Source organism: Mytilus trossulus, chromosome 10 (genome assembly GCF_036588685.1).
Source record: "Mytilus trossulus isolate FHL-02 chromosome 10, PNRI_Mtr1.1.1.hap1, whole genome shotgun sequence".
In the NCBI taxonomy this organism is placed as follows: domain Eukaryota; kingdom Metazoa; phylum Mollusca; class Bivalvia; order Mytilida; family Mytilidae; genus Mytilus; species Mytilus trossulus.
In genome coordinates this window covers 35,622,632-35,694,720 of record NC_086382.1, presented here as the reverse complement: position 1 = coordinate 35,694,720, position 72,089 = coordinate 35,622,632, and the positions used below count along the sequence as shown (strand labels likewise).

The following is a 72,089-nucleotide window of genomic DNA, read 5'->3' as shown; positions in this document are numbered from 1 at the left end:
TCAATTTTAAATACGAATTGGTTGGGGATCAATATAAAATACCATACCTGTGGTGAAACTTCCCTTTAGATATGATAAATGCACAGAGAATGCCAATTGTCCACTTTAAATATTTATAAAAGATGATTTATTTGTCTATATTTAAATCATTTTATTAAACAAAGAATGTATTTGCATTACTGTGTCACTGTATATTCCTGATATGATATCAGGATTTGTGAAGTACTTACAAGAAATTCTACTGATTTCGGTGAACATGAAAAATCCCTGAAAAATCAGTTAAATATACAAATTCATCGTAACATATCTACTGTATGTATGCATTGCTACATAAAGTATTACATCAAATAAAAGAGCAACACCTGTTCAACTTGTGTTATTAACACAGTCAATGATAGTTTTAGAAAGTGATTAGCAATACAAGATATATTTGCTTTTAACATGTTTAAGGAATCAAAATAAAGTAATAACAAAAGAAAAAGCATGAAAACCAAATACATGTCTTCAGCTGCTACGATAGATTTTTGGAAAAGTAGAAAAACATACACCATACATTTTAAGTGACATGTGATGCAAGTAAAATATTAGTACATTAATTGTTTTCCCGATTAGCTTGCAAGATTTGCAAGATTTGATGGCTATCATAAAAACATATCCCGTTTTTCGTGAAATGATATATACAGTTCTCAACTGAAATATGTAAATTGCATCACTGCTCTCTAACTAACGAAACCATTTAGCTTTACGATATCTGATAAACTTATGCAGTGAAGGTCTTCTACAAATAATTAAAAAGTTGATTCTTATCTGATGAATACTTCTGCGATCAGACGTTATCTTCGTTTCTTCCTCTTATCCTACGACGGTATAGAAAGTAAACGGGATGCAAAAAACCCAAACCCATTTGAACCCAACATATATTTAAGCTCCTCAGACTAAAAGGAAAATGTACCTTTGGAGTAATATAGAATTCTAGTTTATGTATACAAAGTTTTAAAACCTAATTGCATAAATCTAAAAAGAATACCATATATATACAATATGTTTACTCATTTAACATGGATTTGTCAATCATTCTGAACTACATATATGTGTACAAAATGTTTCTTTTCACATCGACTTTGTAGTGCTATGTATAACCGATATTACTTATTGTAGTATAAATAAGTACGCTAACTTTTGGATAATGATGGTTCGTATTAACCTTTTAAGCGCACTTGTTTTGTTATGCGTTTATTTAAAAAAAAAGCTAACAATGACTTAAAAAAGTAAATCCTGTTTCTCTATGACAAAATTACGTTTAAGACGATTCTATCATATTAATATGATATCAAAGAACTGTAACTGAATCCATTAGTAGATCAACACAAACAAATAGTATACCTATCTTTGATAAGGGTCTTTCCGTTTTGGATTGTCATCAAAGTTCAGTATTTGTATAATTTGTTTTACTATTTAAAAGCAAAAAAAAGGTTTCTTTTGATTTGCACTTGAATACACATAGCAGTAAAAGAGGGACGAAAGATACCAAAGGGACAGTCAGACTCATAAATCTAAAACAAACTGACAACGCCATGGCTAAAAATGAGATAGACAAACAGAAAAACAAAAGTACACATGACACAACATAGAAAACTAAAGAATAAACAACACGAACCCCATGGCACGTAGTGCACGAGTACATTAAAATATGAATACAAAGAGAAGGATAAACCTGTAAAGTAAAGAAATATTTTAGTATCTTAATATGTGGCTCATAAATTTTAGGAAATCTTTCTTTAGTTTGTCTAAGGAAAAATCAATTATCTTTCAATGGCAATCTGAAGAATTTACAAACTTATATTTTTTTTCCCTGTATGCGATACATAGCTGATATAATAGGACAAAAGAAATATATGAGACACTAATAACGAATACAAACTTGTAGGAAATACTAATAAACAAAAACCATACATTTCAATCATATAAAACCAAATGGTTGAATAAAAATCATACGCTTAAGAACAGAAAACAAATAAAAAGACTAAACACAGGCAATAAACAGAACATAACAAACCTAATTGCGCAACACAATGTCCAGACGAATGAAACAAAGAAGTGAATTTCAATTATCTTTTTTTATCTTGTAACCCAACTTACAAGCTATATTTCAACATAAACGGTCCGACAACTTCTCATTTGGTTTATTGTCCTTAAACATATTAATTGGCTTTAAAAAATGTGTATAGATTTTTGATAATATGGTACACACTTTATTAGAGACAAATAGTTCAGTGAAATGAAAAGCAATACAAGATCAACAAATGAGTCGATACTGTAGCCTACTTATATATAAAGAAGTTGTTGTACTTCAATACATGTTAGCCAATGTCGTGTGTCTTATCTAATATTACAAATAGTGTTGAAAACAATTTTCCACACCTTGACATATTGATAGAATAACCATTTTATAACGAGATATTTTGTTTTGGATAAAGCTTTGGCTCATATTGAAAAAAAATTGGCTAGATATTAAAATATGTTTACCCTTTTAAAACTTCCTTTAATTTAACAAGTCCGAATTTTAGCCTTATTATATGTGCTTGGCGTTTAACTAGCTACCAGTAACTGCGAGTACTTTAAAATCGTAATTTCTTGTTAATTTGACCTGTTGATACTATTTGTAATGCTTGTTTTGTTATTTAATGTTAAATTATATCTGGTCTATATGTTGGACTCTAATGTGAGATAGTACTCTGAAGTGCGATGGTCTAAGCCAAAGTACGATGGTGTCTCACACTAAAGTGCGAGGGTTGTTTGTTCACTAAAGTACGATGGTATATCACGTTGACGTGGATGGACCAAAAGTATAGATTTGGGGAATTTAACGGTTCAAGTTCACGGAATTAAAATTTTAAGCAAAAGCTAGTATACACATATGCTAATGCATAACACACCGTATGTGGTAATCCTAGTTATAATTTACCGATAGACTACATGTAGTTGTTGGCATGCATGACACGGGTTATGTTCTTCTCATATATGTCATGATGGTATAATACTCAACCCTTACAGGATGGATTGTACGTGATATTCATATGATGAAGACATAATCTTTCAAGCAGTTTTATTGATTTCTGGAGCTGACATGTCAGTAACTGCTAGTAGTCTTTTGTTATTTATGTAGTATTGCCATTTTGTTTATCTTTTTCGCTTCATATTCTGATATAGGACTTGCACTTCGTTTAAACTGAGTTTTACTGTGCATATTCGTTGTGTGTTTGTTTTTCTACATTGGCTAAATGTATAGGGAAGGGTTGAGATCTCAAAAATATGTTTAACCCCGCCGCATTGTAGCGCCTGTCCCAGGTCAGGAGCCTCTGGCAATTTGTTAGTCTGGTATGATTTTTAATTTAAGTTTCTTGTGTATATTTTGGAGTTTAGTATGACGTCCGCTATCACTGAACTAGTATGCATATTTGTTTAGGGTCAGCTGAAGGACGCCTCCTGGTGCGGGAGTTTCTCAGAACTTAAATGGTCAAAAATTAAAATTACTTATAATTATTAGTTGAGAGTGCTATACATACATCGAGAATAATAATGAAAATTTGATTTTATAAGACTTATGTAAAATGGTTTGGGTTTGGAAAAAATTTAAGCTATAATATATACAAACATTTTCTTCACAGTTTAATTTCTATATGGAGATCTTGTCATTACTCTTTAAATTATTACTGATATCTTACAATTTTAAAAGAGAAGATTAGATGATATATTCTAATAGGAAGGAACTATTTTATTTTAAATAGTTTACTTATACTGTAATTGTGATCCAGTTGTTTTTTTATCCTTTTTGTACGCAGCAAGTGCATCTCATAACACATATTTCTAGCCAGAGTTTCAATGTTTTTATACACAGTTGAGTAACAGTTTATGTCCTTGCTAGTACAGTCCATTATGAGCTGCAGTAAACTACCTTGTTGTATGATCTTCTTGTATGTAAGTTACAAATACCTTTATTTGTTAACAAGTCCTCTTTCTAGCACCCGAAAATGAACACATTCGTTTCAGCCGACAAAGACCGGTTAGGTTTGTTATTAAGTCACGGAATATAATATGTAATTTGAATTGAATTTCTTATACCTTGTTCCTAACTATGTCATTTTTTTAAAGGGAGGCGGATTTATACAAGTCCTTATTGTTTCCGAATCCCTGTATTTCTATTGTTGTATTGTATTTTGCGAAAAAAATAAAATATTGTTTAAATTAAGTCCGGTTTAAAAATTGTTTTTGCATAACTTCCAAGCATAATTATTGTTTTCTATATCAAGAACTTTAAAATCATAGTATTTACAAGTTAAATAATTTTTTTTATGACCCAGGGGTAGACAATTTTCTATGTTTTTTGTCTCTGGGGCCTCAAATTTCCTAAATCATTCTGCTGTTTCTAGCAATTTGGAATATTTAGTACACATTAAGGATAGAACACACTCTTGTAAGTTTTCTGGAGATATTTTTGTTTTTCTAGCTTGTATTTATTATGACGTGGTGAAAAAAACCAAGGTGTTGCAGCTTACTTTTGGGTTGTCGAAAGGACACAAATACCATATAAATAATATTCAGGAAGGATCTATGAGTTTCAATGACTGCGAAGAGTACATATACGCACTTCTTAACAATTTAACTTACAAATATGCAAATATTATGAATTAATTTTGTATCCAGGACTTTAAGTAAACAATGCATACAGTTAACTGTGAATATATGCTGAGTCATCATATTTAAGGCCCAGGATTCTATCCATCTTCATTAAATATTTATAAAACTTCATATTTGAGTTAATTTCTTTAAAAATATGTGAAATAAGGCAAATTCGGTTTAATTCTGAATGTTCCTCTTTTTCACCCTATATAGGTTGCATTTCTGTAAATATTGACAATGCAATTTCCCATAGGAACTCCTTTTACGGCTAAAACTCTACCACTTTTACTATGAAGTTTTGAAAAAAAATCTTATCCTAGAATTGAAAGTTCATATGCACCATAATTATTTTCAAAGGTCAAAATATAGGGCTGTGCGGCATATTTTCAACGTTTATATGCCCTGAACTTCTCAGAGTTTAAACTAATACACTAATTTTCTTAACTACCCCTACCTCGAATGAAAGGCTACCACAAATTTCAATGTAAACAATATGCACGTGTTTATGTACTGGTAACATTCCCAAGTTCTGTCTCATCGATATGGAACACACAGAGCATAACTAGGAAACAGTATGTAAACAAAATTAATTTTCTATGAAAAAAATGAATATTCAATTTCTCCCCAAAAGAGACGTGTTTTGAGCAACAGCTGTATTTACAAAGTGCAACCTATATAGACAGAGGAAGAAGTATACTTAACAACAAAACCATATCCATTTACCTATGCATAATTTGATATTGCAAATGGCGTAATTCTTTTTTCAAAGTTGATGTTTTTTTAAATTGTTAAGCATTTCCCAGCGGTATGATACTTTTACTTTAATTATTCATCCCTTATTTTTATAAACTTTATAGTCACATTGTAAATGTATCATAGATCAAATTTATTCGTTCGGTGTATGTTAGTTTGTGTAACTACGTCTTGTGATTGAGCTAAGCCATTCAAATTGATATTTTATAGTGTTTCTTTCTATGTTGTGATGAGACACTATTGTTTCAGAAACGGGGGAAGGTTTGGTACTATTAAAAACGTTTAAACCCACCACAATTGTTTGCACCTGTCGTAAATCAGGAATACGATGATCAGTAGTTGTCGTTTGTTGATGTGGATCATAGTTGTTTCTCGATTCTTGATTTTGTTTAGATAAATTAGACCATTGGTTTTCCCGTGTGAATGATTTTACACTAGTAATTGTTTTGGGATCCTTTATTAGTTAATGGTCGATGTAAGCCAACGCTCCATGTGTAAGACCGTACCTTGACATTAAAGCCGTATACGAGAATAATGTGTAAAACGCATGCATTCATCAGAACATCTGATTTATACAATAACGGTTCTTTTTAAAAGGGTTAAGGTCAATGATCATAAACTTGTAATTCTAAGTTACAAAACCGCATAAAACTGTACATGTTCCGTAATCATGTGACTGAATGTTTTCTCAAAATGTTTGTATTAGTTATGAATTATAAAACTAACTAAATACATGTACTTATAAATATGTGTTTACTGGATAGTTTCCCTGTTAACTCAGTGACTATTTCATAGGGATACTCGGCCAACTGCTGTAGGTGTAGTAGTTCGTCATTACACCAAAGTAAAGTGCAATTTTTAAAGAAAAACAGAATATTTTATTTACTATTGCTTGGTGCTTTTAGAGATTGTTTTAAAAGTCTTTTCTTTTTACCACTAACAAACTTTCATAGTATATATATTTGTTAAAAACCATGTCAAATTTGAAATAGGAATAGTTATCAAAAGTACCAGGATTATAATGTATACGCCAGACGCGCGTTTCGTTTACACAAGACTCATCAGTGACGCTCAGATCAAAATAGTTAAAAAGCCAAAACAAATACAAAGTTTAGGAGCATTGAGGACCCAAAATTCCAAAAAGTTGTGCCAAATACGGCTAAGGTAATCTACTCCTGGGGTAAGAAAATCCTTAGTTTTTTCGAAAAATTCAAAGTTTTGTAAACAGAAAATTTATAAACATGACCATATAATTGATATTCATGTCAACACGGAAAACACATGGTTTCCATTGATATGAAGGTTTACAGTTAATTGCTATTAATAAGTATTGCAATATGCATTGTGTTTACATGTACTATCAGTATTTAGTTCTAATATAATCTTAAATCAATCCTAATTCTATCTTACTTTTGAATTATAGTTTTTCATATGTGACGTCATACTGTTTCTAAATTTCATAAATTCAAATGTGGAGTAACGGTTGTGCCTTTTCGCCATCGTATGTGACGTTATTGTTATGATTTATTGCGTTGACGCCTGAGTCGGGTGTGTCTATTCTGTGTTGGTCTTAGCATTATGTATTTGGGTTTAGTTTTCTGTAATTAGAAATACTTCAGTTTCATTATGTATCTCTTTCATATTCATTTGATAAAATTTACTGTTTGCAATAGCATGAATTGTTCTAAATAATAAGGATGTTCTTCATATGTTCTTATCCCAAGCATAAAAACAACGCCGTATTTGGCACAACCTTTTTTAACTTTTGATCTTCAGGGCTGTACAACTTTGTACTTTTTTCACTTTCGATCTTTTATATCTGGGCGTCACTGGTGAGTCTTGTGTGGACGAGGCGCGTTTTTTGGCTTATTAAATTTTAAACCTGATGCTTTTTGTTATATATAAATCATGTGTTTCTTTGTCTAATATGTTCTCCTATTTATTTGTATTGTAGTCCTGTAATATTATGTTGTGATTTCAATGTTATATTTAACTTTGCCATTAAAGTGCAAGGTTTGGCATGCCACAAAACCAGGTTCAACCAACCATTTTTATTCCCCTCTAAAAATGTCCTGTACCAAGTCAGGAAGATGGCCATTGTTATATTATTGTTCGTTTTTGTGTGTGTTGCATTTTAACGTTGTGTCGTTTGTTTTCTCTTATTTTTGAGATATTAAGACGTGGCACGGTACTTGTCTATCCCAAATTCATGTATTTGGTTTTGATGTTATATTTGTTATTCTCGTGGTATTTTGTCTGATGCTTGGTCCGTTTCTGTGTGTGTTGCGTTTCGGTGTTATGTCGTTGTTCTCCTCTTATATTTAATGCGTTTCCCTCGGTTTTAGTTTGTTACCCCGATTTTGTTTTTTGTCCATGGATTTATGAGTTTTGAAAAGTGGTATACTACTGTTGCCTTTATGTAGACTGTTACAAACAACGAAGTATCAATTGAGGAATTTGCTTCAATGTAAAACTTTCGCTAGGGATATATTCCTTGATCTTCATTCACCAGTGTTGTCAACAAAATTTCTAATTTCGAATGATGAAATAACATTAATTAAGTAAACAATTAATAAAAAAAATTACATTAATTAAGTAAACAATTAATCAGAATAACATTAGTTAAGTAAAAATAATTAAACCATAGCTTCTTTTTTTATATAATTAGTTTAGAGAACATGAACAAAGGTTTTTTTCACTTCAACCCACAAGTGCTGATTTCTTGGCTGGTGTTTTCCCCATGGACGAATGTCCACCAGCAGGAAAACACTGACCTTGTAGGTGTTCATATTCAATTTGTAACATCGTAGAACGAAATTAGATCGATAAAAGAAGATGTGTTATGCAAGCCAATGAGACAGCTCTCTTCATTCAAGTCACCATTTGTAAAAGACAACCATTATATGTTGAGGTACAGACTTCAACACAGATTCTAGGCTCACACCAAACAGCAAGCCTTAAAAGGCCCAAAAAATGAATTGTGTAAATCATTCAAACAGGAAAATTAATGGTTTAATCTATAAAAAAAAAAACAAGAACCACATGTGAAACACATCAACACACGAAAACCACTGAACCTCCTGACTTGTGTAAACAAATGCTACCGCTTTAAACGTTTTACTAATACCAATACTAGAAACAATAGTGTAGCATCACAACATAGAAACACACTATATAAATAACACAAAGCTGAGAGGGTGATAGAGTAGATTTGTACACCGAGAAAACGTTGTCACTCTCTCAGTTATGAGTTATTTAATGAATTTATTGAATGTCCTATCATTATGGTCTTTTACTGATAATGTTTTCCAACCACGTACACAGGTTAATAAGAATAATTTTGCCGTACGGTATACGCTGAGTCATTCAGTACTAACTTATTGTGCGTATTGATATGCATTTACTTTTCTACATTGGCTAGAGATATAGGGAAGGATTGAAATCTCATAAACTTGTTTAACCCCGCCGCATTTTTGCGCCTGTCCCAAGTCATGAATCTTTGGCCTTTGTTAGTCTTGTATTTTTTCTAATTTTAGTTTCTTGTATACAATTTGGAAATCAGTATGGCGTTCATTATCACTGAACTAGTATATATTTTTTTAGGGGCCAGCTGAAGGACGCCTCCGAATGCGGGAACTTCTCGCTACATTGAAGACCTGTTGGTGACCTTCTGCTGTTTTTATTTTTCGGGTTGTTGTTTCTTTGACACATTCCCAATTTCCATTCTAAATTCTATCTGTTACAAAACAAATAATTATGTTGTTCATAATACGAGAACAAAAGTGTATAGTCATACGAAACTCATTAATCGAAATAAACTAACAACGCCCTTGTAAAATACAAGGGAAAAAACAAACATATAATCAACAGTGTACATTGCACAAATTAGAAAAATAAAGACTGAACAACCTCCATCCCGCCATAACCGAGGCCGACGCAAAATCGAGTGTGTAAACCCACTATGAACAAACAGTACCGTTTACGTTATCACTACCGATGGATGAAAACTGGACTGTTTATCATCTAGGATATCACCAACCAATTAGCCAGTACTTCTGTACAGTTACTGACTGGAAATACGGATATGCAGTAATCAACATTTTCTGGCATTTTTTTTAAAATAATTTTTATATAATAAGGAATGTATCGCCCTCATGCAAAGCTATAATTTCTTTCCACCGATTAGTTGTATTTTATTTCTTTGTTGCTTTGTAAGTTCGTATTTAGTTTCGTAAAATTTGGGATTCTTAATAGGTTACTGAAAAGAGTATAATTGATGGAACACGCATCTGGTGCAAAAAAGTTAGCTCCGTTAATGTTATCAAACATGAAAATGGAGGAAGATACTAAAAGGACATTCAAAATTATAATTTGAAACCAACTTTTAACATCATTGCAAAAACAAAGCGACTAACAACGCAGACCACAATCAAATTTATTTTCTAATATTTAAAGAAAACATGATATGTTTTCATGTTAAAACGTGTCTGGGTATATTTTTTTTATCAATTTTGAAGTAATTCAATGAAATTAAAGCCTTTCCTTGGTGTAGAGGAGTGTAATGCATCCTTTTGTTCTTAATTGTCACGACAGTGCATTGTCTTGCATCTAAAATTCCCCTATCATTTTTAAATCAAAGAAATTATAGTTAAAGTAGAGTACATTTGTATAAAATGGTTAAACAATCTTTTCAACATTCCATTCAAATCATGTTTGTTAATGAAATTTACAAGAATGATAAGCATGAATACAATTGAACCGAATAGTCTCTATAATGAAATTATCGTTATTTGTATATAACCGAGAGTAGACGCCTAACCTGATGATAAACCAATTATCGTTTAATTTGAAATAATTGAAATCTCCAAGTTAACTAATGGTAGATAATATTCGAAAAAGATCAATGAATAAGACTTGTTATTTTATTTCAAATTTCTTTTGAAGGCGAGACCGAACATTTGTCTTGAAATTGTTAAAAACGGAAAAACTATGTATTACGACAAAAATATAGATTGTGTAGTTGTTAGTGCATCGGACTACTAACATACATTGAAGACATTGAAGGTAACAGGTGACCTTCTGCTGTTGGTTTTTTTATTTGGTCGGATTGTTGTGTCTTTGACACATTCCCCATTTCCATTCTTAATTTTAGATTCCTCGTTCGATTCCCGTTCCGGAATGAAAATTTCAGTGACTTTATTTTCGGCTTTCCCTTGACACCATTTGCGAGTATTGAGGACACAATGATAGTCCCTTGGAAGGAGACGATAAATTGCTGAACCATGTTGAGAGAGAGCCATTTCTCTTCTACGTAAAAGACACTTTTGTAGAATTCGAAAAAGAGCAGGCTAAAGTCGCTACAAAGAGGCAGCACTCGCAAAGTGGAAAGGGATTAATAGAAGTTGCAAAACTTGTTTCCCAATCCACGATGAATAATTATATTTAAAAAATATATGTATATAGATTTCCCCACTGCAACAAGTGTGTTACAATATTTCTCCACTCGAGACAGTAAAGTTGTAAAATTTAAAACGAGAACTTGCCGAGCTTTTTATATACTACATGTAGTACTATAAAATAACTATTGAGAGAGGAGAAATATCGTAATATGCGAGTTATAGTGGTGAAATCTGTTTCTTCGTTGATCTTTATCCTTCTTTTTTATTAAGAATTGAAGAAAGTTGTGTACTTATTTGTGACGCTTTCCGACATGGTCGCCTTTATTCGTGACGTAACAATAGGAAAATTCAGCAAGAATTTTTTTTTATGTCATTATTAAATGTTGACCAATCATTTGCTTAGAACAGATATTTCACTTATGAGGAGATCTGGTTTTTGTTCACACCAATCAAGAAATGTGAAAATAGCACAAACGTTACAGAAATATGATAACTGTTCTACTAAGGCCACACCAATTTGATTCCTTGTTCGACGGACCCGCCCGCACCTATTTTTCTCAAAACATAATTTTTGTTTATATTTTTAGCTCTCCAGGCCCGAAGGGCCAAGTGAGCTTTTCTCATCACTTGGCGTCCGTCGTCCGTAGTTAACTTTTACAAAAAAAATCTCCTCTGAAACTACTAGGCCAAATTAAACCAAACTTGGCCACAATCATCATTGATGTATCTAGTTTAAAATTTGTGTTTTTTGATCCGGCCAATCAACCAAGATGGTCGCCATGGCTAAAAATAGAACATAGGGGTAAAATGCAGTTTTTGACTTATTACTCAAAAACCAAAGCATTTAGAGCAAATTTAAAAAGGGGTAAAATTGTTTATCAGGTCACGATCTATCTGCCCTGAAATTTTCGGATGAATCAGACAACCATTTGTTGGGTTGCTGCCCCTAAATTGGTAATTTTAAGGAAATTTTACTGTTTTTGGTTATTATCTTCAATATTATTATAGATGGAGATAAACTGTAAACAGCAATAATGTTCAACAAAGTGAGATTTACAAATAAGTCGACATGACCAAAATGGTAAGTTGACCCCTTTAGGAGTTATTGCCCTTTATAGTCAATTTTTAACCATTTTTCGTAAATCTTAGTTAACTTTTACAAAAATCTTCTCCTCTTAAACTACTGGGCCAAATTTTACCAAATATAGCCAGAATCACTATTAGGCTATCTAGTTTATAATTGTGTTTTGTTACCTGGCAAACCAACCAAGATGGTCGCTACGGCTAAAAATAGAACATAGGGGTAAAATGCAGTTTTTTGCTTATTACTCAAAAACCAAAGCATTTAGAGCAAATCTTACATGGGTATAATTGTTTGTCAGGTCAAGATATATCTGCCCTGAAATTTTCAGATAAATCAGATAACCCATTGAAACATGAAACATGAAAACTTAATTAAACGCCTATTTCTACATATACAATACATTTTTATGTATTCAATGGCGTTGTACATAAATGACATATAAAATACAAAAATACTAAACAAAAATACAATATGTATGAACAATACCAAAAATTGAAAATTTATACTGTGATACACAAGAAAAAAGTCAGAAAAGTTCAAAATAATTTTCGAAATACAATGTTTTCAACCGACATTTAAAAATATCCAAAGATTCAGAGTTTCTTACATTTGTACTTAGTTCATTCCACAATTTTGGCCCAATAGTACTAAAGCTTCTATCTGAAAAAGTTTTCTTTTTGTTATATGGAACTGCATAACAACCAAAAGATGACTCTGACGACCTTAATGAACGTTTCGACACTTGAGGATTTAACAAATTGATCAAATAGGACGGTGCATTTCCTACATGACAGTTGTACATATATGTTAAGATTTTAAATGTAATTCCGGCTTTGATCGGAAGCCAGTGTAAGTCAAACAATGCCTGCTTGGCACTGTCATACTTAGAACGGTTTAACAAAAGTTTGGCACACATATTCTGTATACGTTGCAATTTATATAAATCAGTTTGTGAAATTCCCAAAAATATAACATTGCAATAATCTAAATGTGAAATAACCAAAGATAAGACCAAAGTTTCAGTTGCTTCTTTCGATAGATAGGATCTTATGCACTTTATTTTGTAGTAGGTCATCATTGCTGTCTTACATTTTTTAGTAATATGGTCTTTGAAGTTTAGAGTCTCATCCAGAAAAGCTCCTAAGTACCGTATACATGTTTATTTCTTTTGTCTGACATTTAGAGAGTTGTTGTCGACTGCCAAAGAGAATAAACTCTGTTTTCGAATTGTTCATTTTTAGTTTGTTACTGTTCATCCAGGTGTTTATATGAACAGTGCAGTCCTGTAAGTCACGAATTGCATCCATCTCATTCGTTAATGTTGGCACGAAACGTTTATTAGCAGTATGGTCGTCGGCAAATCCGTACACATTAAGAGATGGTGGAATTATGTCGAATAGGGTTCCGGTGTAGACTAAATAAAGCCATGGACCTAAGCAACTTCCCTGTGGTACGCTACACTCAAGTTGTCACTCTGATGATGTTGTAGAGCTGACATTTACACGACAGCTTCGAGGTCTCAATTAGGAATCGATCCATTTAAGTGCGGTTCCATTTACACCGTACTGATATTCGAGTACATTTATCAAAATACTATGATCTACAGTATCGAATGCTGCACTTAAACAACGGCGATCATAGCGGTGACTTCTTGATGCTCCATCCCATCGAGTATGTCATTAACGAGTCGTAGAAGGGCCGATTCGCACGAATGGAATTGACGATACGCAGATTGGTTTGTAGGAAGGAGATCATGATCTTTCACGTGTTCATTCAGTCTATATAGCGCACATTTTTCAATTAATTTAGACAGGAAAGACAAGTTGCTTACTGGTCTATAATTTGAGTAAATTAGTTCAAGACCATCCTTTTTCAGCAGAGGCCTGACTACCGCTTGCTTCCATCTTAATGGTAAGACGCCTCGACTAAGAGACAAGTTAAATTACTTTGTGATAACAGGCAACAATTCACTAAGGAACGATTTAAGTACTTTCGTAGGCAAAATGTCAAGTTCGCATGATTTACATTGTAATTTATTTATGATGGTCTAAACTTCGTCTTCTGATAGATTTTTAAATGATGTAAATAACGGAACGTCTTTGAACAATGGTTTGTAATCGTCAAAGTCTCTCAGAGAATCGCGAATTGTTTTTATTTTGTTCATGAAGAAGTCCGCAAATTTATCGGGAAGTTCATTTTCGTTTTCAACGGCTGGCATCGGATTTTCCGCCTTACTGCCTGATAAGTCTTTTACAAATTTGTATAGCTTTTTAGAATCAACTTTAAAAGAAAGTACTTTTTGACTAAGAATGGGATGTTTCTCGTTTCTAAGTTCATGGTGGTATTTGTTCATGGATGATTTATAAATTTCGTAATCACACGGTTTTCGGTGTTTACGCCAGAGTCTTTCCGATTTCCGCATGAGTCGTTTCAAAGACATGATCGTTTCGTTAAACCAGGGCTTGGGTGCTCTACATATTTGTGTCTTTTCCTGCATTGGTGCATGAATATTAAGTAAAGATTCGATAGTGTTCTCAAATTCCCCAACAAAGGTTTCAACGTTATCAGAATCTAATGACAATTTTTGGAGATCTTCTGTGAAATTTTGTTTGTTCATATTTTTGAAGTTTCGAAATGAAATGGATTTGCTGACAATGTTTTCTTTTTTTACCCTCGTTGTCACTTTTACGGCGCAGTGGTCAGACAAAACCGGACCTGCTTCACACGAAACAAGATCGACTCCATTCGTGAATTCCGTGATAACCAAGTCTAGACTACGGCCATGAATATACGTTGGAAAGTCAACATGTTGTATTAATCCAAGTGCATCGAGAGAGTTATTGAATTCCGAAATCGCATTACTGTTTTCCTCGATGTGCAAGTTAAAATCACCCATGATTATGAGATTTGAATACTTAGGGACTATATCTTCTAGAAACTGAAAAAAATCGTTCACAAATTGATTTGGTGTCGCTAAGGATGGTGGTCTGTAAATACCATTTTTAATACTGCTTCGACATGATAGGGCAACGCCGCCACCGATTTTATTTTGCCTGTTTGAAACGCTTATTTTGTACCCATTTTGATTGAGATCTGATGTTTTAAATTGATATTGCTGGGTTGCTGCTCCTAAATTGGTAATTTTAAGGAAATTTTACTGTTTTTGGTTATTATCTTGAATATTATTATAGATGGAGATAAACACTGTAAACAGCAATAACGTTCAGCAAAGTAAGATTTACAAATAAGTCAACATGACCAAAATGGTCAGTTGACCCCTTTAGGAGTTATTGCCCTTTATAGTCAATTTTTAACCATTTTTCGTAAATCTTAGTTAACTTTTACAAAAATCTTCTCCTCTGATACTACTGGGCCAAATTTTACCACACATAGTCAGAATTATTATTAGGCTATCTAGTTTAAAAATTGTGTTTTGTGACCTGACAAACCAACCAAGAAGGCCGCTACTGTTAAAAATAGAACATGAGGTAAAATGCAGTTTTTGTCTTATAACTCAAAAACTAAAGCATTTATTGAGCAAATCTGACAAGGGGTAAAATTGTTTATCAGGTCAAGATCTATCTGCCCTGAATTTTTAAATGAATCGGACAACTTGTTTGTAGGTTGCTGCCCTAAATTGGTAATTAAGGAAGTTTTGCTGTTTGGGGTTATTATCTTGAATATTATTATAGATAGAGATAAACTGTAAACAGCAATAATGTACAGCAATTTAAGACTCAAAAATAGGTCAATTGACCCCCTAAGAAGTTATTGTCCTTTATAATAAATTTTTATCAATTTTCATAAAATTTGTAAATTTTTACTAACATTTTCCACTGAAACTACACGGACAAGTTCACTATAGATAGAGATAATTGTAAGCAGCAAGAATGTTCAGTAAAGTAAGATGTACAAACACATCACAATCACCCAAACACAATTTTGTCATGAACTGTCTGCTTCCTTTGTTTAATTCACATACACCAAGGTGAGCGACACAGGCTCTATAGAGCCTCTAGTTTATATTCCCGCTTCCCGCATCCGGAAATGTAATCATGTCCATTTCCCGCACCGTTTTTTTTGTAAATATTATAAAAAATATATCAACATTTGTTTTTAAAATTACAGTCTAACCTGTATATAACGATTTAAACATAAAAGCACACCACCACACTTCTTAAATATCTCTGAGAATATTTGTTTCAGCATGAAACCTATTTATCCAAAGAAGGAGTTCTCCGATATAAATTTATAAAAGCGGAAATATATACCGGTAAAGAACAAAGCATTCAATTTGGTTTCTTTTTCCCTTACTTATATTCCCTAACAAAATATGTTCGTTGTTAGAATAAAGTACAAAGAACTTCTGAAGGATTTGCCTTCAACGGCAATTATATTGTATGCTGGCGAAACAAAACTATCCATAGCCGCTGCATGTTTATGCACCTGTCCTAATTGATTCAGGGGCCTGTCGTTCAGCTGTTATCGTTTATTGATGTTGTTCATTGGTATTTTCCCGTTTGGATATATAAATTAGATCGTTGGTTTTCCTGTTTGAATTGTGTACGCTAATAATTTTGGGGCCCTGTATAGCTTGTTGTTTGGTCTGTATCAAAGCCCCGTGTAAAAGGTCGTACTTTACCTGTGTTTGTTATTATCAGGTTAAGAACAACCCTCCCTCAGACAAGAGGTCATTTTACTGATGTAGAAAAGAACATATAAATACCAAGGATTTGTATAGTTCTTCTATTCAAAACCTTTGAAAACTTAGAATTTTGAACTCAAAAAGAGGAGAGTAACATCATATTTTAAACAACTTATTCTAAAAGAGGGGTCCACTTATTTTGAATAATATTAAATTGTTAAAGTAAATGTGTTAACATGGTTAAAGTCCAGGAATATTGCAAATTCTTGGACATGTTTTGACCAATAAATAAGAGATAGATGTATAGTTCTTTGAGAAAATATGCGCCCTTTTGTACAAACAAATATATTATAACTTATATTGATCACTCATAAAACATGAAAAAGGGATATTTATTACATTAAGGAGTTACCCTCAAACGGAATATGACTTACATGGAGAATTGTCTCATTGTCAGTCACACATACAAGATTTAATTATTTCTTGGTGAACAGGGAAAAAATACATATTTCAGAAATTAAAGAAATGTCAAAGTACAAGTGATCAATTAAGTTTTAATATCGTCGAAACCTACTATTTTATGTTTACAAAAAAAAATTATAATCGCTCGCCTTTACTTTTCAAGCTTCGCCTCAAGAATTTGCAGAATAAATATTTTTTTATTCAAATTTTCAAATCGCTCGCTCGCCCCAAATTTTGGAGTCAAAAAATCCGTAGAACAAGAAATTAAATTGGTGTGGCCTAATATTACTTTCAAATAAGAAACAGACTCAAAATTTGTAAGCAATAATATACATAAAACTAGTATCTCAATTGTTTGTAAAACAATTGAAAGGTCTTTCCTGTAAAAGTGATGTTTTCGTAATGTACTTTGTACGACCTTTCGTTTGATATACGACAAGCATACCTTCTGAAACTTTTCGCTTTTTACACATAATGACCTCATCCGCCTACATTTTTGAGATCGGAAGTATGATATATGCAACACAGTGTAGATGAGCTTTCTTTTGATATGCGACAACGCGATGTTCTAGAAAGTTTGATTTTTGCACTTAATAACCCTGTCCAAGTAATTTTTGGAGGTCGGGAATTTGATATATTAAATGTACACTTCATGACCTTTCATTTGATATACAACAACCCTATCTTAAAAGAAAATTTATTTTTTGCACTCAATAACGCCATCCAACCCATTTTTTTGGAGACGTCAATTTGAAATTTGAAATGTACACTTTATGTTCTTTCATTTGATATGCGACAACCTTACCATCTGAGAATTTTTTTTTTTTGCACTAAATGACCCGTCCCCCTGGGGTGAAAAGGGTGTTTAAAATTTTCATTTATAAGAAGAGTTTATTTAGACCTTCAATTTGATATATCAGATGACCCCATTTGACAAAGTGCAAAAAATTATGCAATATCAACTATATAAATAGAAGTTATGAAACTAACTAAGTCAATGCAAAACATGAAAATTTCAAATTGAATTTTTGACGGTTTTTTTCCATGGAATGTTTTGGCATTTGGTTAAACATATAACTATGTTAAACTCTACATTTTCTAAAACATTTTAAGTTGTAAGCTGTTGTTGATTCAGAAATACACGCCTCCGCTCGCAATACTTTGAACTGCATTATCTCTAAAACGACAATAGATATCTCAAATCTGTTAAATGATAAATGATCTACAGTTGAAGGACAACATTATAGAAAAAGAATTGGGACATTTTCAAAGTTCACCAAGGTCACAATTAATCATCAAATATATGATGCAATACCAAACTTAAGAACCAGAAGTCGTAGAGACATGGGACTAGCAACATTCAACTCAGGACCACTTGACCTTTCAACTATCACAAGGTCAAGGTCATAGTACAAAAATGTATACTGTGAAGGTCAAGGTGAAATTTCATCATGACCTGACATTGACCTCAAACTGAAGGTCTTGTATTACTGATCATCTTTGCAGTTTATAGTAGGTTGATATATGTTACCTTTAAAAAGATATCTTAAAAAAACAACGAGGGGGGCCATGTTGAAAAAAATCAATATAAGGGGGATAACTTCTCAAGGGGATGATGAAATCCTACAAAAGTTCATCTGGTACAACTTCATGATGATGTCTATCGATGGTTCAAATTTGGTATTGATAACTGCAATAGAAGCGGTAAGAGGGCTTGCCAAAAAAATGCTGGAAGAAAAAAAAAAAAAAGAAAAAAAACATTAGAAAAACAATAAGGTCTTTCCTCACGTAGGGGAAAGACCTTAATAACACAGTGAAAATTCCGTACAGCAAAGTGATAAGAAAACCCAACCTGTATTAGATACTTCCAAAGTGTTATCAAAACTATATACAATGAGAAGATATACATGTATTGATGAACGCATAAGATGCAAGGGTCCAGGTCCTTAAAATACAACACACGTCGTATGATCTTTAAATACTAGTATACTGAGTATGTTCTTTCCCTTGTGGGGACTCAATGGCCAAGTGATCTTATTAGTTCTACTACTGTAACCACTAGTCAGTCAACACTGAGGTTGTCAGTTTGATCCCGTTCGTGCGATTGCACTCGACTCAAATCGTTATTGATAGGAATTGTCAGTTTCTCTAACGAGTACTCCGGCTTCTTTCACCAAAAAAAAAACTGCCTACCACGAAACAGCCCAAAAAATGCGATAAAACCTGTCGTTTAATTACACAAAAAATATTCCTTTCCCGTATTACTATTAATGGATAAAATATTTGCATGTTGGCTAATGAACGCATAGCATAACTGGGTCATCATATCAAGGGCTCTGCTCATTAGATTGTCGATTGATCTGGACTAATTTCTCCCATTTGCTTCATTTGCAAATCTGCAATCAGATTACTTCCATTTTTATGATGAGTCATGCGGGAAAATTTGTGATTAATTACAACATATAAAAGTTGCTACCTTTAGTACTTTTTGTGACATTTTGTTTCGTTACGTTATTCTCAACTAAATGAAACGAATTAGCTCGCCCCTACAACGTACAGGGGTTTACATTCGGTTTTATGAAAGAAAACGTATTTCCAATTTTATTATTTGCTTTATTTTTGCTAGTGAGTATGTTTGCTTCTTTTAAGTATATCTTCTCTTAGTGTGTTGATTAAGCATAAAGTAGTATAACAAATTTGGACTGACTAATAATTACGAAACAATAATAATAAAAGGATCAGGAGAATTGACTGCCAAAGTTATTGATTTATCAAATCTCATTATGGCTACACTTTGAAACCAAATTCAATGCTTATCATTCACTTAATTTATGAAAATGCATATGCTAATATTCAAAACACGCATGCTACGAATTTTAGTCCGTATGCCATTTGTCTTTAACTAACATGTTTTAGGGAAAACAAACTTGATGAGATACTCCGTTTCACTAATAATCACGCAGTTTTCTTCCAGATTTTAAAGAAATTGGTATGTTTTATGCCAATTTGGACATTAGGAATTCCTAAAAATTGACCTAAATACCCCATATAAAGCATTTAAAGTTCACGAAATTCCCGACACTATTGTTGATTACCTGAATGTTATTTCTTTATAGATAGATAAAATTTTACCTATAATAAACGATTGTTTTTTTTATATGTTAACGATTTTACAGTTTAACATTAAAAGGCTTAAGACGATTCAATTTTTGTAACGAGAAAACATTGATATAATACAAACATATCAGTGTAGCTTTCACGTCATTCGTTGAACACAACTGCCATGTAAATGAGAGCTGTTCTTGCTGTACTCCTAATTTGATGATAACTGTCAAGAGCGATTCAACTGCAGTTAATCGTGTACGCTACGGAAGTCCTTAGATAAAATTTTGAAAATCTATAAATTAAAATTGATGCTACAAGATCGAAGGGTATCTGTTAAGGAACGAAGTTAACTAAACATATTGATAGGTTGTTGAACTCCTTATAAAGATATTTAATGTTTAAAAGATGACAGGAAAATGCTTACTCGGACGTTTACCATACATTCGTATATTTAGATTGGTATTATTTTGGGCTCAAATCGAAAGAATTGAAAACTAGAATATGTATAATATTTGGTAGTTGATGAAGTTAACTCTGGAAAAGAGCTTCGGTTGCAATTTGTTTTTTTAATGAAATTGTGAATTTCATTATAACATTCAGAACTCAATGTAACTATAATAAGAAATAATGTGTCCCTTGAAAAGAAGTATTTAAATACTTATGCATTATGTTCATCACATCAATTACTGATTTATTATTTCACAACTCGAGAAAGTTGATTTTTTTTCTTCACCAAAACTGGACAATAAATCAATACGTGCAACTGAATGTCTTTAAACTAAATGACCGTCATTAAATGTTGTTTTGACTTTATAAAAATGTACAAATACTAATCTGTTTGTGTAATTAAAAGACCAAATTGAGAAATATTCGTATCTTCCTGAAATGAATGAAGCTTTCTAGTCATTGATAAAGTCATCATAGATAACAGGATTACGATTTAAACCTTTCAATCTAGAAATATCGTCTCAATTATTTGAAATAACTTCGAAATGACTAATATACAACCAACATGTACTGTGTTACTTAAACGGAAAGCATTTCAGTGCAAATTTGAATTAAAAAAGTGCAATATTAGCATATTTGCTTTGTTTGTACATTACTGTACGTTGACGTATAATAAAATGGAAAACAGAAAGCGTGTTTGTATCTGAAAAAATTAATAACTCAGGATAAAACCAGTTTAACATAAACGAATTTTCATAAGGCTTCGGTTTGAAATGTTGTATTTAGTATGTTGATGTCTGGGTTTGAAGTGCCCCATGTGAGCTGATGCCATCACTCGTCGTCTCTCGTCGTTGTCTTTCGTCATAAACTATTTTAAAAAATAATTCTTCTCTGAAACTACTTGGTCAAATACCTTCAAATTTTAAAAATGTTCCTTGGAGTATCTAAGGTGTTTACAAGTTATATCCGATCTTTCATCCATCGACCAACATGGTTGCCAAGGCTAAAAATAGAACATCTGGGTCAAATGCAGTTTGTGGCTAAATCTAAAAAACGACAGCCTTTAGAACGAATATGACAGTGATAAAATTGTTCAATTGGTCAAAATCTATGAGCCCTGAAATTATCGGACGAATGAAACAACCCATTTTTTGGTTGCTGCCACTGAATATTTATTATTGTAAGGAAAATTTGCATTATGTTGTTATTATCTTGGATATTATGAAGATAAAAATAAACTGTAAACAGCAAAAAATGTTCTGCAAAATAAGATCTACGAACAAGTTCCATGACCAAAATTGTCAATTGACCCCTTAATGAGTTATTGTCCTTTAAGGACAATTTTACACAAATTGTTTTTAATTTGAAAATTCTTCTGAAATGAATTTAGTATACATTTTGTAGTATATTTCCTTGTAAGTCAATAAACACAGACACTATGACTAAAATGGAACATACGGGTAAAATGCATTTTTTTGGCTTTTGAATAAAATTGGACAGATACAATGAACATTTAAATGGGATTTTAAACCTTCATTATATATACAATGATCGAAATAATATGCATATATTTTCAAGAAAAAACAATTTTGTATCCGCTACATTATTGCCAAATATCACTCTGTTTTAATCTTTTTAACATCAGTTAACTCCTTTCTTCTAATAGAAGTACATAACACTACAGAGAGATAAATCTGTAAAAAGTAAAAACACAAAAATACTGAACTCCGAGGAAAATTCAAAAAGGAAAGTCAAAATCAAAAGGCAAAATCAAAAGTCCAAACACATCAAACGAATGGATAACAACTGTCTGTAAAAGTCAGCTGAATATTTTAATAACGTCCCATTGTGTAGGAAATATTAAACTTCCCAATGATACAAATAAGAATTTGCCAAATAGCTTTATATAAAGGCGAAATTAATATACCGAAGTTCGAACGTCATAAATTGATTGAGAGAAAACAAATCCGGTTTAAATAAAAACTGTCAGCGGAAAACAAATGAACAACAGTGCCGGAACCCTTAAGTTTAATAAATGCCGCTAACATATATAGAAACTAACTATTTGATAACAACTGTCATGACTTGGTACAGAATATCTTAAAAATAATGGTGAGTTGAACCTGGTTAAATGGCTAGCTAGCTACTGCTTGTTAACAATGTTAAAACATATCGCTGAAATGTCAACACTACGTGATAGATGTACAGCGCAAACACACGCAGGATCTTTCATCACAGAGAAACGCACTTACAAATAATATAACAGTCGACACAATAATATTAATATAATGGTCGAAACTACTTGCAAACTGCAGAAAAAACAACGAACATACTCCATTGACGACAAACACCACACGTTATAAAGTAATAAACAGTGATGCGCTTACGTAACTTACATGCAATCTCGGACTTAATACAATTATTTTCACAAATCCAGATATCGTCTAGAGAATTTTCATGAAAATGTCGTTATATAAAAGCAATTCTATAAGTATTTGGACTACAAACGAAAAGACATATCAGATCATTCAACCGAACCCATAAAAGAAACAACAAGAATAAATACACGAACGTTGGAAGTACAAAGTACCGAGACAATATGACTAAAATGGTATTGAAAGACAAATTCATAATTATTCGGATAACGAGCGAACAGACAAATCACATTATTTAACCGAAACTATTACAGAAACATAAAAATAAATACACGAATGTTGGAACAAAGGATATTCATGACCATGCTGTTCAGGAAGGTCAATTTCAGAATTATATATAGTTTTATGAAAAAAATGTGTGTTTTAAGTTTTTAATATTTTTATATATTTGTCAAAGAATCATAGTAAATATTTTGTAAATATTTAATAGAGCAAAAACGAGCCGAATTAATTTTAATCAATACTTTATTGCCCATGCATTAGTTACGTCTGTTGTGTACTTTAGATGTAGATATAAGAAGATATTTATAATTCAAGTCACAATTTTTAAAAATAAACCATAGTAAGTCAAAGTACGGTCTTCAACATGGACCCTTGTCTCCCACAGAACAACAAGCTGTAAAGAACCCAAAAAACTACTAGACGTGTTACTCAATGCACAAGAGAAAACCAAGTGTCTAATATATATATGCACTAATTTATGATATTGTATTTGAAAATCACTTAAGGAATGTAAGAATGTACTCGAATAGCCTTTTATTTTAAATTTGTGTTTTTTTTAATTTAGTATATATAATGTGTAGGTGTTCTGCAATGTTCAAATTTAAGACCGGAGTTTTGAAACGGCAAGTTTTAAATTCACATTTTTTTTTGGTTCGGAATAGCCACATTGAATTTTTCTTAGATTTCTTGTTGATTTTTTAGATAATATCATAACAGTATGTCAGAATTTTCCTGATACGTCTGTTGATACAGTAAACAACAACATGCATTGTAAATTCTCACGCAAATAAATATTTGTATTCTGTACTTGTGAATGACCAATAAAACAATACTAGAAATTTATTAAAAAATTGTTATGAAATTGTCCGCAAATTTACATACCAATTTATGTTTCAGTCAATGCTTTTGATCTTGATATTTGATTAGGAATTTTCCATTTTAAATTTTCCTCGGAGTTCAGTATTTTTGTGATTCTTCTTTTTTCAGTGGAAAACGTATTTAGAATCAATGCATTTTGAGATATCATAAAATATTGTAGTTTCAGTTGTAGTTGGTTTTTCTTTGCTTGTTTTTGTTTTTGTTCTGAAGATGATTTACATCAACTAGTGATATAACCATGAAAATGAGAGCCGTGGTGTAGTGGTTAGTGCATCGGACTACTAACACAAAGGTTCCTGGTTCGATTCCCGTTTGGGATGAAAATTTCAGGAACCCAATTTTCGGCTCTCCCTTGACACCATTTGCAAGTATGGTCTTGAGGAAACGATGATAGTCCGTCGGACGGGGACGATAAATGGCTGGCCCGTGTTAAGAGAGAGCCACATCTCTTGCACATTAAAGACACCCTTGTAGATTTCGAAAAAGAGTAGGCTAATGCCGCTACAAGGCAGCACTCGCACCCGCAAAGTGGAAAGGGATTAATATAAGTTGCAAAACTTGTTTCCCAATCCACTATACATAAATATGTTTAAATTAAACCATGAAAAATGTTGCATCTAAATAATCATTTATCTGTTTGCTGTTAAACAGGTAAGTAGTAAGATCAATTATCAAAGCCTATGGATATGTATTCCTAAATTGATATTTCGTCATAGACGACCTTCAATTATGACGTGGAGTCCGGAAAAATGGTGTGCAGTATGATAATAGCACTAATGTTTATATCAAACGACAATAGCAGTATGTTCTTATTTGAGCATTATAAAAAAATGAAAACATGTCTGCACATTAACAAGTCATAACAACATTATCGCGTGAATATTGATCAAGTAAATTGCAAAATTGATGACTTAGAATACAGTTTACCGAAATCCATAAACATCAAATCGAATACTCTGTGTTTGTTAACAGTAGTTACACTTCACAGGTGCTATCATTTCAATAGAAACTAGTATCCCTGTCGGAAAACCTGAGTTCAAATCAGTTTTTATGTTCGTGCTACTTAATGTTTAGTTCCCTGCAGGGACTGTAATCTTTTGCTTTGTCAATTTTTTTAACCATACATTTGTACATGTAGGATTTTTCATCTTTTTAATTTATGATTCATGTATCTTTTTTCATTTATGATTCGTGTACCTTTTTTAATATTTTATGATATGAAACTTATACTATATATACGCCGATGTAAACTGTATATTCATTTGAAAAGCTGGTATGAGATAAGAAAGCAACAACACATTTGTTTAGTGTGTCTTTTGTGTAAGGTGCACAATTGCGTTCATACAACATGTACTACAGTTACCATCACATTATACACTTAAATGTCTCGAGATAATTCAATTATACAAAAGTTGGTACAAGGACAATATTCTGGTTTTACTAACACTTCTGTCTTTTTATGTAGATAACGAATTCCTCGCAGTACATTTTCGATGTTGTCGTCTGCTGCTGTTATGAATCTTTCTTGTCCAAGAGACAGTATTGTGAAAGCTCATCTAGACTGCAATGATTGTAGCAACATTCACATACTATTCCTTGGTACGAACTTCCATAATCATAAAATCTTTTACTCTTTCCAAGATATGATAGTGCATTTCTTTTACCCAGGATTTGTCCTTGTAGTGGTGAAAACCTTGGGAAAATATCTACAAAATAGAAAATAAGCGCATTACAACGTAGAATGAATTTGATGTGTAAATTTTATTAGTATGATCTGAATATTGTCTCGTTTTAATGATGCACGTTATTATGCTCTGTAGAATTTAAATTAAAGAAATTGCAAGCATAAAACTTTCTAATATCCTTTACTTAATCCATTTTTTTTTATTATTTTGTGCTTTAAGTTGATTACATCCAAGGTGTCTTGATTATATCTCTTTATCACAATTACTTTTCTGCGACATCATATTTCAATAAGTTTCACTAAATAAAATATTGAGAAGGTAATAGGAGACTGTTTCAAAGACACGACGACACGACCAAAGAGAAAAAACGACGAAAACGTGAGAAATGTGTACTAGTTCAGTGAAAAAAAGTCACGCTTAATTTTGAAACATATGAATAAACTATAATTAAACATTAACATAAACATTAAATGAAAAACTAACGAAGGCTCGCGGCTCCCGGCAGACGCACAAATGCGGCGTGGTTTAACATGTTTTGTGATATTTTAACACGTTTGAAGGGATAAACGAAGCACACTTACATGTTATCTGGTTTTTGTTTTGAATTAACACGAATAATTTGTATAATTCAGAAATGTAACGTTAACGATAGTTCGATCTGCATAGTCATCAGAGCAAATAAAGTTCAGAATGGAAATAGGGAATGGGTCAAAGAGACATCAACCTGACCAAAGAGCAGAAAAGAGTGGAAAGCTACATAAAGTATATTCGGATTTAGTTTAAATAAGGTATAAGGTAAATAAAAAGTATAGAGAAGTGTCACACAACTGATACAGGTAAAACTTTGTAAGCATTTTTCCAAAAGCCCTTAAAACCCTGGTACAGTCCAATACTTTTATAAGATGATAGTTCCGATTAAAAATTAATAACAATTTGAGACATAGTAGTATCGGTTTTTCAAATATTTATTGTTTGTCCCGTTGAAAACAAAATTAATACAAACTCTGTTAGAGCCAAAAAACGGTTCAGTAATGTAAATACTAATAAAGTTTTGTTTTGCAAATTACGTGAAAAGAGCACAATATTTCGTATCTACATACTTTGATGCATACAACATATTTCCAGTTACTGGTTATAACAATATCATACAGTCACATGATAACTCTTCTTCAAAGTCTATAAGCATATTCATATATGTTCTCTAAAGGGAATCGTTAAGACTCGGTTATTTTTTTGTAAACTGCAGAAATTAAATGGCAATTACTGTTGTACTTATTTTAAATTCGTTTAAATTTTCAAGACTGATTTTTTTAACGATGCAGCTATATAGCATTAAAATATCTTTCTTTTTTACATTTTATTTTCTTTAGTTGGACATTGATGAACATGCTCTCATCTTTAATTTGCCAGTGTTGTTAGCTGAAGTGAATTAAAACAAAACACTTCTACCTATCTTAAAAAATTGTTTTTTTGTGCAGCAGTGCACAATTTGGGTGAATATACACTGGCTTAGTTAGTGTTATATAATTTAATTTTGAATATATCATGTGTTCTGATTGCCTGACCTAATAGACATAATTTTGTCATGTGACTGTGATTTCACCAACATTTTTTTTTATGATTAACTCCTTACAAATCGAATTAACAATACAATTATTAGGATAGACTGTAATATATTGTCTGTCTATTCGAAATTATCTTTAAATTTAGTGCACACTTTAAAATAACAATTTATATGGATTATTCAGTGTGCGCCTTCTTTTTTGTTATTCTTTCAAAAACAGAAAAAAATATTGAAGGTATTCGTCAAATAATGTGTATAAGTAAATTAAAAGCTTCAAAATATTTCTAAATTTTCAGCATAAATATTAGAAAGACTGAATTACAAATTCTAAAGCTTGATATTCAAAAGTTTTCACAAATTTATCAACAGCTTCAAAACATCCCACATTTAGTTTTAGAACAGTTGATAAAAATACGACTTATCTGTAATATTTTCTTAAAAATTATTCAGTTACATTGCCCCACTTTATTTCATTTACCATGTTGACCTTAGTTTGCACCCTTTACCTTTCAGATTTTGTTAAATAAAGCATAGACAATACAAAATGACAAAATCATTTTTCGACCAGACGCCTACACAATTGGACATTAATTCATATGATTACAGTTGTCAACTTTCTTTCTGTTTAGAAAATTACTTGTCGTTCAATAACCTCAAAAGTGAATATTTTCTTATAGTTTATTACATTGTTTCCTACTTAATGTAAACGGTCCCTAAACGTTACCAGTTATTTTTATAGACTAATGTTCTAACTTATCGTCATTAAGAATAGAAATGTCGTTATTCCTGCTAATATATGAATATGGGGAAACACCATCCATTTATTACAAGGTACACGAGAACTTAAAATGGCTAGATTAAGTATTTGATCAGAAATGAATATGATTAAGGTTTACACAAATAGCCACATTTAAAGCGTTACTGAGATTGAAAGTATAAAACAACAATTTACACATAATTAAAGATGTTTTATTCATAACGTTTTAACCAGTGCAATATGACGTATGAAGTAGGCCAGATGTGTATCGCTTCCTTAAAATATTTGTTCATGTTAACCACAAACAAAAGTTTAAGAACTAAGTCGAATATATTTATATTATTAAATGTAGTTACATAATGTGATAGTAACCTCATACAATATATTGGAATGGAAATTCCATATGGAGTGAGAACGAAGCTCTAATGTCCATGTGGAATTTATTGACCCCACATATATCGTATAAGGTCACTATTAACACACTTTTAAACGAATATATCTTACCGACTATCTTAGCATGTTGTATTTAGACTAGTGTCCTATCAAAGTGATCAAGTCTTCTATACCATTAGTATTAAGAACCTATTTTCCTTGGTCTATACAAAAACAAATAACAATAACAGTCTGTAAACTTTAAATGTGTTTTAAGAATTAATTTCAATTGTGTATTGTCCATTTCTTCGTCTGCTGAAACCTTTCATAGGTTCCTTCAACGCCGAGTTATTTTAATTAAGGGACGTTATACCACTCCTCATCGTGTATTTAAATAAGCCCCGCCTACTAACCCACTAACCTAATATGGAATATAAGCGGTCTTTACGCAGTTGCTTTAACAAATCATTTTCCTAAAATAACTTACATGATTCCTACAAAGTTATTAAAGTTTTGTTCTATTAAAATTCTTTAAAAAAGTATCTTCATTAGCATAAATGTATTATTGTATTAAGCGTACCAGTTTCATGCAGGTTCTCGAAAAATGATCGAATTTCAAAAGTCGTCATTTACACCGATCAACCTCGGGTAACTCAATAAAATATGCTGCGTGGGAGTATGATTGAAACAGCATACACATAGTTGCGAAAATACACATTATAAAGATTCTTGCAATAAAAACCATTCTTATTTGTCAATGATAGGTTGTCTACTATGCAATATCTATTGACAAGATTTGGTAACTTTGTAAACAATTAGTTCAATAATAACTGTAAACCTCATTAGTTGAATTACTCTTTGAACACACAGGAAAATGGATTAGGAAAAACAATTAGTTGTCCTGACTTTATTTTGAAATCCTTTTCTAAGTCATGCTCTAAATATTGCACGTGTTATAAGTGAAGTTAGAACTGAACACAGCTGCTCAAATACTTGAAAGAATTGTCATATCATTTTTCGAATATAATTTTCTCTAAGTATGTAAGTGTTTTAGCATAAAACTTGTGACTCAGATTGATAGTTGTCACATACGAGTTATTGCGACATATTCTTATTTCTATTAACTGCAATTACGATTATACACAAGGGACGTTAATGTGGATGTGCGGTCTGATACATTCATCAATGTTCATGCACATATATATAGATGTTAAAAATATGCAACACAAGACAAGATAACGGAAAAAAATTCAGAAAACTATAAATTCGTTTTATCCCTCACTAGTTAACAAATTTTGAAATAACACGGTCTATTATATCTGAACATCAATTGAAATGAAAAACAAATAAATTATTAAGTCATTTTCAGTGTAACAGTTGATGTTTTTATGTATGCACTTCGGTATATAAACATGATAAAGAACTGGTCAGTCAATTTGTGAAAGTTAATTAATATGAGACAGGAATTAGCTGTGAAAGGGGACGAAGTCTGTATGATTTATTTTTTTATTTCATTTAAACTTATTTTAACTTTAACATCTTTTAATTCGAAATAGAAATACCGCAACTTTTCCGATTTCAGTTCTGTTATTAGAGATTTTAGTAGTGACTTTATTCAAGTTATGACGTCATATTCAATGAAAACAAAGAAACTATCATCAGGTAACGTTTTTTTATATCAAGAATTAATTAAAAATACAATTGGTGTTGCGTTCCTTCCTATATTTTACTAGACTGATGAATATATATATTGTACGCAAAGTCTCATGCAAATGCGACCAGACACAGGAAGTAGGTTTCTGCGCAAATACGGGAAAATAAAAAAGTTTGAAAATAAAAAATAATAACGATTTTGAGGTCATTAGTAAAATAATATTTTTGCGGAAAATAAAAAAAAAATCAAATATTTTTTTAAATTTTCAACCGTAATAGGAGACTTAGTCCCCTAAATATCTGATAAGTCAGTGTTCAGTTGATATATACTTGTTCATATTTACAACTTATTGAATTGTCTTAAACGTACTTAATCAGCTTCCATCACATTTTGTGAAGGTATTTAAGTGAATTGGAAGTATTATATTCTTCTGTAAATTGACTATTACATATATATTGTTCGTAATTTCAGATGATATTCAGATCAAATTGACAGTTTTAGACTAAATTTCATTTAGTTTTGTAGCCTTTGTCCGATTACACTAATCATCTGACTTTTTTATCCGTCTTATTCAGATCTAAAATATACTTGTCACATACCAGCTAAGTAAGCTGTTAAATAAACAGATTTGAATTATATTAGAGAATATTGATGGAATTATTTAAATATCTAATGAGGAATTATAAAATTTGTCTTCCGGTATAAAAAGCACAATTGATGTCTATGCCATGGTGAACATGACATTGAATTTTAAAACAATCCTTTTAGTTATCACTTGCATCATATTATTTTTACAATGTTCTTTTCCTGTTAGATTCTTGTTTTGTTAAGATATACCCAATATAATAAAAAAAAATGTGAAGTTTTTCAACTGTGTCCCCATATATATGAACTGTTATTAAGTATATCACAAAGATTGGCGTATAACGACGGATACATATTAAAATTAACCGGTTGATTGACAGAATAAAAAATCAATCTCTATGCAAAGTTTATCTAAAGTGTTGAACGGATAAAATGTATTGATGTATTGTTTTTTTTTTTTATTGTAGATAGTTTTTCAATTCTTGTGCTTATTTTCATTATACTATTGAATTATTGAGTCCTTTTACCAGTATTAACCAACACTTGCTATTTCTCACAAAAAAAACAAACGTAGAGAAAATTGAATGCCAGGATTTTCATAGTATTTCAAATTATAATAAGAAAAATGACAGCATCCCATTAAATGATAAGCACATCCTACATTTAGATACTATAAAGAGTTTTAATAAAACTACAATCCTTTACAAAATGTTACTCCTTAATGGGTATCTCAACAGCTGTACAAACAAATGTAGATTAAGATCTCAAATGTCAACCACTTGTCATTGATGCTAATGTCGTGAAACGGTATCTGGAACAGCCTTTAATTGCTCTTTTAATTAACAAATAAAAGATTAAACATATGCAATGCTTGTGATGGCCTTGTTCAAACAGGTTTATTGAGAAGTTTAGATTTTCAAAGCTTGTTAAATAATTTGATATAGGTTATTTAGGCGTAATGTTTTTATTTTTAGAAAATTTAATTAATTGGATGGATGGATTGGCCTACATTATTTAAAGAAAACTAATGTACTTAAAGATAAATTGATTGAATAAAGTTTTATTGCAGATGTACTACAAGATAGGTTGCAATGTGCCGTTTTATAATCTTAAGAACTATTTGTATTTTCATTGTAAGTAACCGGAAATGAAATCACCATACATCGCTTTTGGCCAATCACAACATTTATTTGTACGTCTTTATAAATCATATCTAAAAAGATATAAGATTCTGAAACGGTGAATTATTTCAATTAAAACACTGCTAAAATTTATTCATTATTTTTTCAATTTTCTTTATGTAGTAATTTTGTCTTACTCTGTAGGGTATGAATAAATACACATTGCTGTGCTTATTACATGTTTAGGGTAATGTAAACTAAACACGTGTCTTCAGATATCCCTTCCCTTGAATTGAGAAAAAAATAAGAATTGTGTCAGTGATATTGACTTGACCAAAGAGCAGAAAACTATCCAAGGTCATCATTTTGGTCATCCACACAGCAAGATAATACGCACTCGGAAGCAGTCCGAGTCAAATGTTCGATAAGGTAACAGAAGAATGACAACGATGTAGATAAATCAACAAAGGACGACTAGCAGTCACTTACATGCCAGCTCCAGATCTCAAGTCAAATGATTCAAAGAGTATGCCTTATTGATGTCGTTTGAGTGAAAATCAAGCACAACCCATCCATAAAATATTTGAAAGGGAACGTAACCCGTACCATGCCAATAACTGATTTTAGCACCACTTGAAGATTATTATTGTTTAAAGGGAGCAGACAATTATTGTTTTCAAATGTTTTTAAATCGCTCTTAGTTTTATGGAAAAATAACAAGCTAACTATATGTCATTCCTACAAGCATAATAGCCAAACAAATAAAATGATCCGTCTAGCGACAGGTCAACTTATTTGCATATCGATTATCATTTCTTTGTTCAGATTAGTAACAACTAAAATATTTTGATAAGGGACAATTTACAGATTAACATATTGTACCGACACTTGTCTGTTGTTGACGTCAGCGTTAAATTCTCATTTAGAAGTCTACTTTAATATATCATTTTCTTAATGTTGTCCTTGGGTTACAGTCTTATTGAAGATTATTTCAAACTCCCTTATCAATATACGCAAACGTCCCGTCGAAAGTCTATATAGTTCTCTTCTGCCAATATGCGTCATCCACCATGAACAACTGACTGCCACAGTAACGTCAAAAGTTCTGACAGTTGTGCTAAACACGCACAATCAACCAACCACTCATTTATGTACCAAAAAAGTGATGTAAATTAAATATTTCATTGACATGAAAAAGAAAAGAAATAAGTGGTAAATATCATTAAGAAAACAACCCAACACTACAGAAAATTAATTTTGTTTAATTGGTTAATTATGTCGTCATCCGCATACAGTATCTAGCAGTTAATGGACCTGCATGTGACGTCATCAGGGTAAACAATATGGTTCTACCTGCCATCATTGTTATTATATATTTTCATTGGCTTTTCATAAACTTCATTCCAATACGAGAATTCAAAATGAATAAAATAATTTCAAAACTAGATTAAACTTGATAAAAGATAAATAATTTGTTTTCCTAACATTATCATCAATGCAAACCACGCAGAAACCAGTGTGGGAGAGATTTGAAATTTACCTAATGAGTATGATAGTTATACAACGAAAGATGATATACGGTAATTGAATATTTGCCACGGTAATCAAATCAGATTAATGAAATTATAAACACTTATCATAAAAACCAGTATGTATTTCCTTAAAGTTTACTTCCTACCCACAATCAGGACGTAACAGACATTAAGCTATAAATAGAATGCGCCAGACTAGTTAATATCAATTTATGATTTGTAGGCATTAATTTACAGAAAGGAAATACAGACCCAATTTCTTTAGACATTTGAGCCATTAATCTGATTTCCAAGCACCAACACAAAAAGACTTACAAAAGCATGTAGTCAGATGTGTGGCCTCACAAGGAAAGATGACCAAAAGATTTAGTTTGAAGCAAATACAAAAGTTCGAATATAAATGGTTTGGTAATGATACCAAAAGAAAGGGAAAGCATCTTCCATTTTCCTTGCAATAACCATTTGTGTGATACTTTCATGGTCAAATATAACGTTAGCGGTTCATCTCATTTATAGACACGAAGTAAGATGGGAAACATGGCTTGCAATGATTATACACATATAAGACAGTAACTATTGGCCAAATGAGTAAAACTATATATATATAAAAACAAAAACTTAAAATATCAGATCAGTTGAGCTTTTATATTGTTCGAACTATTTGCTCTCATACATGTCTGTCTGAATTATACCTGAACCCATGGTCTTTGAAATGACCTAGATAATCACTTTCATTGACCAAGATAATATAATGCATGAACAAGTTTAAGTTTAAGAAAATATGTACACTGCTCAAAATAAGGGGAGTGGTAAATCTGGTATTGCTTATATTTTAATGTAATATAAGCCAAGTTTGAATGGGATAACTATTTTATATCTCAGCTAGCTCTTCTAGATTAGATAAATAGCCATTTAAACTTCTTTCCTTAGCTGTTGATCGTTTTTATATAATCAACGTTCGGTTTGTGGATTATTTCACCAATACAAAACAAAGGAAAACATTCAAAACAAGGAAACGCAAACTAGGGATCAGATCACCCTTGGTAAAACGAAGGAACCAAGATGTAGTTTTATGTACGAAGTACGGTTTAAAAGTCCGCTTACATTTAATTGTCCATGGAATATATAGTGTTTTGGTTGTTTTTATCGGTTATCGGTTTACCGCTCCTTTGGTCTCTAGGTAGCGTGTTTGACTCCAATATAGGAGATCAGGAATCGAAAACCGGTCGAGTTGAACCAAAAATTCAAAAACGGTTATTTTCTGCTTTATTTGCTAAGAAGGCAGCATTAAATTTGCCGGTTAGTGATCAGAATAAGGTGCCCGGGTAGATTGAAATATCTTGCGAACTTCTAAGTCAGTAATTAAAACCCGGATTAATATTCGTAATTGATTAATATGCTCTAGTTATGTGTATTGATTTGATTTGGCGCTGAATATTTAATGAGCATTCATCACAATCGTCATCGCTGGTTTTCTGTTTGTTTGGGATTTATTTCTAAATTTTTATTGTTTGGGTTTTTTTCTGTGGTATTTTAGGGTAGTTTTATGATAATTCTTTTATCGCTGTTTGCATACCAGTACTTAGCCAAGTCATGAAAATAATAAAATTGATTGTACTCTGTAATAACATTAACAGTACCAATTTTCCTGCATCAGATGCGCATTTAGACAATACATGTCTCTTCAGTGATGCTCGTAGCCAAAATATTTGAAATCCAAATTTTATATAAAAGATAAAGAGCTATAATCCAAAAGGTCCAAAAAGTATAGTCAAATCCGTAAAAGGAATCAGAACTTTGCATGAGGGAGATATACATTTCTTAATTTTTAATAATTTCTAGCAATTTGTAACAGCAAATTTTTATAACTCTTGTTTTTCACATAGCTTAGATTATTGGTTTTCCCGTATGAATGTTTTTACACCAGTCATTTTTGGGGCCCTTATTAGCTTACTTTTCAGTGAGAGCCAAGGCTCCGTGTTGAAGACCGTACTTTGACCGATAATGATTTAATTTTACAAACTGTGAATTGGATGGAGAGTTGTCCCATTGGCACTCTTACCATATCTTCTGATATCTTAGCAGTGCAGAATAAGATAAAATAAACATAAAGAATAGAGAATAATTGAATGCTGAAGATTAGAGATGTTAAATAAATGTTATAGAACAAGCATATGAATACCCTTATCAAGGCTCACATATAACTAAGTGCAATTGGAAATTGTTGAGTTGACTTCATGTATATTATAATGAGATGGGGGAGAGGGAACAAAAACAAAAAAAAGGAAAAACACATTCAAACATTCAATAAAAAAAATGAGAAAAAATAGATTACATTAAAAATAATCAGATAGTATTTTTTTTAATTTCAAATTACTTGACACTCATGATCAATTCATATCATTAGTATCTGAATTGTTATTATTACCGTTGCAGATATATACTGAAATGTACCTTCTTTAAATAAGTATCTCAAAGTAACTTTATTTACTCTTGTTTTTATCGATTGTTACACAAGAAGGATAAATAAAATAGATAGAAAATGTGCATAATTTCTGCAAATAGACGTTCCTTTAAGTACTTACCTTCATTAGAATTTTTATGGTCAACTGAGCGCTTTTTAGGTAGACTAAACTTTCCTTCACACACAAGAGTAACGACAAGCGATAATTCGTCTCCACAAATTCCATCTTTATGACCGCCATACCGTTCTGTCTGTGACATACAATACTTTTCAAAACCAGCAAGTACAGGCCAAATGAAAGCATATATCACAAAAACAAAAACAAGAAGCCAAACTGCATATCTGGGCATTTTACCTAAAATTAGAGAGAGAAAATCATCTGAGAATTAATTTGGGAAGGATAATACGGGGTGATTACAAGGGATAGAAGTTGACAGCTGAGTCTTACTAATTCATACAGTATGAGATTTGCATAATGATTAGAACAATCTGATTAAGTTACTGTAACTGACCGTACGTGATGTTTGTAATATATACGGATCATATTTTTGATTCGAGCGTCACCGATGAGTCTTTAGTCTTTAGCGCGTCTGGTAAATATAAAATTTTAATCTTGGTATCTATGATAAGTTAATTCTATTTCAAATACTGAAAAGTTATTTTTCTTAATTAAAGTTACGTTTTGTAACCGTATATATATATATATGTCTTACATGCCTAATTTCAAATATTCCTTTTATTATTATAATTTAAGTAAAAAACAAAATCCTGGTTTAACATTTCGTAAAGTATGTACCGGCTCATCGGGTGTCAATTGTGTATATAATTCCCGATCCTTTATTTTCGGTAATCAGCAGGCTCATGATGTTATAATGGTTACATTTTCATCGGTTTTCTTCAAATGACATATATTTAAGACCTCATCGTTGGTACATACTTGCTGCTAATTTTGGAATCCCGAAAAGTTCGTTATCAAAATGTTTATATTGTGTATTAAATGAGATTTTATTTTCATTCATAAATTTGAGAATGGATGTTTGTATTTGCATAGAGATACCAGTCTTGATACAATGTAACAAAACTAATAGATGTGATTGGATATTTTGAAATTTCCAACGTAAAGTCTGATATCTTTTTGTTGTTTTTCTACAATAATGTCTTCTTTGTTTTCTACAGTAATTGGTTTTAGTTGTTAACTGTGTTGTTATTTGTTTGAAATTGGTAAACGTAATGTTTCAAAAAATATGGGTATATAAAACCAAGTCCAAAGACAGGAGTCTAAAACTACATATGACGTGTTTTGCTGTATATCATATCTGTTTTTCGTTAATTGTTATATTTGTCGTCAGTGGAGAATTGTTTCATTGGCAATCATACCACATGTTCTAATTTTTTTATTAGCTAATTTACAAAAAAAATTATCATTCAAAATAAGAAATGTCCACTTTAAGAAGTAAAGCAAGATGACTCGACACATAATTGATTTATTGATTTGTTTCAGTTAATTCTCCGATGTATCCAATATGTAGTTTAACCAAAGTCTGAAGGCATTGATCATGTTAAATGACGCCTTTGATCTCTTATATTAAGTTAAATCTCCATTAAATTAACAAACACCGATTATTTTATGGAATATTAGCTACTTTATCTCGAGCTTAATGTATACCCTACAAAAGGTCAAGAATGGCATTGTCATTATGATTGGCTAATCTCTTCCGTTGATCAACCGACAGATTGTAACTCATTTCTCGTATTAGCTTCCAGTAAAGGTCATGGAATAATTTATGAGTGTCAAGAACAACTCGTTAGGTCACATTAAATTATGTGCTAGGTTATTACAATTTTCACTTTATTTTAGATATTTTATAGATAATCGTAGTCATTTGTACATTAACCGAAAATTGTTTTATTCTTGTGTATTGATTCGATTACAGGTTAGGTATCTATTTGTCCTCATTTTACACTACAGCAACGAATCATTTTTTCTTCAAATCGATGTCCAATGCCAGGGCGTTATAAAATGAAAGTAATACAATACTAAATTTGCAGCGAAAATGTATAAAATCTGAACCAGGCACAAAGTAACAAAAAGTAAAATAACAAAAATACCGAGTTCCGAGTTAAATTCAAAACAAAAAGTCTGTATAAACAATTGTCATATTCGTGACTTGGTACAAAAGACATTTTTGTAGTTTTTTACAAATTTGGCAGATTTATTTTGCGGTTTATATTCGGCAAAATTCGGCATCTGAGTACATATACTAAAATTTAGCATGCAAATTTATGCAAATAGATAACGAATTCAAATCAGACTATGTTCATGTTGAAAGTTTCAAGTTATAAGTTTAAATATCACTGCCTTGACATCTTGAAAAAAAGATTAATGAAACAAACTAATTGCGAAGAAAAAATTCACATTTGTTTCTTCATAATGGATTTGATTCAGATTTTTTTCAAATAATTTGTAAAAAAAATAATTTGATACAAAACAGCATTTTTGAATAAGGATCAAATTAAAATATGTTTTTAAATTATGATTATATAAAAAGAACAACACACTTACCAATTGATGAAAATACAGAACCTAGTGGACAGAACAACTTTTAAAAAATTTATAACCTCTTTACATTAAAGATTTATATATTTTATATTGACATCGATTTTATCCAAAAGAACATCTTTTATATCACTAATAAATATCACTGTGTCATCAATTGAAATTATATGTTTTTGTTTCGTTTCTATAGCGATTCTTATTTTCTACGAAGGTACATACATGAAACCTATATTTATCTGATGTCGTATGCTTTTGAAGATAGATAAAATGACAGATTTTTTTCAAGTCATGTAATTCCGGACCTTAGTATAATGATATCCTAATCATACATTTCAAATCAGTATATATATATTTTTTTTAAATTGACATAGATATTTTATCAAAAATATTCTTGTAAAGCATAAAACTTCAGGAATTTGGAACTGTTTTGAAAAATACGAAAATTTGGAGAATAAAAAATCAAAACAGGTTTTTGCTTGACCTTGGTGAACATTGTTTTCGGGTCAGGATTGACAAAGAGAACAAAAAATGGACAAAGAATTTGCCAAAAAAATAGTATCAAAGAAACGATAAGGCTACAACAAAATATAATAAGTAATAAACTAGAGGGTCTAAAGAGTCAAGGGCCGTGGCAATGAAAGTATCCTAGGATATGTCCTAAGATAGGTCTTAGGACATTATTTAGGATGGTCTTAGGACGTGTCTGAGACATGTCTTAGGATGTAAAACAAAGCTGTCTTAGGACTGTCCAAACTACGATGATCCTAGTACCATTCTTACACATTTATTTAATTAAAAATATACATGTATGTGGAGATTTGTATGACATATATTGAATTGTATTTTAGAATATATATGTAAAGAGAGGCAGGATGACTCTTATATGGAAAACAATTAACGCAAAATAAAAGTTTTTACGGAATTCTAATAAATACATGTACGTTATTAAATATTATAAAAGATATATATGAGGTTAACACGAAAACAAAAGAAAATGCTTCGTTGACACGGTCCCTGTTTCGCTCACCTTGGTATATGTTCATATTAAACAAGGCGACGGACGACGGACGCCAAGTGAAGAGAAAAGTTCACTTGATCCTTTGGACCACATGAGCTTAAAACAATAGTGAATAATATATAGTACTTGAATATAATAGTCGCTCAAAATTAAGAAAAGAGAATAATAGGCAGACAAAATCTGGAATAGAGAAAATTACTTCGATTTGAAGGAAATTTATTTCAGTTTTTTCTGTGACAAAGTACAAGCATGTCGGTATTGCAACAATGCATGATTGACATAATCCCGGGGACATAATAAACAGATAGGTATGAAAAAGAAAAGATATAGGGTATTCTGTATCAGACGAAAGAAAAACTATTACAGTGTTGAATCCAATACATATTAACAGTGCAAGCAGTATATAATATCTACATTCAGCAACATTTACCGTTAAAATGAAAATGCCAATGATTATAAAAACATTTTACCGTGTAAAAAAACTTCGACCTTAAACAATGGAAACTTACACGTTGGACATAAACTATTTTGCCGATGAAGAAAATTAAATTATGTCACTTTTGAAATAAGTTTGTCGATAACGTAACTTATTCTGACGGTAAAGAAAAGCGAATTCGATCACTTCTCTGTTACGGGCTCTACATGTAGGCAAAAAAGAGATGTGTGGAGTACGTCAACCAGACACTAACCCATCAACACAAGAAAATCAAAACTTATCAAGAGGAAGAATGTTAATTGTGATAAACTATTTGATTCACAACGATTATAACTGTAGCAATCATCAAAATTACTGTTATTTTTTAGAGATAAAGATTAAAAACTGGTCTTCATTATATAGTTTGCATGCACGAAAGTAACTTTCATTAAATAATAGACTTGCAGTATATTGTGACATGTCTGGTTTTGTACATGGATTATAACGACACAAACAGCAAACTTTATAAAGATAAGATCAACATGACCTAAAATTCTTGAATACAGAAAAAATATGCATGACTGGGTAATTTTTTTCTCTCGCAAAATAGAAAGAAAATAAAAAATAATTAACTACAGGATTGACTATTAGAGCCGCCTGAAAGTGAATCGATATAGTTAGAGATGAAATTCACCGCGCTTGTTTCCCTTTTAACGTTAAAGTTTCTGTTTCATTGATAATATATTACAGTATTGGGTTTGTCAAAAACGACAAAAGAACGATTGCGTTAAGCTTGGAACAGAATATCTGAGTGAAAATGTGTTCTAAGACATGCGGTATATGTATATTCCTTCAAATTGTTATTCTTTCTTTTTATATGACTTTGTATTTGCTAGGGCCAATATGCCTTAAACTATAGGACATCATTAAAATGTAAATTTGGCGAGTGAATCGGTCCAAAATATTTTAAACACCTTAATATTCTTTGTACAAGTATATTTACTTCCATGTGTGATAAAGCAAGATTATTTATTTCCAACTTATACGGGGACCGAATAATTATCGACAACCCGCCCCACCTGAGAATCAACTGTCGTTCCCCCTGTTATGTTATTGTATATATATTTATTGAGAAACTACCCCTTTACATCGGAAGCAAACACCAACAGGGTACTAGTGTTTGTGTCATACAAACTATGAATACAATACATTCAGTATACATAAAAAACATCACTATCATTAAAAATGTCAATATATTCCTTTAACTATTTTAACATCCAACATTTGCAATAAAAATTCATATAAGTGAATAAATGAGAACGTAATTCGTAGGTTGCGATATCCTGAACATTTTTTTTAAAAAGATTACACATATATAGATTTTTTCGAAAAAAACATATTCACATAAACTTGGCACAATTTCAAACTTAAAATAACTTAACCTAGCCGTATTTAAACTTTTTGAAATTTTGAATCATCAATGCTCTTCAACTTTGTACTGTTTTGGCTTTATAAATATTTTGATATGAGCGTCACTGATGAGTTTTATATAGACGAAACGCGCGTCTGGCGTACTACATTATAGTCCTGGTACTTTTGACAATTATTTAGACTTTAATGAGTGAGGGAAGATATTGTTTTCCCATTTCATCAACCTTTTTTCGATTATCATTACCGAACAGAAAAGCTATGTCGCCGATGTTAAATTGAAGTTTGTTAAAGCGAGGCAACTCTGGGAAAAACCCGCCACTAAATTATAATCCTGGTACTTTCGAAAACTATTTAGACTTTAATGAGTGAGGTAACTCTGGGAAAAACACGCCGGTTCCTGCATTTATAACGAAATCGTGCAATCGTTCTCGAATATCAATATATGCTTGGCATTCTAATAGCACATGCAAAACGGATGCTTCAGTACAACACGTTTAACATGCAGTACTATCTTTCAATTTCTGCTATAAGCTTTTCTTCATTATATGTCACCACATATAAGAAACCTGATTATTTATAATTTATAAATGTTTTTTTGTGCGGTTTTAAGATAACTAGAAAGACAACTTAATCATAATTTTTTTAAACTTATTTATTTTATGTCAAACTTTGGGTGATCAGTCGGGTATTATTCTTTCTGATGTGAATCATTTATATAAGCAATATTACTAAGTTCACGGGACTATGCTTTATATATGAGGCGTTTAGAAAATACATTTAGAAAAAGACGTTTCTAAAATCAGCATTACAAATTTATATCACTTCCAGTTTAAAAGTACAATTAAGAGATAACTGTATTGTATTTGAAGCTTTAAGGACGTCCATCGGTAGTTTTACTGTCGCAAATTTAGTTTACCTGGCGACGCGGAGCGGAGACAGGTAAACGGGTATTTGCGACAGTAAAACTACCGATGGACGTCCGCAAAGCTTCAAATACAATACAGTTATCTCTATTCTAATGCAAAACAAGTTCATAATTAAATTCCAATCAGTATTTCAGTGTAAAATCTTCATTTAAGAAAATTCCGCGAAAAGATGTTATCTTCTTTGGTCCCTACACTAGGTGACGTCATAGGTATGCTTCTGGCGTCAGACATAAACACCGGGCGTTTTCTGGCTTCTGTGCCGCTTCAGAATGTAATATTTTTTTATAAAAATGAGATATTTAGGCGCAACAAGTGAGTTTTTTGTTTATTATTGCAGAAATAACATGTCAATACATTCCGAAATTCAAAATGTCGGCTTCCTTAGTTACAGACAAGGAGATAGAGAATTTTACGCTTGCTGTTATCCAATCAGAACAATTGTTACAAAATAATTGCATTAGAATATAAGCTATTGTGTTGCAATGTGTAAATTTGCCTTTTGTAAATTCAGTTCAAGTTAGTCGACCAACTCGAGTGACGTTAGATTTAATATACACTGAGCTCGGATCTTCTGTAAGCAAGAACCAATTTGCGATCAAATCCTAGAAACTTAATTTGTTTAGGAACATGAGTTAAAATCAAATGATTTTACTATAATAGAACATATCGGATGACGTTACATGCGTCTTATTTGAATTGCATAACTGATACCTTAATTTGAATAAAGCAGTGATTTCGATGAAACATAATACTGTCAATTATCAACGGAAATAAGTAAAATATAAGAATAACTGAAAAAATCATACTGACTTCTTCATAACGAATATTCTCTATACAGACTTCTAGGGTGTATATTTTTTTTTACAGTTTTTACGTAATACTAAGCAGCTTCAGTTGATTTTCAGGATTATACTATAACACTAGAACACAACCGTGATTGCGATAATTAAAGTATATAACTATGCGCAAGCCTTATTTTAGCATTAAGTATTGTCTTCGATAAAGTAATGCCGATTATACGATACACAGTTTTCTCTGCTTTCAAATCTTTCTGTTTGAATCCGTCGAACTGGAACTTATCAATAATTGGTAATTATTTGAAAAACAAAAGGTCGTGGAATGGAGTATTTATAATCAACAGCATTGGCCTATATTAGTTATAAATAAAGCTGAATTCTTTGATTCGCGGTTTTACGTCATGCCCGCTAACAAAGGGAAAACTGATCCTATACGCCTTATTTTTAGTCCAGATTTTTAGTATTTGTATTGTTATCTTAGAAAGTCTTACTGATTAAAATACTACTATAGGTAACAATTTGACAATTTAGTAGTGTCAACCCTGTGATTATGACCCGAATACACCGTTTGGTGATGCTCCTGTCAGATGCGGAACATACAGATGAGGTAATAGGTAACAGTTGAATATACTATTGGTATCGATTCAGTATCGGACTCGACCCGGAAATTCTTAATTATTGGCAATATTAATTACGTGGAAAACAAAAGAGCCTGGAGTGGTGTAATTTTTAATCTACACCTTTGTACTATATTAGTTATATATAAAGTTGAATTTTTTTGATTCGTCGTTTTATACGTGATGACGGCTGACAAATTGGACTTCGTAATTTTAGTATTATAGATGCATCGTCAACTCTCAAACAACTAAGTGATCAACCATTTAACTTAAAAAAGGGGAGGGTTATTGATTTTTTTTATGAATAAGATTTTATTTTCGCACTATCGATCAACATCTTTTTCAAAACTTAACAGGTATTAAGGGAATTTGAATTCAGAATAATTTTTCACCTGCTTGTACATAATATTTTTTTTCAACAAATTGAGTCTCAGGATATATTTTTTTTTCGAAAGAACCATTACCCCTTCCCCACCCTGCAGTTAAATGGTCGTTCTCTTACAAGACTGCGATATTTGTCAGAATATGTATCCACAGTAAATTTTTGAGAATAGGAAACGTACGGAAATCTGAATTTGGTGCTTACATTGAATTTTCCTAGATTATATATGTATGCCACTGCGAACACTAAAATTAAACAGTACCTGAGACAATGTGTATTCATATATATAAACAGAATTGGTTCAATATCAAAGGGAACAAGAATGCAGTAAAATGTTGTCAGCATTCTATCTAAGGGTATGGATGGGGTTTACAAAATAGATAATATTGTGTAAAAAAAAAGAGTATATTTGGCCAAAAAAAAAAAAAAAAAAAAGAAAAAGAAGAATTAATAATTGAGTGCTAGATATATGAATTCAATAAGATATTTGGTTTAACATATACTGATTACAGAAAAGAGCAATGTGATTTCATTTGAAAAACGTAAGAATTGTTTTTCATTTGAAAAAGTTTGATGCAGACATTCAGACCTTTGATGTTTTATAGTCCTTTTCCAAAAGTATTTGAATTGAGTTTCGAATGTATTAAAGCAAATGTGGCATCAATGCACTGATTGCATTCTCATAATAATTGATACCAATTTTATTTAAATGCATTTTCGTATTGTCACTTTATTTTAAAAGTAACGTATTCAGTGCACATGCAATACGGAATAATTACTTCTTTGAAATATAAAACTTGAAGAAAGCTTTCAACTCTAGTTATTCAAATTCGTTTAATAATGAAGTAAATTTAGTTAGTTTTACAGTACCTCGGATTGATCATAAAGTTATATTGTTTCTATTTGTTCTTAAATTCATTGAAAGTTGTATTAATGTAAAACTGCACAAAATTGTAAAAGGATGACTAATAAATAGTTCAAATGTAATTTTGTTAATGTTTAAGAAAGTGGGTCAATTTCATAGCAAGGAAATTGGACACACGACTTGCCATCCCACAGAAAATCCATATTTTAATATCCGAATTAATAGAATATCTGAGATTCAATGGTTTACCTAGTGAATTTTCACAATATTGCGTAAAGAGTATTTACGTTATTGTAAACGAGGTTATTTCCATTTTTGGTGTAGTACAATGGACATATACCTTTTAGAAAATGTAAGAAAAAACGCTGACGAATTGGTTTCAACAAAAAAGCAAAAACATTAATATATATAAATTACTTTGAGAAGTGAAATTTGTTAGCACGATTGACTATTCGAAATCAAACGTAAATAGTGATCGTCAACTTCAGTGCCGGGTGCACCACTAATTAATGGCTCCATTGTTTTCTATGTTAAATTCCTCCATTTCAAGCAGGCACACTTCTTTTGTTTTGAGCACGTTCAAATAAAGTGGCAATCATTGCATGTCATTGATAAATAAATCTGCATAGCAAAATCTATCGTATTTTTTCTTTCTATGATAATGTCTTTGATACTGCCTCCTCTTATGGGTGTACAATTCTCAATAAGTTGAAATGAGACAAAAGATACCAAAAGGAGAATCTAAACTCGTAAGCCGCAGAGAAACCAAGTCATTGGTTCCTATCTGTAATGTTTGTTTTTTTGTAAGCTGTTTTGTTATAAAATAGGGAGTTAGTGTTGTCAATTGAATTGTTTTATATATCACGTCGGGGCCTTGAATACATTTAGCTGACCACACGTATGGGCTTTTCACAATGTTGTACGTGGTCGCCTATAATTCTATTTTATTCAAACGTTGGTGGTTAGTTGTCTCATTGTCAAGCATTACCACATATCCTTATTGTTTTAATAACTTGGCAATAATATAAAAATGATTCATTGTACAAAACACTATACATGAAAATCTAAATTACGAATTAAAAATGTTTTTAATTTTTTTTTATTGTTGATGACTATAATTTAGTGATTTATAGTGTCAGATTCCTTTTTCATTTAGTGGTATTTCCTAGAAAAACAGCAACCAAACACCAAATTGAACACTATGCATGAAAGGTATTAAAGTCTGTGAGCAGGAGCATATGAGCTGTATCGGTAAACAATTGTAGTGACTAAGTCGTAAACAATCATTTATGAAACAGACAACGTTAACTCTCAGATCTGTACTTTTTGTGATGGGATGTACAAGTACATGTACCGCCCACGTCCACTCTATGTTTTTGTTAGGTTTATTTCTTATTGTATCCATCTGATGAGTTGAGCTTTTTTTGACTGATTTTTATAGTTTGTTTTATTTTGTACTGATAGACCACAGTCCAAAATTAGGAAGAGCATTGGTCGCCCGCTTACATTATTTGGTATATAATTTATGCCGTTAGTTTTCTCGAAAGAAACGTTTTATCTTTTTCATTTCATTGTCTATCATAGATGAATATGCGTTATGGCTTTGCTCATTGTTGAAGACCGTACGGTGAGCTATAGTTGTTAATTTCTGTGTCTGTTGATCTCTAGTAAATAGTTGTCTCATTGGCAATCATACCTCATCTTTTGTCTATATAAGCAAAAATTCAAAGTAAATACATGTAGTAAAAGAACCCTTAAACATGTAATAAGTAAAAGTAGATAAAATGGTGATAGGGCAGAAATAGAACATGACTTTTGTCGTTAAGGTTGAATATATGATCTTGATGCAGAAATTATAAGGTTTCAGTGATACATGTAGTTATGATTTTTTATACACAGTTTGAACATTAATGTTGCAGCTTTCAGTTCATGTGTTTATACGATGATTGTTTCTACTACAGTAGTAGATGGTGGCACATGTAACATACTAGATCACTTTATGAATATCACAAACCACGTGTTATAAAAAAGAAGATGTGGTATGATTGCCAAAGAGACAACTCCCCACAAGAGACCAAAATGACACAGAAATTAACAACTATAGTTCACAGTACGACCTTCAACAATGAGCTAAACCCATATCGCATAGTCAGCTATAAAAGGCCTTATGCATATCACGAAATAGAGCAACATCGTGATTGACAAACACTCTTTTGATGTACCGAGGCACAGACTTTTAAACATTACAAACATTGAATATAGTCTAACTTTAAAGGTTCTGAGAATAATTATTTTGGTCTTTTAAGCTCTGTCATTTATTGTTCAACTTGATTTTGTTAAGTTCCAATGGTAGTTTTTGTATTAAAAGAGGAAGTCGTCTGCGGATACAGATTATAGGTCTAATGCAAATACAGAAACAGAATAAAGTTCATCGGGTATATTTCTAATTTTGTATATTTGGCAATATACTAATTAATATAATAAAGTAAACATTGTTTCCAAAAAATGTAAAAGAGTGAATATACAATATCCATAGTTAGAAATCTTCAAAAGTATTTTCCCAAAGAAATAACTCAATTCTTATGTTTAAAAACAGTTAAAATAGTCATTTAAAATATTTTTACATTCAACTGCCCACGAAGAACACAATTTTATATGTAATAAAACTAGTTTAATTACTTATTCCGTTATTCTAATTTTTCTTCTATACATCTGTAATGTCATACTAAAAATTTACAGTTTTATCCCATTAAAGTAATCAGATATTTTAGTTTCAAAATGGATACAAAAGATAGCGTATGCAATAAATTTGTTATGGTTACGATAATCAATTATAAAACTGTCTTTTAAATAACTCAGAAATACCCATTAAAGAATAGTAAAAACACTGCTTCACAATTAAAAGTTTCTCATAACTATGTGTCACTGCATAAAAACTTACGTTATGCTATCATATACTTGTAGGCGAAAGTGCTGTAAGGTTTTTTTTCGATTTTTTATCTTGCAAAACAATACGCACTCATAAAAACGTGTTTTGACGTATATGCATTTGCTTGGAGATTTTACCATTTCAACTTTGTGTAAATTACAAACTTAAGACGTTTATGAAATGTCAGCCTTGAAGTCAAGTTTGTAAAAAAAGGGGGAGATTTGATACCAAAGGCTCCATCTAAAACCGTAAGTGGAATAAAAACAGACTGAACAATGATAGCCTACAGAAAACGATCAAAATGCAAACAATTAACACTGCATGATAGACTGCTGAATTTTTGGTTTTAAACAACACTTTCAGCACTACTCATTTTGACCATATTGAAATAGCCATTCTGTTATAAGTTGTGGAAGAAGGAGTACTAAGAGAGATCAACTGACCTTCGGCAGAAAAAATTGCAATCCTTGTAAACTAATGAGTGACTTTCGACCGCTTTTGTCACGTGCATGACCCGAACTCACAATTTTAGTAATGACACTCTTGTGATACAACACTTAAACTACTCTGACATTTAAACCACCGATACCCCAAGTATCACTACAATACCGAAAACTAACGATCGGGCAACACAAACATAACAAAATACTGGCGGTCAACTTGGGTGCTCCATAAAAGTGCGTATATACTTCAATCTGTGGTAGTACCCGTCGATTTGCTCGGGTCAAGTGGCGTCACAAATAAGGAAACATGTACAACAACATACGAACACAGACGTGGTTACCTATGAACCAGAAATGTTATAACGGTCAAAGAACTATTATGTTTAAATGATGGCACCCATAAAATTTACAAAAAATATTTCTTCTATTTATGTATATATTCATGTTCTACAGCAATACGTATAATTTCGGTGTGAATATATTTAATTTTTACTTAACGAGAAACGTCATATTCTCCAGAGATGTTGGAAACTAAGCCTCTACAGGATAATACAAAAAATCCAATTGAGGAGGTTTATTAAATGTTCAATTCAAAAGTACGGTTTTATTCAATGATCTATTCATAAAGAACCAACAACTTAATATTTAATAAGCAATACTTGAAAGCTTTCCAAGGGAAATCTCTAAAGTTTCAAAATGGAGAAGTTATCAGACAATTTAAATTCATTGAATTAAACAATAACTTCACCTTGTTTCGAATGAGAAATAATTCTAATTTAAATTCAGCATTTCAATATCAATAAAAAATCAATTAAAGACTATTTACGACTTTTAATTACATTCATGCAGAATTTTAATTGTCTTAAATGCATGTTTCTAAGAATAGTAAATTGTCTTACCTTACCCTAACTTACGCCTTCTGCCGTTCTAAAGGTTCTACGACACTTTACGTCAGACTGCTTTGCATCGAAATAAAATTAAAACATCTTTTATATTAAGTGTTTCAGTAACGAAATCGCATAAAGTATTTTAATTTCCGATTAAACCAGTCAATAATTTTAAAGGCGAGTAATGTTTTGTTACAAACAAATAAATCTCACTATGCTTACGACATTTGGCAAAGCAACAAACACTTTTACTGCTTGCTTTTGTGTCAAGCGGATTGACGTATGGGTGGAATCGAATAGTCGGTTATGATGTTGAAGTGTGTTCTTTTGTTTTTATACAAATAGGCGGGAAAATTATGCAATCCGGAAATGATGTCAGTTTCGCAACTTACAACTGAGTAAATTCGTTCAAGATGTTTGATCAAATTTGCTACTATTATATAACATTCACAGTAACGTGAAGCTTTAGAAATTATAAATGTTATTAAAATATGCATTTCTTTTTATAAGAAGGTGTGAAACAAGTTTGATATTTGTTTTCATTCAAAGTGATACACACATGACAAAAAGAATTGGCGCTGATGCACACATAGTCGTATTTCAAAATAATAAAAAACGAACATTTTAAAGATACGACAAGAATCTTGACTGACAGCACAATATTTCGCATAAGGTTCTGTTTTGACACAGCAATAGCTAGAGTACTAGTGCTATAATATAAGACTTAGGAGTTTCATATCATTTATAGTCAACGTTTTTTATCGGATATTTTTTTTACTATCAAGTGTAAAACTCGAAGTGTTATGAGATCTGTCTATTTTCTCGTAGCAAATTCAAAATTAATAACCCACTCCCAAAACTTAAAAAAAAAGGAATATAGGAACAACAGAAAAATGTATGAAAAATATCTCTTACCGTCTTTAAATTGAAAAATTATGTTCTACATGTAACTCATCCTTTTTTCGAAGCTGACAACATTTTTTTATCACGCTATTTTATTTCAAAACATGTGCTGATTATATATATATGTTTTAACATTATAAAAAAACGTTTCAAATGTAATTGATATGAAACTCTGAAGTCTTATATATTATAGGACTGGTTAGAGGACCAAAGGCTTCGCCTTCCATATTTTTTGTATTTATAAGTATGGTACTAAACAAAACAGTAAATCAAACATGAACGAAAGATTCTACTTATACAAAAGCTCGATCGGTAATTCAGAATGAGCTTTAGTAAACTAAAAAGTGTATGACCTTGGGTGGCAGGGACCGCAACTCAAATTCAAGTCTCTAGTCTTTATCTAATTAACAATGGTAATTACAAAAAACAATCGTAAAAAGTAAACCATGATAAGTCAAAGTAAGGACTTCGACAAGTAGTATTGGCTTACACCGATCAGCAGGTTAAAAAGGGCCCAGACAAATGACTAGTGTAAAACCATTCAAACGGGAAAACCAACGGTTTAATCTATATATATATATATATACAACTCGTCTAATATATATATATATATATATATATATATATATAAAAAAACAAGTAACGAGAAACATTTTTGAACCACATCAACAAACAAAAACTACTGAACATGAGGTTCCTGATTCAGGACAGATGCAAACAAATGCATTGTGCATTGTCCAGCAGAGGATTTGTCTTATGATGAGAAATTCTACTCATTCATGCATGTGTAATTTTTGTTTCAGATGTATTCAAAACTCTGACTTGAAATTTTAGAATGAATTTAAATTGTACTTCCTCCTTACCAAATAAGGACAAAAGACAGTTTCGTAATTTTATATTAGATGTTTGATAAGCGCCGTTTTCGATCACTGAAATTACAAAAATAGTTTATTAAGTAACGATGCAATCTCTTCAAAAAAAGTCTGCATCTTGTATATTGATAAAGGGAACGGATAACAATTATAGTTCAGACACTTCAGTATAGAGATATCAGGTGTACTGCTGCACAGACGTCAGACACATGGTTGACCTAATATAAAGTTAAACTTAAAGTACTCTTTTAACATGTTATCTTATTTATTAGTGTTTCTCAATATAGACAAATTAAATAAAAATATTAGGGCTGCTGTTTTTGGTCTTCAACAAGAATTTAAAAAAAACCATTAATATGTTTTTGATTTAAATTAAAAAAATATTTCACGAAAATCAAATGCAGCTTGTTAATGTTAAGTTTTTTTAATCTAGTAAATGTTTGTCACGTGTTATCAGGTCTTTCCACTTTTTGGTGGAAAGACCTAGTATTTGTTTTGTTCAGATTATTATTTCTTTTTTCCCCACCATTCTTGTACTGTTTTTTTGTTTTAAAAGATGTCACATATTTTACTTGTTTAAAATATCTTACAGTCAATACGCTTTGGAAACTGACCCTGTTAAGCCGAACACTTCTCTGTGTGAGAGTTATCTCCCCAGTCCTGTTTTCTTGTTATGTGATCTCCTTCGCAACCATGCGCATTATATCCTCAGGATGTTACTCTTTATTTGACCGAAGCTGTCATGAGACTCCATATGAGAGTTATTCCCCCTTATGCATTTAGTATAAGTGATATGCATTTTTAACAGGTAAACCGTAATTAATAGAGACCTACTAGGGTATTTTGATTTCAGGTCCTTGTTAAAAAAATAGGCCACGAGCAGAGGTCAAGGTCATATTCTAAATTTAGATTTTGGCGTAGTTTCACTTTTTTTTCAAAAACCATAAAAGACATCGACAACATTTTTTCTAAATTTTAAGTCGCAACACATCGTTACACGTACATTTGGTTAAAAAGGTATGCAAGATGTTCTCCCCTCTTATATTTAAAACTACTTGTATGGTGATATTATAACTTATTCACCATATATAATAATAGACTAAGTGTCTTTTGTTTGAAGGACCTAGATAGATGACCTTCAATTTGAGCCCAAAGGTCATAGTAAAATTTGACACTCTAGATTATCAACTTTGCTTTTACTTCATATGTATGTACATGACAAAGCCATGGGACTTTTTGTATTAGGTTGCAAGCCATATGACCTTGGCAAAGCCAACTGGAAGAGACCTTATGTAACTCGGAAGTATTTATTGTTTGTATGTGTGTAATGTACAAGCAGGGATTTGTATAGTAATAACTATACAAATCCTTGGTACAAGTATATTGAACCACATATTTTTTGAATCCGTGAAAAATAAACTATAAAATAATACCGGAAGTGACATTTTCAAACCAGTTGTGACAAGTTATCTGCCTTATAAAAAAAATGTAAAGAAACAATATTTTCAAAATAGATATCTTTCGGGTGAAAAGACCTTCAATTGCTATTTTAACAATTGGCTTTTAATAATAATAATAATAATAATAATTACTATTATTATTATTAATATTACTATTATTATTATTATTATTATTATTATTATTATTATTATTATTATTATTATTATTATTATTATTATTATTATTATTATTATTATAAAAACAAGATGTGAGGTAACCTAATTGACCTTATTGATCTTACTATTCTTATTTATTCAGTTACGCTTCGGCTTCGCCTTGGAAAAAATGGAGAAAATATATAATGCGACTTCCCTGTAAAATCTGCCATGAACTACGTAATTAATTCTCTTTTTATTGTGCCACAGTAGCTGTTTTTTTTATGTCAACTTGTTTGATAAGGTATTTTACAGTTTTCTAACAACTAAACAATAATAAAATAGTTATTTTTATGGTGAAACTGTAGATTTAAGTATGTACTTTTCTTTGTAAAGCGTGCATCGGATATTATTTTTTTTATATTATTGTTCGGATATATGGTTCTGTAACGGAACAGATTTCCACGCACTGACCTAAAATGGTTCAATCTCTTTTATTGATCTCTGGTGTGCAGAATCCTAAAGGCATTAGAAAAATTGAAGAGAAAGAGAAACAGATTAAAAAAAAAGTTATAAAAATATAAAAGAAACAAAAAAGGTTCATGAATTCAATTAAGATCGGAGTCGAAAGAACCTTGACGAAGACATAACCGAACCGACGACAACCTAATTTTGACAAGTTGCTGATGCTTTTTTTTAATACGTATTTTCGCTATAAGGCAACCATAGATATATGTATGCATGTTATCAACAGTGCTACTTTGAATTACATCATTCGATCCAAATGATGAATTTCAACAAAATTATTGAATAGTGGTTTTTTAAAAGCAAAAGGCAAATGACACTCACATATAACAATGGTCCAAAGCTATATTTATAGATTATCGTTGACCAACTCAAAGAGATTTATTTTCTCGCTTGAGCCGGGACGGCGAAAGCCAGAAAAGCAATCGAGTTCAGATGACCAATAATAATCTGTTTATCGCTATTTTACATATGACAGCGTTTCATGTAAATTTCATTAGCTACGCCACGTGCCTCCTTAATTTGTAGAGAGTATTTTTCATTTCAAACGAGTATAATGATATGAAAAAGTATCACAAAAAAAGATCAAAGAAAAAATGCACAAAATAGCGATAATATGGCATAATTGATTGTTTGATGTATAACGCCGGAACTTCTCAAATGCGAGCTATTTAGTAACAGGGCGACCTGTTACAGGACATGAATGCCTTAATCAGAATGTTTCGTATCCCTTTCCTAATTTGGTTTCAGCGCCACTGATATGTTTTTTTAGACGAAAGGCGAAAAGTGCGGACCAGATTACAAAACCAATTTCTTTCTCTTTCTATTTTTTATAACCATTCGGTCGATGCTTTTATCTGGTGAACTTTTCTACAAATAGGGTATTACTATAAAAGAGAAGATGTGGTATAATATTAGCTTGTTCACATTATTTGAAACGTTCATTTTACGATTAATACACGGTTTATAAAAGACACCGTTCATCGAAAAATTTGGTTGCCTACCCAAAAGACATCAGATTTAGGGAGCTACCATTTGATTTTTTTTTGGGGGGAGGGGGGGGGGCTAGGATGAAAAATGTTGTCCTGCCTTTTTTTTTTAGTTGTAATCTCTGTCCTGCCTTTTTATTTTCCACTCTATCCGGTCCTGCTTTTTTTTTTAGTTTATTCTGACTTTTTTTAGACAAATTGTCATCCTGACTTTTCTTTTTGCAAGTGTCTCATCCTGCCTTTTTTTCTCACTCAAAACTCCTGCCCTGCCTATTTTTTTCAAATTTCATCCTATGTAGGCAAAACTACGATTCTGGTGTACTTGATTATGAACCAAATAATATATATAATTAGATGTTAATTATATAATATTTTGTTGAAAACTTTGACTAGATACACTATTAAGGCGTAAGCTTTATTGATGCTTTCGATTGCAATAATTTTCTCTTCACTTTTTGATTGATATCAAGCAGCAACACATATATACATGCTTATAGTCCAGTCAATCTTGAATAAATTTGACCCTATCTCGAAAGTAATTGCAACAGAAGATTTTTAAGTTTTAATCTTAAGCATTGTACACCAAATATACACAGAAAAAAGTCCCATAAAATCTAACTCGAGGAAGACTAACAAAATCACCATTTAAAATTCCTATGGAGATTTACATTGAAAAGGGAAATAACTCCTTCAAAAAAGGCAAAAATATCAATACAAATTTATACAAAATTATAGCTTTACCACTTCTATTCATCAGAATGTATTGAATCTTGATTTTTTTAGCAGTCTTTAGAGTATAACAAACAACTCAAAAGGTGTTTTCATATCTTTTATCAAGCTATAATCTAGATTTCGTAATTAATTAGTTGACCATTTATTGAAATTTTCAACATGTCGAGGTAAAGAATCTCAAATTAAATAACAATAATGAAGCATGTATTCTTCTTTTTTGCAGTTTAAAGTTTCTTTAGATAAGTATGTTGCTGAAAAATATAAATTACAGATAAAAACAATACCAAATGTTCACATTATTTTTTCTAAATGGTCACAAAGCTTCAAATTTGCTATTTCTTTAAAGAAAATGCACAAAAAAAACCTACCCATAACAGTTTGGGTTTGTACATTTCATGAGCAGAATATTATATAATGTAGTCAAATACAAACTAATAACCTCATCAAACTATCCTACTGTTCATAAATTTCAAGAAAAACAACCAATTACTGACAAAAAAGACTATTTTTTTGTAAGAGTTATATCCCCTTTCAATGTTAATTTCCATAGGAAATTAAAAAGGCTAATTTTGAGTTTTCCTCAAGTTAGATTTAATGGGACTTTTTTCTGTGTATATAAAGGGCATAATGCTATAGATTAGAACTACAACATCTGTTGAAATTAGTTTCAGGTTAAATATTAGTTTGACTGGACTATTATGGTAACAAGGAGAAACCGAATTTCAAAAGAAAAATCAACTTTTGAATATTTCCTGTTAATTATTTGTATGATATTAGTTATCAAAGGTACAAGGATTAATAGTTAAATACGCCATACGCGCGTTTCGTATACAAGACTCATCAGTGACACTCATATCAAAATAGATATAAAGATGAACAGGTACAAATTTAAAGAGCATTCATGACCTATAATTCCAAAAAGTTGTGCTAAATACGGCTAAGGTATACTCTAAGATCAAGGGGAACATTACAAAGAAAGACATATGTTGACTTTTACGCATGCAGAATATTAAGAGAGAAAATTACAACTTAAAGTTTGCTTTATATATATACGACTTATGTATGTCCTTAAAACTCTTCTGCATTTTGGGATATTACCGACACAGTAGTCAGCACTTCGATGCTGACATGAATATAAATCATATGGTCACTTTTATAAACTAACGGCCGTTTGCAAAAAAAAATGAACTGTAAGAAATAATAAGGATATTTTTTTAACACAGGGCAGATTTGGAACAACTTCTTTGGAATTTTGGGTCTTTCACTTTACACTTGTTTGGCTGTGTAACGATTTTGATCTGCGCGTCACTGGTGAGTCTTACACTGTATGTAGTCGACACGCGCGTCTGGCTACCAAATTATAAGCCTGGTACCTTTGATAACTATTTACACTATTTGGTCGATGACACTGCTGGTGGACGTTTCTTGCCCGCCCAGTAGTCAACAATTCGGTGTTGGCATGAATTTCAAGGATATAGCCATTTGATTTTATGAATGCACTTTTTTCAAAAGTATGACATTTTAGAAATAGTAATAAAGTTCTAATCCAAGGCATGGATTACCTTAGCCGTATTTGGCACAGCTTTTTTTGGGTTTTTGTGTCCTCAATGCTCTTCAATTTTATACTTGTTCGACTTTCAAAATAGTTTGATCTGAGCGTCACTGATGAGTCTTATGTAGTCGAAACGCGCGACTGACGTATCAAATTAAAAGCCTGATACCTTTGATAACTATTTACACAACTTAGTCGATAAAACTAATTGTGGACGTTTCGTCCCCGAGGGTTTCACTAGCCCAGAGGTCAGCAGTTCGTTGATGACACAAATATCAATTTACATTTTTATAAATTAACTATTGGCAAAAGTATGATTTTTCATAATACTGAGGATATTTATCCCAGGCATAAATAACCTTATCCGTATTTGGCACAGCGTTTTGGGTTTTAGGTTCTCAAAGATCTTGAACTTTGTACTTGTTTGACTGTCTAACTCTTTTTTTATCTTAGCGTCTCTGGTGATTCTTGGGCAAACGAAACGTGTTTCTGGCGTATAAACTATTTAGGAACTATGATGAGTTCATTTATCTTATATATTCATATATTATCGCCGAGGTACACACAAATTTAAGAATTTATATATTACACCTCAAATATTAGTCAACTATCATATAATTGCTTTTGATGACATGTTTTTCAATTTTAACATCATTTCATTTAAACTTGTGTTGTCCCATTGGCAATCGTACCAGTCAACATCGCCTAATTCTAACAGCCTTTTTGTTTAATACAAATGTAAATAAAATGTATTTCTCTTACGCTTTACTTTGTAGTTTTCGTACACTTTGATATTTGCCAAAATATAATCAAATTAGTAAGCCTTGTTTTTTTTAAACAGTAGTTGGTTTATATGTTTTGGAGTTCAGTGTGACGTCTACTATTCACTGAACTAGTACATATATTTTAAGGGCCAACAAAAGCCCGTCTTCGAGTGCTGGATTTTTCTCGCTGTGTTGAAGACCCATGATTGATGGCCTTCAACTGTTGTCTGCCAATTGTTCGGGTTGTTATCTCTTTGATACATTTTCTATTACAATTCTCAATTTAAAAATTGCTGTGTTCGCCTCTGTCGACTTAATATGTTATAATAATTAAATTAGACCAAGAATTTATCAATTATTCCTATGCACGTGATTTTAATATCCAAATCAGTATATGTCTGATTAAGTTTTAAGTATTATAATAATTAAAAGACATATTTTTTAAACTTTTGATTGACATTTATTGGACTGTTAGAAGAAAAAAGTTCCAATGTAATGAAAAGTATGTAACTTGAGAATTACAATTAATTTTACATTAGTTAAATGGTTTAAAGGAGAATTTAATTAGTTCAAGGTTTTCAACATTGCGTAGTTAAAATCTATAGGCAAAAAAATAAGCCATTTTAGCATAGAAGTCATTTTTTTTACAAATGATTAATCCAATAAACAGAAGATGTGGTTTGATTTATAATGAGAGAAGTATCTACCAAGAGACCAAATTAGGACTTTATGGAAACAACTAGAGGGCACTGTATGATATCAGTAACGAGATAACCGATCCTTCTAATCTGTTTAATAATGGGATAGGTTGTAAAGTAATAATGTACAAAAGTAATAGAAATGGCAAAACGTGATCGAAATGTGTATTCAATTAACTTTAAAAAAAAATATCTAATCGTCCTATCTTTTTGTGGTTTTTTTTTAAGACTAAACTAGAAGAAATGGATATGCAGCATGATCCAAATAAGATAATTATCAATCGGAGTACAAATAAAAAAGACAAAGGCAATTGTACGTCATTGCACGACCTTCAACGCTGAGGAAAACCTTTACCGTATAGCCATATATAAAAGGGCACAACATGAATAATGTGAAACAATCAAAATGAAAAACAAAAGGTCTTATTTTAAACGAAATAATTTACTGTTTAACATATCACAAGCATGATTGATTGATAGGTGATCGCTTTACGACATATCAACACACAAAGGTTATATTGCGGCGAGAGATATGTCAAATATAATAACAAGACCTTCTTTTTTTTAAATGAGACAAAATATTTTTTCAATTTACTAAAAGTTGTATTTTAACGGGTTAAGTAATAATATGTGAATTTATAAAATACAGCAGATCGGGATTTCAATGTTTTCATTTTTTTAGTTTTACTTGCTGTCAGCTTAAAACCAATGTTACTAGAGTTCGACTATCTGACGTCTCAAAGCTTAATTGGTACCTTTCTGTTCTTAAGCAGAGACGAATTCTTTAAACATACGAAACACAAAAGGATTGATTTATTGAAATATGGATTAGTACCGAAAAATGTTTATTAACCTATTCGTACACTCAGCTCAAAGAGATGATTTTAGCTGACATCGAATTCTCAAAATTGTAAAGTTGACAAAAAAACGATTAACGATTCAGACACAATTGTTCCTAAAGTCCAATTAACATTTTTCTTTGGGACATATATCAAAGTTAAGAAACTCCCACACCAAACTAAATGTCTAAAGTGTAAAATTGATATTTTTGTCTCTCGGATATTAGTTTCCTAGCTATTTTGTCATTTTTTGGTTTAAGTTGACTGAGAAACATGATAGGGCAATGCGAAGTCGAAGTAAATAGAATAATTATGTTGGGTTTTTAAAGTTTCTACCTTATTATTGTTAATTTATTATTCTCGTTAAATACCATTTGTTATTTCTTATTGTTTGTTTAAAGTCCAGTTGCATGTTTGCCATGTATGTTTAAGACGATAACAAGTTAACAATATATACAATAAGTCCTGAAATAGGGGTTGTCTGAGAAATTTGGATTGCCACTTGAAAAGAGTGTGTATTTGATTTGAACAGAGTTTGCTCTGCCTTGCAAAAGGCCACACAAGGATATGGGAACGATTTTTTTGCAAGGATTCATAATGTACATTTAGTGCTTGGCAAGTCTGCTTTAGAGCTTGATAAATTTGGTCCGAAAATGGTCTCTAAAAGACTTGTATCCGGAGATTTTGTAAATTCAATATATAATTGAGTTAGATGTCTGATTAAGACCAGTCTAGACTAAATTAAAAGGGCAAGCCGAAAGCCGAAATCGAACAATAAGTCCAGACTGGTCAAGACAGATCGAGACTGACCAAGAGTTTGCCGAGACTGGTCCATACCATAATCCACCTGTACAACATCAATTTCATTTACAATTATTTACTCAAGACCAAAATCGAGTACAGTTCAGTACAGTTGCAGTTGCTGTACGAGATCATTTCGAGTCTTGTCAATTAAAAAAATGATCGACCTAGCTACCTGAGCACACAGTATTGTCTTTTCTTACTCCGAACATTTTGTAGTTTTGTAGTGTATGCAGACTTGGTCAAGTTCGCCGAACACACAACATTTCCTCAATCATTCGATTAGTGTTACATGTACTCGCGAAGATCATGAATACATGAACAGTATCCTCCTTGATTCAGACACTCTTTGCGCAGCTTTTAATGAAACCATAGAAAGTTTATAGGATATAATTATATTTTTGATGCTTCTCGAATGTTCTAAACAAATCCGTAAAGAGAATAACCAATTTTTTTAGTACATATATTTGCTAATCAAGAGAACCACAAAAAGGAACTGATTGAATATAACGAACTCCAATCTTATCATCGAGACCAAATGTGAGCGTCCTCCGGTATGTCAACCATGATTTCATATCAAAAGGGATGCGATATTTTTATTAAACTTAATTTTGGTAGCAATATCAAAAATATAAAGAAGTAAATGATAAAATTATTTTGTGACCTTTGTATTGTTTCAGGCGAATGATGGTGATTAAATGATTAGGACAGTTTAAGAGATCTGGACACAATATCCTCAAACTTTTAGTTATGACTTGTTTATCATTTGAATACGCATTAACAGCCGCATAACAAACGCAAAACGAAGTATTAAATAAAGTTATAAAGTCGAGTTTCTTGTTAAAATTTTCAACAAGGAAGTCAATGAAATGTGTCATAGAGACCAATTATTGTTAATGTCCCAGATTCTAATTCTTTTTAAAATAATACTTTGTCATGTAAAGTGCAACATTTCTGAAGCTCATGTCTTCATAACTTGTCAAAACAGACACAGGGACACAGAAATGCCAATTGCCTTTCAAAATAAATAACTGGTAAACAATATTGTGATCCTGTTTTATAAGGGCGCTGGCTATGTCTGTTTGATGCAGACACAACAAGAATAAAAGTAATTCTTTAGGTTAGACTCGATATCTACTTGTGAATTTATTAAATCAACACATAAGCGCGGTCGTCAGCATATCAACAACCTACCAGAGACGTTATAAGATATCCGAGCCAGTCGGTTAATCCTAAACTATGCGTGTTTGGCAGAGAAACAGAATAGAAAAGCAGTTGGATAGTTTGACATATAAGCAAATTTGATCTACGACATTTATAAAAAGAAGCGAGGACATTATCACGACACAGCTTAAGGTAGTTTATATATTTCCTGATTGTGTTAGTTGTTGGAATTTAATTTTAGATTTTTCGTGCACAATTGACATAGAGACAGACATTTTATGTTAACGTTGTCTGCATCGTGCTTCAGTTATTCAGCTGTTTAATCTTCCAAGAAAATTAAGATAAGCTGTATCATCTTAGCTATTCATTATCTATATATAGAATGTATTGGTCACGACAACCTTTATTCTAGACAGAATAAGTTTCATAATGCGGTATATACATGATATATGTTACGTTTGATACTAGATCAATGTTACTTCGTGCAAAGAAAATAATATAATTTCCTATAGCTATGAAATCGAAAGCTTAAAGATAAATATGTAACAAGACTTGTCTTCTAACCTATATTCAGTAAAAGTGAAATGCCATTAAATAAGACCACAATATAAACGCACTTCCTAATAGGTTAACTACCAATCACATTGTTAAAGGGAAATTAGCTTTAAAGATAAAACGCAATATCAAAACAGGAAGATGTGGTATGATAACCAATTAGATAACTCCCCACTGATACTATAACAATTTCGTTCGTGTATCAAGATAATTTGTGATAATATTTTAAAGGGTCTTTTTCGTTTTAACCATGGTGTCGTCTGTTTTTATTCGATTGGTGATTTTGTTTTGTCCAAATGTTTAAGCCTTCCTCTTTTCACCGATATTTTGTCAGACATAATCCACACATAGTATTTATACCCGACAAGCATATGTCAATTGACATCAGGTATGAAGGAAATGAACAAAAACACCGACTCTGAGGAAAATTCAAAACGAAATGTCCATAATCAAGTGGTTAAACTAAATCTTAAACACACCAAAATCAATAAATGACATGTTATATTCATGACTTGTTGCAGGAATTGCTTGATGTAAAACATGGTTAATATAATTTGATATATTTTTTTAAACATGGTTGGTTTTTGGCATCTAGGACAATCAAGGGTTGGATCTTTGTTCCTAACACTTGTAGGGAAAGATATTATACTATTATAGTTTAAAGCGGATTGCTTTGCAAATCAACAAAATGCAAAAGTTGTTTTAAATCAGTATTAGCTTTGATATGAGCGGGTAATATGTGAAATATTATTTGTGATTATAGAAAAACTTCAAGTCTCGTTATTACAAATCTGTGAATATATTTATTCATCATCAATACTTTTTGATAGTCGTTGTTAGGAAAAAAGACAAATCATAAAAGTACTAAACACCGACGAAAGTTCAAGACGGTGAGTCCCTTATCAAACGGCGGTTAGTTAGGACGTGCAAATATGACAGCTATGTTATTGTCGTGTTTTGATGCCGTGGTTTTCCGATTGTCACCTTTATAGTTAACAATCAACAAAGAAGCATAGATATTGAGCACATGTATAACATGTACAATCATATAGGAATTGATTTCAATGACAGATCCATACGTATTGGAATCTCCTGATTTTTTCGAGAAAGATCACGTTTAGCTCACTGACTACGGAAAACATATTGATAAATAATTTACTTGAAGCAACCAATTAAAAACAAACTATCGAGTTTTCTTGAGGAAAAAAGTATAACTACATAAATTTAATAATAAGGCAAATAACCATACATCAATTCATATTTGTGTTTAATTTGAAATTTCCTTTGAATTCAAGTATGAAAGTACCAACTTCTGAAAATGCCTGTACGGAATATGACTTTTTTTATGTTGGTTGTGTTTGTTTAAAATAATGTTGTGGTGAGAGACTTCGTCTACTTGAACTGACATGACGATATATATATATATTTGTTTTATCAATGTAAAAGTTTTTTTTTCTCTAACTGTACGTACTATTCAGTTCGTAACCAATTATGTATTTGCAGATGTCAAACGTTGTTTTCATTTCAGAAAACAGATACGCCCAAAGAACTTTCTACGGAAGGCCATAGGGGACCTAAAATAAAAAATCGTTATGTCAATATATATATCGTTATTTCGATATAATTAAATCGTTATTTCGATATATTAATATCGTTATCTCGATAAATATTTATTTCGTTATCTCGATATAATCATATCGTTATCTCGATATAATTATATCGTTATCTCGATATTTAAATCGTTATATCGATATATTTATTTCGCTATCTCGATATAATTACATCGTTATCTCGATTTATTTATTTCGTTGCCTCGTTATATCGATATTTAAATCGTTATATCGATATATTTATTTCGTTATCTCGATATGAATACATCGTTATCTCGATATATATATGGTGTATGGAATGACAGTAACAGGTACATGTCAGTCTGGCAGGTTTCATCTGACCTTGACCTCATTTTCATGGTGCATTGGTTAATGTATTCTTCTTTTTTTTTAGTCTACGTTTAAGTACTATAAGCAACAGTTCAACTACAAATGTATATTAGGTGTATGTAATGGGTACATTTTCTACGGCAGAAAAATATTCATATCATCAACAACCTTCCTTCTTGTGTTTTTTATGATAAGCTTAATTAACCCACATGTGCCGATGGGCTGCACCACCTTTTTATTTTTCGTATTTAATTCTTATAATACTTAATTTAACTTTAACTATAATAACACTATTATTAGTGCAATTAAATGAAATAATGAAAGAATGTTTTCAAATACAAATTAAACATGACGACGAATAGTGATCTCTATATGTCGCTTCTGCTTGCGCAGGCGACATAAAATGAGGGTCTACCCAACAAGCGCATGTGAATCAGTCTGCGACATTTCTAAACGATGGCAGGGTTCACCTGACCTCCACCTCATTTCATGGATCAGTGATCAAGGTTAAAGTAACGTGATTAGGTCCATTTCTCAGATACTTGTGTAGGAGCTATATAGTGAACACCTATATCAAGTTAGGTTCGATTCTGATTAGTAATTGTCAACGTACCCGTAGATACTCGCTTATAAGTCGGAAGTTTGGGAGTAAAATTCAGAACCCAGAGAGGGGTACCGACTTATAAGCGAGATCTAGCGACCAGAGGAAAAATCCAAGCTCGAGAAAAGTGGTCAGGAGTGAATTTCCTGGTAAAAACTACGTTGGTGATTACCAAACCTACATTAATCCCTAAATTAAAAGTTTTGGCGAAAATAAATGACTACAATACTGTCTTTGTGTTTTATTTGTTCTCTGGTAACCTTTTTCTGACAATTTGTGTTGAATTGCCGACTGTTTCCGGTTTGTGTATTGATTTTCATGGTCAAATGGTTTGTGCAGAAACCCAAAAGAAAGGGCTAAGAACCAAAAATGTAAACGAGATTACAATGTACCAACTATGTATAAGGATGTATTCAGCGGAGTTATTATGTCATTATTGTGATATTATGATATCAATCCAATACTTATTAATCATACAATAATAATAAAAAAAAATTGATTGTCATTACCAAGATCAAAATATTATTCATTAAAATGTCTCAGGTAAACACAAAGATTACAAAATTAATTGACAAGCCAATTATTTCCATTGATAACCCCTAATTAAGAGACAAAGAGTTGTATTCACTAAAGGTGTGAAAAATATCAGTGATAGGTAAACAGATGACACTAATGAGTTGGGAGTTATTTTAATATAAAGTAGATTAGCTTCACTTAATTTTTTTAATCCTTTAATCATCACAATATAAAAAGAATTATGAAGTCTACATGCTTCTTTAACACTGAGTTAAGAGTGCCCAGAAAAATTTTGATTGACCTTAAATTTTTTAAGGTTCATATTGGTTTATGTTCGCTTTTCTCAAACAATAGTTTGTTAGTAATACCCTACAAACTCATTGATGCATTACGTAAACAACACATGGCTAATCTGTAATGAAACGGTGAACAAAACAACAGGAATAAATACATCTTTATTATTAACAGCTATATAAATTATCAATGTCAACTAAATTCAAATCAAATAAACATGCATGCAGAAAATGAATATGATTCCTGTATTTGCATTGGTTTTACCGGCGTTTAGTAACTGTCAGCTGCAAAAAAAATGTCCCAATTTTGTCCGACTTATACGAGGGTCAAGACTAAATCCTCAGAATTTGGAGCTGAAAAGGATATCCGACTTATAGTCGGATCGACTAATAGGCGAGTATCTACGGTACGTCCACCAGGGGACTTTGAACATTCTGTTTGGTCGATTTTCAAGTGTTTTCTATTACTAATGAATTGATTTGATTGAATCTAATTATAAGTAAATATGTTCTTACCAAAGTCCTTAACAAGGGTTGTTACTTTTTGAGCCGATCCGAAATTCAAACTGTCTGGCCACTAGCGATGGTCAAAATTTGCATTGAAACCCAATGGAAAACCACATTTGCGTCTCCCTTTTTGAGAATCTCTAATCAGAATCGAACCAAACTTAATATAGGTGTTCACTATAAAGCTCCTACACAAGTGTTGTTACTTTGGAGTGGATTCGTTAAACAAGAGTGCACACGCTAAAATGTCTCGCCTGCTTTACTAACCATGATTGGTTTAATGTTGATAGTCCTACAGATAAAGTTTCACTACAAGTATCACATAAACTTAAAATTATCAATGATCTATGAAAATGAGGTCAAGGTCATATAAACCATGACAGACAGACATGTTCACCTTACAATCATTCAATCCATCAAATAAAGTTGAACTATTGCTTATAGTATCTAAGAAGGAGACAAAACAGGAAAACTAAACACTAACCAATGAACCAGGAAAAAGATGTCAAGGTCAGATGAACCCTGCCAGACAGACATGTACACCTCACAATCATTCCTTCCACCAAACATAGTTGACCTATTGCTTATAGTATACAAGAAAAAGACCAAACCATGAAACCTTGACATTGACCAATGAATCATGAAAATGAGGTCAAGGACAAATGACACATGCCAGACAGACATGTACACCTTACAGTCATTACATACACCAAATATAGTTGACCTATGGCTCATAGTATTAGAAAAACAGACCAAAACACAAAAACTTAACATTGACCAATGAACCGTGAAAATGAGGTCAAGGTCAGATGAAACTTTGCCATACTGACATGTACCCCTTACAATCATTCCATACACCACATATAGCTGACCTACTGCTTATAGTATCTGAGAAACGGACCTAATCACGTTACTTTAACCTTGATCACTGATCAATTAAATGAGGTGGAGGTCAGGTGAACTCTGCCATCATTTAGAAATGTCGCAGACTGATTCACATGCGCTTGTTGGGTAGATCCTCATTTTATTCACTATTCGTCGTCATGTTTAATTTTTATTTGAAAACATTCTTTCATTATTATGAAGATTTTTCTGCCTTAGAAAATGTACCAATTACAGTCATTACATACACCTAATATACATTTGTAGTTGAACTGTTGCTTATAGTACTTAACAAATAGACTTAAAAAAAAAGAATACATTAACCAATGCACCATGAAAATGAGGTCAAGGTCAGATGAAACCTGCCAGACTGACATGTACCCGTTACAGTCATTCCATACACCACATATATGTCGATATAACGATGTATTTATTTCGAGATAATGAAATAAATATATCGATATAACGATTTAAATATCGAGATAACGATATAACTATATCGAGATAACGAAATAAATATTTACCGAGATAACGATATAAATATATCGAGATAACGATTTAATTATATCGAGATAACGATTTAATTATATCGAAATAACGATATATATATTGAGATAACGAAATAATTTTTTTTTTTTAAGGTGCCCTATGGACTTCCGTACCTTTCTTTGTTTTGTTTTTCAAAAGAAATTAAGTATTTGCAATTATATTAAAATAGTTATCTATTTTTAAGTGTTTATATACTTATATTTATTTATCAATAAGAATTTATTAGGTTCATTATAATTGTTCATTTGTTAAAGATATTAATGTTCTCAAAAATGGGTAAACAAAAGTGTACTACGTTTTTCACTGATTTAAAGTAGATAAAATGTATATATACTTATATTGCTTTTGATATAAAAAAAAATATACATTTCAAGTAATATAAAATTGAAATGATACTTACCTTACCGTACCTATATACCATACGCATCCACCCGACTAACACTTTAGCAAGTTAAAGTTTTAATTGTCCAGCAGAAAACTTTGCGACAGAAATTGATTTTGAAAATCTTTGATGACAAACTTTTGTGAACGATTTATTCTAAATCAATGGCATAAAACGTTGATTACTAATTAGAGTTTTCTTAGTTTGGACAGTTTAATTTGTTAATGGCAGTTGTGTAATACCTTTAACTAGATCGATGTCTTCCTACTGTCCCACGCCCTATCATATGATAACACAAATTCGCTAATATCTGGATATATCTGTTGTACATGAAACAGGCTAAGTTATAGTGCAGATGACCATTTGTTCGATTAAACATAATAAAAGTTTATTTACATAAAATAAAAACTTGGCAAGATTTTTGTTAATATACCCTTTAATTATTTAACTTATTTAGGTGCTCTTAGGTTACTCTATACAATTTTATAATTTTAATACATGCAGAGTAGATTTATATAATAGATTTAAAATATTTGCCTCTGTCATATATTCGTAATGTTTTTTATCGATCATCATGATTCAATAATTTCATTTGGATTCACACGTTTACCTCTTTCATTCACTAGTCGAAATAATTACATCTAATGCGAGAAAATATGCAATTTCTGTGAAGCTAAATGATCGCACATATAAACCACTAGAAGAATTAAAAAGAAAATAGCATCCAGAATGTGGCGGGATTACGCATTTTAGTGGCATTTTAGTGGCATCCCAACCCGCTTCTAACCTAGGACGACTGTATAACAGTACAACATAAGAATCAACGGAACTATAAAGATCAGTTGAAAAAAGCTTAACTAATCAGATGTATAACAATAGAAATACATATAACAAAAAACATAAGTGGACTTGTACCTGCACATCGTAACAACCAAAAGACTCTAAGTAAAGATCTAAGAGAAGTTGCAGTAATTGACAGCTAGTTTAAAGCCATCAACTACTAATACTAAAAATCCTTCTTCTAAGAACAAATTATCAACCAGTACAAATCCAGAAACCAATGGCAATGGATTTAGTAAAAAGACGTCACAAACAGTCAAATAATTTACTGATATCAAAATCAATATTACTACCAATAAAAACAATACTCAAAGATCTAATGACAGGGTTGCATTGGTAACTTTTTAGAATAAATTTGTTTAAAGGATCGATTAATTCACTAGAACCGTTCTAAATTTCCGGGCACGATAAACATGATCTCCGTAAAAATGAGGATGTTCCTGTTTCAAATAAGTTTAACTTCGAAGTCACATCTTTAGTTAATAAACGTTTTAAGTAATTTGTGGTAACGAATTTCCAATTTACCAGTAATACATGAATAACGTTAATTTAATTCTAAAAAGTCACGACAGACCCGGGTATAGGGCACGAATTGCGAAATATAAACACCGTAAGATTGTGCGTAAGGAACACATCATCATAAAAAAGGAAAATAAACATTTGGGAAGAAAACTTGTAAACGTGTTGAATTTCCCGTGTAAAAAAATGAAATAAATTAATCTAGAAAAAGACAGTATGAACGTATAAATCTATAGATATTTCTAGATTATTTAACAAAAAAAATGTATCATCAAGATCACGGTAAGTGTTGTTGAATTTATCAGTTAAATGCAATTTGGACGGGTCTTAACTGAGTTAGGTCCTAAACTGTGATTTATAAGAGTACACACTAAAGTCTGCTGTCTCTTTGACATATTCCCCATTTCCATTCTCAATTTTATTAAAAGGGTGCAATAGTATCAATAGAATACATACAATCCGTTGATAAACTTTGTTGGCGAAACGTATATAAATATCACCAGAAGAATAATTAACAACTACAGTCATCTCACCACACGGCAAGCATGCAGTAAGTGTATTTAGCATATTTACCTTACTCATTATAGAGGAAGGGTAAAATAAGTTGCAGTAAATATATTTGCAATCAGATGAACCAAATGACCATTTAATTAAATTAGAAAAAATTTATTTGATAAGATTGTGAGGAAGTGTAGTGTAAAGAGAAGAAAAGTCAAAACTGTAAATGGAACCAAAAGGACCATCAACAGCACGTAATTGATTTAAAACATCCAAAGATTTTTTGCACGTCAAATATAGTTAATTCCTTAATTTTTATATATTGTATAACAGAAGATTATGATAATTTCTTTGATTGTAGTTAAGGAATTTGTCTCAAAGGCAATTATTCCACAGCTTCTTTCATTTTTAAAGTTAAAAGCAAACGAAGATTATGTGTAAAACACTAACTAGTTTCCGAAATGAAAAGATAGTTAACTGGTTTTATGTTTGACTATTTAACATACACATAGCAGGGACTTCCAAAATGCTCAGAATAGGCATTGAGCTGTGATGTGGTTATAATATTTTGTTATGACTATATGACTATCTGTAAAGTGCAAAGAATTCTATTTGAATTTACAATATTTTTCATTCTTTAGAACGTCCGTTTAGTATATACGGCATACCAGCTCCCCATTCTTGGCTGTTGTGTCGGCCGGTTAACACAAACCGCATTGAAAGTTCTGGAAGTTTATTATTTATGAATAAATTTATGCTTTATCAACATAAATTTTTACTTTTATCTTAAAATTTTGTATATTACTATTATTTTTAGATTTGATATATTGTACAAATCTACATAGACAACATGATGTTCTCAACTGTAATTTGAGGTAGCCCATCTTTGTTATTGATATAATGATATAAAGCAGACTTTTCAGTGATGGTAGTTTTCTTCATCTTTAGTTAAGTGAATTAGACAGTTTTAATTATTCGATATTTGTCATCATAATCAGTAAAATCAGATTGTTAACTGATGTTGCATGTGTCTCCTCGATAACATCTTAACTACCTTATAACAGATCTTTCACGAAATTATCACAATACTTTACCACAATAACCTATTTCTTCAGGATTACTTTTCTCGATATACCGAATGACAGCTGTGTCAACATGTTCTTCAAATCGTCCATTAAATTCAGTAAAACTATATTTCATCTCTACCTGTTACCCTGATTTATTTTTGTAATTATCTGTAATATGCATCGAGTAGAGTCCTCACAACGATTCGAACATTTAGCAAATAATAGTTATCGTGAAATGATGTACAAAAATAGACAGAATCATTTGACTTACTACTTCAAATAAATTTATTGAGAACAAAATTCTTAATAAAAGAAGACAAAATCGAAAATTCATTTATAAATATATTTTTCATGGATTAGAGCTGGTATTTACAGATCCACGTATTTGTTAGTCATTCCTGTTTAGCAAAATATCGATACCTATAAAATTTTTAAAGTGTAAAATCAAATCTATTACATCATTGTTCAATAAATCTGTAATTTGAAGCTTATAATTGCGTATTGGTATTGAGACCAACGTTTATCGTTCCTAATTCCAGTACGTCATATGTTTTTCTTGATCAAACTATTTTTTTATATTATATATTATAGAGATATTTGGCTCGGAATCAAGGTATACTTATGAATATTAACATATGTTGTATTCGTTTTAGCATATACTTAATAAAGAATATACTGATTTCAATATATATGACAATGATCCACGGGAACATTTCTGTATATGCTGAATATATAGGATATGCATCAATGAATTTGGCATATGCTTTCATCAAGAGTTATGACATCGAAACTACGCCATCAATATATTATTAAAAGGGCCATGATGAGCATAGATAAATGTACGACAAAGCACTGTTAATAGTTGTATTGCACGACTTAACACTTATCAACCAACATTCTTAACAAAATGAAAAAGACAAGACTGTTAAATTGCTGTAGTACCCAAAGTAGAATTTATGATTTCTGTTTTTTTTAATCTTATAGTTGATATGTTTTCCTCGGTTTCAGTTTGTAACTTAATCCATTAATTACTTTCGAACAGCCGTATACTACTGTTGCCTCTATTTAGATAATTCGAAAATGTATCTTTACTCAAAACTGGAAAGAAGATTATTTCTCTGCTTGCATATGTAACGATGATGGAAGTTTTAAACGACATTGACTGGCTAAAAAGCCCTTGCACGGTCGGTTACTTGTGTGTGTTCTATTTTCATGCCCCTCCTACGATAGTAAAGGGGCCTTATGTTTTCTGGTCTGTGCCTCCGTTCGCCCGTTCGTCTGTGTTTCCGTTCGTCTCTGTTTCCGTTCGTCTGTGTTTCCGTTCGTCTGTGCGTCCGTTCATCTGTGCGTCCGTTCGCTTGAGGTTAAAGTTTTTGGTCAAGGTAGTTTTTGAAGAAGTTGAAGTCCAATCAACTTGAAACTTAGTACACATGTTCCCCATGATATGATCTTTCTAAAATATTAATGCCAAATTATAGTTTTGAACCCAATTTCATGGTCCACTGAACATAGAAAATGATAGTGCGAAGTTCAGGTTAAAGTTTTTGGTCAAGGTAGTTTTTGATGAAGTTAAAGTTACATCAACTTGAAACTTAGGACCCATGTTCCCTATGAAAAGATCTTTCTTATTATAATTCCAAATTATAATTTTGACCCCAATTTCATGGTCCACTGAACATATAAAATGATAGTGCGAGTGGGGCATCCGTGTACTATGGACACATTCTTGTTTTGTGTATTTATACATCCCATCATTGTCTTATTGTATTATTGCGCAATGGAAATTACTTTGTATTCCTTCATTTTGCTAGTGTTCTTTGTCTATATTGAGAGCCCAGGTGGTCGTGTGGTCTAGCGGGACGGCTGCAGTGCAGGCGATTTGGTGTCACGATATCACAGTAGCATGGGTTCGAATCCCGGCGAGGGAAGAACCAAAAATTTGCGAAAGCAAATTTACAGATCTAACATTGTTGGGTTGATGTTTAGACGAGTTGTATATACATTATGTACACAGCCATGTATCACCATCATTGATGGCGATCCGATGGATACATCTGTTGTAGGGTTGTCACTGACTCAGACGTACTTATGAATATAGTTATTTTCTGTGACTGTATCTTACATTAATTTGTAGGATCCTTTACTATAGATAATTTAGCTGATCTGTAACAATAACATCTTCATGCCTTATATATCATGTACTGTAGTACGCCGCTAGATTAAAACTGACGAGGAAAGGTAACATATGGCCAGCGAAAGCTCTTTTTTTTGAGAGCCCAGGTGGTCGTGTGGTCTAGCGGGACGGCTGCAGTGCAGGCGATTTGGTGTCACGATATCACAGTAGCATGGGTTCGAATCCCGGCGAGGGAAGAACCAAAAATTTGCGAAAGCAAA

At 31.6% G+C, this 72,089-nt stretch overlaps 1 protein-coding gene across 4 annotated transcripts; it reads right to left on the bottom strand.

The window, feature by feature from the left end:
* Positions 1–25,410: 25,410 nt before the first annotated feature.
* On the bottom strand, positions 25,411–66,891 carry LOC134686205 (con-Ins Im1-like). 4 transcript variants are annotated; one of them, XM_063545882.1, is made up of 3 exons: positions 66,790–66,891; positions 35,967–36,200; positions 25,411–25,817 (listed from the first exon to the last, which is right to left on the bottom strand). In XM_063545882.1, exons 2-3 carry the CDS (start codon positions 36,193–36,195, stop codon positions 25,624–25,626), a joined length of 423 nt encoding a protein of 140 aa, XP_063401952.1. In that variant the 5' UTR covers positions 36,196–36,200; positions 66,790–66,891; the 3' UTR covers positions 25,411–25,623. The 4 variants fall into 4 exon arrangements, with proteins under 4 accessions (XP_063401952.1, XP_063401950.1, XP_063401951.1 ...); XM_063545880.1 differs by lacking the exon at positions 66,790–66,891 and adding an exon at positions 49,125–49,319; XM_063545881.1 differs by lacking the exon at positions 66,790–66,891 and adding an exon at positions 49,130–49,316.
* Positions 66,892–72,089: the final 5,198 nt, after the last annotated feature.

Coding starts and splice junctions, on each gene's coding strand:
- LOC134686205 (XM_063545882.1), bottom strand. CDS start 36,195: ATGCCCAGATATGCAGTTTGGCTTCTTGTTTTTGTTTTTGTGATATAT. Junction 25,818..35,966: donor CCATAAAAATTCTAATGAAG/GTAAGTACTTAA, acceptor TCTATTTTGTAG/ATATTTTCCCAAGGTTTTCA.